The sequence below is a fragment of the Rousettus aegyptiacus genome, unplaced genomic scaffold (assembly GCF_014176215.1).
Source record: "Rousettus aegyptiacus isolate mRouAeg1 unplaced genomic scaffold, mRouAeg1.p scaffold_m13_p_15, whole genome shotgun sequence".
NCBI lineage: Eukaryota > Metazoa > Chordata > Mammalia > Chiroptera > Pteropodidae > Rousettus > Rousettus aegyptiacus.
The window spans coordinates 4,583,415-4,655,503 of record NW_023416290.1 but is presented as its reverse complement, the minus strand read 5'-3'; the positions used below and the strand labels follow the sequence as shown (position 1 = coordinate 4,655,503).

At 44.9% G+C, this 72,089-nt stretch overlaps 1 protein-coding gene and 1 long non-coding RNA gene across 7 annotated transcripts; one reads left to right on the top strand and one right to left on the bottom strand.

The window, feature by feature from the left end:
* Positions 1-30,991: 30,991 nt before the first annotated feature.
* On the bottom strand, positions 30,992-55,660 carry PEX2 (peroxisomal biogenesis factor 2). 6 transcript variants are annotated; one of them, XR_004954567.1, is made up of 4 exons: positions 55,277-55,653; positions 43,248-43,370; positions 35,711-35,835; positions 30,992-32,785 (listed from the first exon to the last, which is right to left on the bottom strand). XR_004954567.1 is itself a non-coding variant. In XM_036232781.1 (4 exons), exon 4 carries the CDS (start codon positions 41,822-41,824, stop codon positions 40,931-40,933), a length of 894 nt encoding a protein of 297 aa, XP_036088674.1. In that variant the 5' UTR covers positions 41,825-41,840; positions 43,248-43,370; positions 52,409-52,711; positions 54,649-55,270; the 3' UTR covers positions 38,887-40,930. The 6 variants fall into 6 exon arrangements, 4 of the variants coding, with proteins under 4 accessions (XP_036088674.1, XP_015983613.2, XP_015983614.2 ...); XM_036232781.1 differs by lacking the exons at positions 30,992-32,785; positions 35,711-35,835; positions 55,277-55,653 and adding exons at positions 38,887-41,840; positions 52,409-52,711; positions 54,649-55,270; XR_001594853.2 differs by having other exon boundaries at positions 30,992-35,835; positions 55,277-55,592.
* A 298-nt stretch (positions 55,661-55,958) lies between these two features.
* LOC118611968 lies at positions 55,959-57,667 on the top strand. The gene is made up of 2 exons (XR_004954566.1): positions 55,959-56,234; positions 56,449-57,667. It is a non-coding gene; the product is annotated as an uncharacterized LOC118611968 (long non-coding RNA).
* Positions 57,668-72,089: the final 14,422 nt, after the last annotated feature.

Here is a 72,089-nt window from a genome sequence, read left to right as displayed (position 1 = left end):
GAATTCGGAATGGATGAAAAGCATGTCACTTGTAAAAGTTTCTCAGATATCTCTTCTTTAAGCCCAGCTTCTGATTGCAGTTTTATGGCCAGAAGGCTAATCTGTATTTTTTTTTTGACTAAGATCAGATTGATTGATAAGCATTGGAAACAATGAAAAAAAAAATGGCAGAGTTATAAGACAGAACTCTCAGCTTCCTCATTTGCAAAGGAGAAAAGTGAAGGACAGAATTGTAAAGCATGACAAGAAACGATACCTCACCCATCCTCTCATCCATTGCTCATTTAACAAATATATCGGCTAAGATGCTTTTGACTACAGAAAATATAATACACACACAAGATGGCTTAAAGGTAGAGTTTATTGTTTCATAAGGCTCAGATCAAGAAAGGCCTCGTAGAAGATGTTAAAGCTATTAGGTTTTACCCTATAAAAGAGACAGAGCCATTGGAAAAAAAAAAAAAAAACTGAGTAGTTTTGAACTCTGGGGATCGTAGTGCCTGAATTGGAGAGCAACAAGACTGAAAGCAGGAATGGGATTAGCTAGGAGTCTGTGAAGACACTCACCAAAACCTGGGCCATGTAATAGGAATGAAGGCGGAAAGCAGATTTAAAATAAGTTAGAGGCAAAATCGGCAAGAATATAAAAACTGATTAAATATGGGACAATTAATTAGGAAGAAGGAGGAATGATACAAGGAAGAGGAATAACTCCCAGGTTTCTACTGCGAATAACTGGTCCTAAAAATGTAGACAAAGACAACTGGGAAAAGACTCTTCTTGAAGAGGAAGATGAGGAGGTTCCTTCTGGATTTTTTGAGGTGGAGTTGCCAATAGGAAATCCAGATGGAGACAAACTGGCAGCCTGGATAAAGGTCTAAAGCCAAGTCCAAGTGCGGATGGAGATTTGGGAATCGGAAAAGCTCAGATACAAGATGAAACTACGAGAGTAGATGGTTCACGGACTATGGAGATGAGGGGAACAGTGGGCTCAGAGCACACCCCTGGGGGACACCCATGTGTAAAAAGCAGGAAAAAGGAAGGAACCCACGAAGATGGAAGGTTCTGGCAGGTGCGTAAGGAGAAGAAGGAGCTAAGGGAAGGCAGAGTTGCAAGCAAGGCGTGATCAATCCTCTAAAGAAATCCAGCCAGGTGAGGACTGAAATATTTCATTAAATCTGGTGATCGGACATCCTGATGATAGTGTTAGCAGTAAAAAAAAAAAGTTGGTAAGAAGAAGAGGTTGCCATGGGCTAGAATTGCTGCATAGTGGGTAAAGCCTTGAGAAGGTTAGGAACTTGCTCAGTAGCACAGGGCCAGACTTGAGTTCAAGGTGAGCAGAACGGACACCTGAGGCCAGGACCTGCAGCTGCTCGCCGGTAAGGCAGGGATCAGGGCCCTCTGTCCTGAGACCACATTTCTGGCTTTCAGATGCCCACATTCTCCGAAGCACCTTGAAAATAAGTGCAATCTTTTACCGCAATTTCTAATTTTCTGACAGTCTAGCTGAATCGCCGAGTAGAATTGTCCAAGCATTTATTAAAACACACTCAGAAGGTTCAGAGGTAGAATGTTTAGGTGATTTATTTTAATGGGAGTTGAGCAGAGCATGACAAACTGACAGTATGATACCTTACAAAATCCAGTGCATTCAGACTTTTAGAAAGAACTTAATGGGACTGCCCAGGCTTAGTAGGTAAAATCGAATGTATGTATTTTAAAACAATATCCCAATACGCCATGATTCTTTTGAAATGATCAAAGTGCTTAGCTCATCTTTAAGTGTTTGGTTAAAGACACAGAACAGTTAAAAGTGCAAAGTTTCTGACGCTTCTTGGGGGCCATGGCCCTACGTGACGGTCCTACATAAAGGAAAGAGTGCTTCGCACAGCATGTCCTGGGGACATGGAAAAGCTGTTAGGCCCCAGCTTCACGGGGAGGAGAGGGAGATAAAGCTGGCCGTGAAGGCCGGAACCAGATACTGAAGGGCTTTACATATCATGCTAAGGAGTCTGGACTTCATCTGCGGGTTAGCAGAGAGCTATTAAAGACTTTTAAGTAAGGGATTATCATGATCAAATTTCTATTTTCTGGCAGCTACGGTGCGGAGGAGAATGGAAGGCAGACAAAGACTGCAGGCGGAGAGACCCGTTAGTAAGGCCTGCTCGTTCTCCGCCCTGCCCTCGGCCTCGAGGGTCCCACGGGTCCTTTCACGCTGTGACCTGTCCTTCCTGGGGCTGCCTCACTGGCCCGGGTTTTCATCCCTCAACATACCGATCGTGCATGCATGTTGTGCTTACGAATACATGTGCGTACACACACACACACACACACGAGCATGGTTTTTATTCTGATTCTTCTGAGGCAGGATTGAGACGTCCCGTGGTACCCAGGTCACCAAGGCTCGTGTTAAAGAATGCTTGTCTGTTGCGGGGACTGGACAGGTCCATGACATTTGGTCAAGGGATGAAAATGGGGCCACGTGAATGTAGAAAATGACAGTCCAGCTGCTTAGATGAATTTAATGGAAAATGCTTCTCTGGTCTCGATACTTACTATGCATTTCTCACAAAATGCACGGAAAGGTTTGTGGAATTCTAAAAGGCAGTGGGAGAAAGGAATTAAAGAAGAGGGAGTTAAAAATGTATGCACACACAGTAGACCTTGTACAAGGAGGCTCACGTGAAGAGCCTCACACTCTGATTGCCACTAATTAGCCGCAGAAGAGACAGAAGCTCATTTCCCCCAGAAAAAAAAGAAACAGAGTACATGTTAAATGCAATAAAATGTTTGCACGTGGTGATTCCAAAGCAAGCAGACTTCAGGGGAGGAGTAATAGAAATTGTCCATGGATCCAGTTCTAACGTGCAGGTGTTTCTAGATTAATAACTATGAGGAAGCAACATGTTATGGGCGGGTCTTGTTCACAGCTGTCTGTCTTGGAAGGGGACAATCATGTAGCCTACGTGGGTTGCGAAAAGATACTGTATTTAAAGGCAACGTTAATTCTTATGCGGTCTTTAATATGGGAAGTATTTTCTTTGGAACTTTTTTTTTTTTTTTATCCCTTGGAAAACAAAGTGATATCTGTGGCTTTCGGTCTTCCACATATTAAAATATAGGAGAGAAATGGAGATGGTCTAAAATAAACAGCGAGGTGGAAAGCGAGCAGGACCCGTTCATACGTTATCCAGTCAGTCGCTCAGATCTCCTTGAATGTTGCAAACTTGAACGTGACTAATAATCACCACGATCAACTCTTATTTCGGAGGGAAGCTATGGCATTTGCTCGTGCCGCCCTGGATATCTGTGAGAATAATGAGGTCACCTGAACCAGTGGGTGTCCATAGCGTCCTCTTCACTCCTGGGAGAAGTCGCAGTGCCCGTTGCTCACCAGGGTGATGTCTATAAGGCAGGGGGCAAGCTGGCCGACCTAGGGAAGCATGAAATCGCAAAAGAGAGCGTCGCACACTGCAGCCACTGGCGGGCATCGGGGTGAGCAGGCCGATGGAGCCCTGGGATTTAAAGGTGCCTCCTTCTCTCCTCGGACACAGACAGCTGGATGAGCTGCGGTTCGTGGCATCGGAGGCTGACAACGCTCCCATTCGCACGAGGCAGAGCACTCATCATACGGCGGGCGGCGTCCAAATGCTGGATAAACTGAGCGTTGCTGCCAGCCTCTAACCTCGGCGCTGAGAGACGGTGGGGGCGAGCTGCTGGCTTTCCCGGTCTTTACGCCCGAGACATTTCTTCCTTCCTTCCTTTCCTTGGACGGCTGGGACACTCAGTCTTCCAAGTGTCTGTGCTAATTAAAAGCAGGTCTACTACGCCAAAAATGTTTTGAATGTAAAAGATTAACGAGAGAGAGGACGTTCGTGAAAGAAGGAAACGGAGACGGCGAGGCCCGTCCCAGCCGGCGTGGTGTGAAGGCGGAGGTGATCTCGAGGTCTCAGGAACACAGGCAGTGCGATTTTTTTAAAAGAGACACTTGGCTCCAGTGGGAAAGAATGAACGAAACATTTCAGGAACTGAGGCAGCCGCCACCCAGGAGGGCTCACCGTGACCGTGGCTGACAGATGCGCTGTGAGTGGGCTGTCTGCATAAATGGGGGCGAGGTTAAGCCCCTCTACATTTGCTTCCTCTGGCCACGCGGGCTCTTGTTTTATTTGAGAGCTCACGTCAGGGGAACCCACTGACCGTTTTGACCTTTCCTTCCAGATTTGGCACTTAGAGGAATAAATCAGGATTAGAGCTGCCATTAAGCTTCAGACGTGGTGTCTTTAAGACAAAAGTAAGACCATTACTGGCGACTTTAGCTCTTGGGACAATATTGCATCGCTAATTCGGAACGGCAAGAATTAATCGGTGAGATCTGATGTCTCTGTGGGCTGCACCGACCTCCCCAAATATTTTGACTCTAACTTGTTCAATCAGCTGGGCAGTGGGAGGTGAGAAGGGAGACAAAGATTTGTGTTCTGGTGACTTGCCAGCAAGAATTTTTTTTTTTTTTTTTTAACGAAAACATTTAGCAGTGGTCAGACTGATGAACGTATTCGGAGACACTGAAATGATGTAAAAATGGCAACGATCTTATTTTTACAGCATCAGAAGAAAGGAGGACAACTACCAGCTGCCAAACTCATGGGTCACATTGATCCCTAATAAATCCTGGGTGAGCCTGCCCAATATTAGTCATAGGAGTTAAGCCTGTGAATCTGTTAGGACTTAAGATACATTACTTTTAGTTGGGAGGGGAAAAGAAAATCTTCTGGCAGATGGTAAGAGAAAGGGTCATTTCGTACACTTTCTTAATGTTTTGAAAAGCTGTACTGAGGCAATGTTTGGTTTTTTGGATGAATATCTTGTTTTCTCAAGAGAAAATGGTAAGTTCTCATCAGAGAAAGATGGCGGTATGTACCTCAGAGAAGACAAACTTTGTAAAGTCTTTCAGGTTTTCAAGAAAAGATTTGAAAAAAAAAAACACACACATGATATCATTTCCACATGTACTGAATTCACACTGACTCAAGGCTGACAAAGGTGTGATACTTCCAATGAAAACACCTTCTTTTTCTAATATGTCTTAAGCCATTGCTTCTCCCAACTCCAGTAGCAGTAGATACTGTTAATATCCCTATTTTACAGATTAGCAAACCGCCATTTACTATGGTCCATAACTTAATATGGCCAAAGAGCCCATACGGCCGGTCCATTGCGAAACTGGGATTTTACACCAGGCCTGTCAGATTCCAGAGCCCAAGATCCCCAAAGTGAGGCGAAGCCTTGGGGAATTCCGCCTCTTTGGAGGCAGGACAGAGTGACCGGAGGTACGAAGGTTGACGTGGAACAGATCTGGTTCCTCAGCTTACCAGCCAGGTGCATCCATCAGGCTCTGAGCCTCGTCCCCGTTGTTTCAAAGAGTTTTTGTCAGGATTAAATTATATAACAGAGAAGCAACAACCAATACACCGTAAGTGCTTTGTGAAGAGTGATTGTTTTTTGAATGATGACGACTGGAGTTTTACTTATCCTGTGACCAGTGATGCCCAAACTTGGGCCTTACTCTAGACTAACAGGTCGCCCGTCATTTTCGGGAAGAGACCTTAGCGTATGGACTCTCGTCCTTCATCCTTTGGGATACTTAGACTGGTTTGGGACATAACGCTTTTTGGGTTTTTGGTTCCTGTTCTCTACTACAAACTAACCAGTTACTTAAGTCATTTTTAAAGGCCCTCGAGGACCATGCTATCCAGTTGAAGAGAGATACTGACCTGTAATTACGAAGCACCATCTTCCATGTAACTATATGCAAATGATTGTGTTCTGAATATTCCATGAACCCGACAGGTAATTGAAATACCACCTTCAGGATTGTGAACAACTGCCTAAGAAGACTCACATCTGAGTTTCAAGTAACATTTACTCTTTCAGAGGGCAAAGTGTATCACTACAAATGTCTGCAGTACATCAAAATGGTATTTTCTTTGATATAACGTCTCTGTCTAGCACTTGTTCTCAAAGTCTATTCTTTCCCAGGACATGAACATATTATGCTCTTTCTGGCATTTCGCAACTGTAGTTTATGATTTATTGCTAGGCCAGAAAATTTATTTAGGGGCATGACCATCCTTTTAAAAATATAAAATAGAATAGAAAATACCAGAGACTGTAAACTTAGTAGAAATATGAGTTTATGAAGATTTTTGTTTTCGGCACATGTGCAAGGTCACAATGTAAAATATATTTTTTACTACGTCTCGTAGTCAAAAAGAGTTTGAGGAACAACGCGTCTAGTCGGCACCCAGAAAACTGAACAGATGGTCTCGGTAAAATTATAAAAAGCTTGATGCTTGCAACGCATTTCCCCATTGGAGAGGATTACTTCGTGTTGTGGTAATCACTTTCCCTGCGAAGTTCCAAAGTAATCACCTGACGAAACATCAGTCAGTTTACTGACAGAACTGTACTGAACACCTGACTTAGCTGGTTGGCCACGCTGGGCTCTTCCGAAGACTTCATGCTGGAAGCGGTAGGGGCACGTGCCAGCCACCCGGTCGCAGGCAAAGAGGCTCCGATACGCCTACCTCGTGACGACTCCCTGAACCAGGGGATCCAAAACAGAAAGAACTCAGAAGCGTTTCTTCTCCCAAGCTCACCGGCACGGGACTTCTCACTGCCACTCCAAAGGGAGAGGAGGAGAGAGAACTCCAGGTCGGGGGTCTAGGCCAGGGAGGGTGGCGAGGAACGGCCATCTCGAGCACTATCCTGGTGGCGAACCCCTCACGGGACCGTGAAGTCCCGGAAGCATAAAGGTGCTGAGTTCCCCCCGACACGGGCCCCTCTCTCGTGCAGTGGCACTTGAGACGTCTCTGCCCTCCCCAGCTGGCCTGCCCCGGCTTGACGGTGACCCAGTCAGCCGGCATCCGGCGCAGCCACTGAGGGTGTAAACGGCAGCTTATCGGTAGCCTGATGTCCACCTTAAGAAACTGCTACACGACACATGAACTGTGTTTTCTCTGTTTGTCCTTCTGGAACCGCCACGGGCAATTAAACTTTCGTACACGGAAGACTCTGAATTGGGTTAGGATCGTAATTAAATGAACTGTAAGGCCCTGCCTACGGAAAGTCACTCTTGACCCATCTCCCAGGCTCATTATACAATTAGCTCACCAGGGGCTGTGTGACGACTACAAACGGCAAATTAGGCAGCGGCTTCTGTCTGAGCACAGCATCTCCATTCCACTCCTTGAAGACAATTTTTTTTTAGAACCGTGTTAGGCGTACGACATCATCGGGAGGGAGGCCCCGAGATTCCGCACGTACCCGCTGCTGGACCCCGGCACAGGCCGCCCGCTGTCGGCATCGCCCCCCAGGCCGGACCATCCGTCACCCAGGAGGAACCTGCTCGGACACATCGCGGTCGCCCGAAGGCGAGGTTCCCCTTAGGGTTCACGCTGGGCGTCGCACGTTCTGCGGCTTTGGGCAAAAGTAGGATGGCGCGTGTGTGTCACTGCGGCGGAGAGCGCGCCTTCCCTGCTGCCTCCGGCTGCGTCCACGCGCCACCTCGCCGACTGCTCCTGGTACTGGAGCTAAGGGAAGGCCACGGGCTCTGCCTCCCGCATCCTTCGCCCGGCCGCTCCGCCTGGAGATCCGCCGCTGGCAGACGGCCGCGCGCACCCGACGCCGGGCCTCGCCGGGCCCAGGCCTGGGGCCATGTGTCCCTCTCCAGAGCCTGGTGTCCCTCAGCTCTTTATTTCATCAGGGCCCGAATAACTCAGAAACCTACATGTCGACCAAAACGTTGTCTTCTGCCATGACTATTTCTGGAGCGCTGGAACATGTCTGTCGTGTTTTCTTGGTCCCTGTCCTCATTCCTAGGAGACTCAGTGCTGTTTTCATAATTCACATAAACTGGGCCCTTTCTTTTTCGACCACCTGAAAAGCTCACTCCGTTTGCTGGGTTTTCCACTCTCCTTTTCAGACGTTTATTTTTCTAACATTCTCGTCTGGACTTAGCCTCGCTCCACGCCCTCCGTCTTCGCGTCTGCCACGAGAGCACACTTTTCAAACAAATGCGTCTGCTTCCTCCCACTCACCCTCACACTGGCTAATCCCACTGGGGAATTCTTCTCTCATCAGATGACCATCTAACCCAGCACTGAACTAAGACACAATAAATCACAGTCCTAGAGAACCCGGATTCCAGCTGGAATCTTGAATTCAAGATTCTTTACTCACTAGTTATAGATCTTTCGGGGAAGCATTTAAAGTATTGTGTTTCAATTTCCTCAGATGTAAAATAGGATTATTGGCACCCCCCTGTGTGACTAGTTATAAATATTTGATAAGCTCATTTGTAAAATTCTGAGATCAGTACATGAGACACGGCGTAGGTATTACGTGTTTTCTTCCCCATGCCTTCTCTTATTTGTATGTATCCCAGGCATTTTACCTTGGGAGCGCGAGAATACCACCTGCGATCACTGGCGAGCCTTCACACACACCTACTGGGCTGTAACGATGATCCTCCAGCCTTCCGATGTGTATGCAGCTTTGGGGACAGCTGAGTCAGGCCTTAAGGAGGTGGCCGTTTGCAGCTCTAAGGGTTTGCCTCTGCCTGGTTTTCTGGGAGAATCGATCGGATGAGCTTCTGGAGATCTAGCTGCTCGTCCTCTGGTAGTTTTCTTTGAACTTCGATCACCCTTTGTGACCAGCGCTAACTAGAATACTGTTACCTGTAAGGACAGCTAAGCTGGGCGCGTTGCCTTCCCCTTACTTGTTGGCCCAGTCTGACCCCCACAATCTCCTTGTCCTGATCATATTGATCTGCCCTCTCCTTGCACAGCTCAGCCTTGATCCTGAGAAACTCTCTCCCTTGGCCAAACTTAGCCCCCACTTAGCCAAACTCTTTCTCTTCTGTTCTCCCGGTGATCATGGTCTGCTACACCAACTCATTCCTCCTCGTCGCCTGAACAAACCTGGTGTTTGGCGACTGAGTATTCCTGGCACAGGAGCTGGCCTTCTTAGCTTTGGTGTTTGGATACATTTTATTAGGTTGCTTCTCGACCTCAAGTAGGGCCGGCCTATCCCTGATTTGTTGAGGCGTCTGTCCTCAGGGCTGTCCACTGAGGCGAGCTCTACTGCGAGCCTGAATCCAGTCAGAAGACAGCAGGTCGGGCAGCGCTCTCTTGACACAAAGCGAATGAACAGCGTGTGAGACTTCCACACTCCGTCCCGTTGACACTAGATACAGACCAGGGAGAGGACTGGCTCAGAACCTGCTTCTGAAATTCAAAGTACCAGGCTGAAAGCCTTGATGAAAAACAAACAAAACAAAACAAAACAAAACAAAATGACAAAGCTGAAATCATTCCATACAACCAGTGTCTACAGAACCTGCCCGCTGATATCTGACAATATTTCCCTTAATTTTCGAATCTTTCCCTGGGCCCACTGGCAATACTAGAACAAGACGCCCATTCATGGCACACTCACGATGCCTGGACAGCCAGCTAACGACGAGCTGCCCCACCAGAAAAACAGCCACATGCACACTGTCTCAAAACACCGGGACGGTCCCAGGAGGCCCAGATCGACAGAGCACTTTCTCAACAATGCATTTCCAGCTCTGAGCTTTATTACCATTTACAAACTCATGTCAAAACATCACGTTCAATTTCATTGGTGCCACACAGTTATTCTTTCGTGAATAAAAATAACTTCAACCCAAAGAGTTCCTTTACATAAAATATTAGATAAATAAAATGGATCTAAAAATCTCTTAATCATCTTTTTGTGCCCAGACCAGATGACTTTTTCCTGGGGCGTTTGCTATAAAAGAAGTCACAAACAAGATGATTTTGCTAAAAGGGACTAGGGCCTACTCACAGGTACATATAAGTTCTAAATGAAAATATCTTTCAGAAATCCTCTGGATTCCCTATCGTTATCAAAATAGTCAGAGAGAGAGAGAGACAGAGAGAGAGAGAGAGAGAGAGAGAGAGAGAGAGAGAGAGAGAGATTACAACAGAGAGTGTTTTTATTTTTAAGAGGCTGCTCCTGCAAGACCCCAGGAATCCCGCTTCTCCAGGTAGGAGCATCCATCCGTCCGTCTGCAGAGGTGCTCGGTGTGAACCCTGCCCCTCACGGTCTGAGCTGTCCCGCCCTCCTCTCCTCTCTGTGTGACGCAGCTGAGGGCTGCTGCTGCACTGTTCCACCCGATCCGACCCGCCGTTGGAGTCATTTATTGCCACGGTCCTGTTAGCGGGCCGGGGACCAGACAGCGCTATGACAGGTATAATGTAGGAATAATGTAGACCCAGGTGTAAATAATTAAAGTTGTAATTCAAGCACAGCTTACCAGTGACAACATTGATCAATGCCACTAAAATCCTTCAATGAAATTATAGCTGTATATGTAGAATTTAGACGTACACTCTTCCTTGTGGTCCGTGAGGGATGTCCCTGCTAAATGTATGTAGCAGACACGTCAGTGCCAGGGGGCGGGTCTTGATTCGAAGAGCTGAGCCTCGATTCCCTTTTCTTCTCCTGCCAAACCGAACCCATACACTCTTTACTTCTTAGACGCAGTGAATATAACCTTAGTTAGAAATGCGTGTCCTCCTTTTGGAGGGCAGTTCAGAGAACAAAGAGCAAAGTCAAAAAGGTAAAGAGGCCGACGACTGTCGGGCAAGTGTGAGTGAGTGAAGAGAAAAGTAAAAACCGACCTCAGGCTCCGGGGTGTACCAGAAGCTGCCTTTGACTCACATTGGCCCTTCCGTAGATATGTGCATCTCACTGGGCTGGGAAAAATGTCAGAGGGGCACTCGACTTTCTCATAACTGATACTCTAAAGAGAATAAATTGTAAGAAGGTAACATAGGTTATACTGGCGTGTGGCTACTTCAGAATGGCTTTAATATCATGCGATACATGAAAACAGAGAAAGAAATAAGAGAGGCTTGAAAATAAATTCTTCTAAATAGGGCCGAGGGGTGTTATTTATGATCATCAGTGTTTACCAAGGCTCATAAGCCGGAGTCGCCCACCTACACATCATCTGGGTAGAAACCGATCCTGGAAAAACGCAGACAGCGTCCACACTCGTTTAACCCGTGTTCCTCTCACTTTACCTACTCCTCGGTCCCTTGACTTCCAAGAAAGAGGTTCCCAGGCATCTCTCACACAGGAATGAATAACGTGTTGATGAGGATGTACCGGGACAACAGTGCCTCAATATGACCTCGATACTACTGTCTTCCTGGAGGACACTTGGATATCGAAAGCTCTAAAAGTATGCACATCCTTCGTTCCTCAGAAATTCTGCTTCTAGAGGCCTAGACCAAAGCCCGCCCGCACGAAACGTTAGTCACTGCAACACTTATCATAAAAACGAAAATGTGGTCCAATGGAAATGGCTGACAATAGGAGTTCGGTTCTTTCGAATCCATCATCATGTACTGAGTGACGAAAAGCAGGTTAAGCACTGTGCGGCGTGACCTCGGTCTGGTCGGACTGCTACAGGAAGTACCACGGACCACGTGGCTAAAACGACGAACACTATTTCTCGCAGTTCCAGAGACTGGGAAGCCCAAGGTCAAGGGTCCGGCCGAGTTCGCAGACGGCGGTCTCCTCACTGTGCCCCCACGTGTCGGAAGCACGGGGGCGCGCTCCGGGGCTCATTTATAAGGACACTCATTTCATTTATGAGGGCTCCTCCCTGCTGACCTACTCACTCCTAAAGAACCGCCTCCAAATGCTGTCCCACTGAGGATTAGATCTCAGCACATGAATTTGGGGGGCGAGGGGGACACAAATAGACTTCAATTTTTAAAAAGCTATACACTTAATATACAATTTTATATTCATAGGAAGGACCTCAGAAAAACTGTCCTACGAGTTTACAGATTGTGAGTCGTTGTATGGCAACGAGAACGGTTTACTGAACAGTGGTCTCTGTCCCAGGCACTCCGCTAAGTGCTTCATCCACACCATTTAATTTAATTTGAAGCTCAGGACACACCGGAAGATAAGCGTCATTGCGCCATGTGGGAAATGAAGAAACTCAAGTACACAGATTAAGACTTTTGATCAAAGTAACAACAGCAGACATGGCGTTGAACCTTGGCAGACTATGCAAAGAACAGATTTTTAAACACTACTCTATATGACATTTCTTTTTTTATTCATCTATGCTTTATATCTTTGTCCCAATATTTGAGAGTAAACATGGTTTATTTTATCATCAGAAAAATTATCTAATGCATCTTATTTTTAAAGCATGTTAAGTATTGTAAGGGAAAAGAAAAAAGCTCCTAAGTTGTGTAGAATAATATTTCTATTTCAAGAAAGAGATATTCTGAAACTAAATTGATAGATTAGAGTTTTCTTGAATTTTCTTATGGGATAAAATAAAACCATGTGACCAATGAAATAACAAATAACAACATTTCTGCCTTACTAACCACCCTTTTATATATATATATATATATATATATATATATATATATATATATGATCACCTTACCCAAGAAATCTTGTGTTTCTGTAATGTGACAGTGTCTGTGCTTGGTTACAATCTTTCCCCTTCATTCCTCCTTTCTAAAGAAGCCTAAACATCTCATGCAAACATATGACAATTCGTTCCCCTTATAAATAAGGAGAGAACAGAGCGCAGAAAATGATACCACTGTGGAATTAAGCCTATCATCCTTTCAAAAAGAGTCGGTCACAATTTGCTTTGTTGGAGCAATCTGTCCCTTGTTACCGATTTATATTGCTCTTTGGGACTGTGTTAGAAAAACATTATTATTATTAGCAGTAGTAATACTTGGCAGCAGTTCAGCACATTTCATCAAAGCCTCTAAAAGCTTAGCCATCAATCAAAGTTGCCTTGGTGTGCTCCTGGGAGGAGGGGGTATTATTTCTTTTTGGAACAGAGGTTAAGTGACTTGCCCAAGGCCTTGAAGCCAGGGAGAGTCGGAGCTGGGAATTAAACCCCGGAGACTTGACACCCAGCATCTCGCTCTCCTTCCCGGGGAACACTCCTCCGCCTGCGTGAAAGATGTAGGGATAAATAAAGCATCTGATAGAAAGATGCCCTGCTCCTCAGCGTGTGTTCTTATGCTCAGGCTCTTTCTCTTGGCATTAAATTGAAAAAGCACAAGCAGTTTCTCTCGGAACGCGAGCTGGTAGTTTTCAGTTTGGGCAGCAGATACTTATCTAACGCTGTCACGTGTTAGACAGCGACTCAGCTGCCGAGGGCGCCGCCGCGGCCCGCGGCGCGTTTTCGGTCTCGTGGGAAAGGCTCACAAACGGCCCACGGTACTGCTCAGCGATGCCACTCGGTGTGTGTTCCGGAGTCGCGGTCCACATCTGAAATCTCCATCTTCTTCTTTAGCCAGACGGTACAGGTTTTAATGAAGTGATACCTGTGCCGTAGCGATCTAACGCCACGTGTAGTATATACGCATACCTAAAAATCGGACTCGGTCCCTTGATTTTAAGTATGAATAGGTGCTAATCACCCTGTATCGGTTCCCGCAGCGTGGGGACTCACGTGGCGAGTGTGGATTGGCGTCGCCCAGAGACTCTTTGGCCGTGTCGGATGTATTCCACTGTTCCTACATCACGCCGAGGGTCCGGTCGGTTCTGCGAGGCCATTTCCATTCCGTGTGCCGAGGCCTGTGTTGTCAAGCAAATACCTGTAGGAGCTGGACGGGTAAGTAGACAGCCAAGGTGGGCGGGTCGCAGGACCTGTGACGACTGGAGAACAAGCTGTCCCGCGGAAGCGAGGACCGTTACCCGGTTCCAGCGGACGGCTTCTCCGTGCCAGATCGTCTGGTTTTCACGGAAATGAGGTTTTCCGTGACATTTCCTGGTAGCGGGCTGCACCTGGCCCGTGGATAGCTGTATCCGTTTTCTATCGCTGTCCTAACATGGTATCTCAGATCTAGCAGCTTAAAACCATGCAGATTTATCACGCTAGGGTTCAGTGGGTCTCAGGTCTGACACGGATCTCGCTCGGCTGGAATCGACGTGTGACAGGCTGCGTTTCTCTCTGAAGATTCTCGGGACAGTTCTGCTCCCCTGCTTCTCCCCATTCTACAGGTCGCGCATCCTACTTGGCTCACGGCCCTCTTCCCCGGTCTTTAAGGCCAGCGGTGTCTCTGCCCCTTTATCGGTTGTCGCGGCTCTCTCTGAGCACAGCTGGGAGAGGCGATCCTTTTTGCTGGACTGCAGTGATTAGATGCGACCCACGTGGTTAATTCAGGATAATCTCATCATCGCAAGGCTCTTCGCTTTAATCACACCTGGAAGTTCCCCTTTGCCGTGTAAGCGAACGTCTTAACAGATTCCGGGGATTAGGATTTGGCACAGCTTTGGGGAGGGGGTTAACTGCCTACGACAGGTGCCCCTTGTGACTTCTGACCTAGACAGCCTCCCAAGTCATTTTACTCCGAAATGCCTTCTCCTCCCTAGACGAGAGCTACGGGCCGCCTCTGCTTTCTCTTCTCCTCGTTGATCAAGATGTTGTCACGCTTGTCCAGGTAAAGGTGTGGCGGTGGGTGCTGCAGAGGCTCGGGGTTCCCTCGGCCCTTCTCAGCGCCCTGCAGGTGCTCGGAGAAGCCCATCGCCTTGCTGCTGATGTCTTTCTGAAACTGGGGGGGTTGTGGTCTCAGGAGGCAGAGCGAAGGGCTGACTCCGGCTTCGCCTGAGTGAACTAAATCTTAGTGACCTCAGAGCCAGGCTTTCACAAGTTCATTTCGAAATCACAGTTTGTTTTTTGCCTCAAGGCTATGGGGGCTGCATGTAGGGCAGCCTGGGTGGCCTGCCGGAATGCACAGGCCAGCAGGCCTTCTGCTAAGCCCCAGGGATGCAGAAGCGAACCCCGGGACCCAGGCTTCAAGGAGTTTGCACTCTGGCGGTGGCATCGCTGGGAAACAGGATGATTCACAGGTAATGGGAGCACGGACAAGGCACGCTCGGGGGAAACTGCCGTGGTCTCGGCTGGCTCCACGATGTCACGGTGATCGGTGACATTCTCTACCTGGGTTAAGCACAGGGCATGATCCTCACCATGTTCTAAGGTTTTTGTGAGTAAACCCCCCTCCTCCGGGCTTAAACCTTCTCTGAGTAATGTCCCTGGACCCTTCCGCACCCCTCGCCCTCAGCATCCTCACCTCTGTGTTATTTAGCTTGAAACCCGGCCAGCCGGCTTTCGTGCGAGTCCTCGGCCCAGCTCGGCACTGAGCAAGCGCTAACGCTCGCTGTCAGAGCAGATGAAAAGGAGACACAGAGCAGAGCCTCTCGAGTGTTCTGACGATATTCCAACATCTGCATTAAGAAACCATAAGTATGTTTAATCAAAATTCAGAAGTTCCTTGCGCCCAGCTTGATTTTCACAGGAATACCCAAAGACATTTGGGAGAGGTATTTCACAGAGTCAGGGGGGAAGATGGCTTGCTCTTGCCTGGAAGGAAGAGTTGAAATAAAAACTCTGAGCTGACATAGTCCATGACTTTCTGGGGCTTTTTTTTTTTTTTTTTTTTTTTGGTTAGGCGTATACGATTCCATAAAATGGAATTTGATTCTTTTTAGAGGGACTTCCAAAAAATTGATCTTCTTTCTTGTGCAAACTAGAAAGTGTCCTCTTTTTTTCTTCTTCGGACGTCAAGTGGAACAAGTAAAAAGGAATGTGAAGACACCCCAGTTAAAAGGCATGACGTCAGATTCGGCGTCATCGCTGGGAACAGCAGAGGGGCGGGGGAGCTCCCCGGCCCTGCTCCGCCTTGCTCGGAGCCCAGGGCTTTGCTCAGCTCTAATCTCCCTGATTGACAGCGATCCTGGCCGTGGGGAAAAGTTGACAGGTGTCATTAATGGCACCCGGTGGAAGCTTTCAGGTGTGTGTGTGTGTGTGCGTTTATAGGAGACATCGTGCCTTTTAAACGCACACGGTGTGAGGACCTTTACCCAGATGACATTCATTGAACTTAAAATGGAAAGCTAACACGCGCCAGGGCACCTGTGTGCAGAAGCAGTTTCACAAGTTTTTTTAAAACTAAGTGGGTGGCGGTTTACCACCTGGGAGCATGACGAGATGAGAGGCCATCCCCAGGATGTGGGGCTCCCCGTTTCGTCTTTGGGGGTCCTCCATGCTGGCAGCGCTGGGTCTGTATTAAACACTGCGTGCCATCCCATGCTCAGCCGATGAGATTGTTGTTAGAAACGAGACAGAAATGATGTGCTTAAACTCCAGGAGATTGCATTAACGTTACCATAAATGGAAAATCAAATTGTCATTGTCTTTGAGGAGTAAAGAAGAAGAAAAAAATCTGTTTATACCAGACACATCTGAAAATTAAGTTACTTCACATAAAATATGAATTACTTGAGTCCCAAGAGAAAACCATTCCATATGGGCAGATGCAACGACGGCTTTGACTGCAACAGGAATGAAATAAACTCAGGAACTGATTGAGTCGTTTCACAAGGTGGAGCTGCTAAGCAGACCCCCTATAATGGGGGGAAAGGGGCGGCCGGTGTCTGTGAAGCCAACGAGTTTTTAGTGCAGAAAATCAGGTGATAAAGGGAAAGAATCAGACAATGGGAAAGAAGGATCCAATACCACCTTTGCTGAGCCCTGGTGCCCACTGCCGAAGCCCGATTCTGATTGCTTCTGTCACTGCAGAAGGTTCGAAGCCTGAGAATTTGACTAGGAAACAAGACTAAAACCTTGAACCCTCGCGTAAACTACTTGCAGGTGCGCCAGCCCAGAGACACAGCGTGGGAGGCAGCGGCCCGCAGCAGCACGCTCCACATTGGCTATAAATCTCGGATGGGAAGCGTGAGACTCGCATTTGGCTGGCATACCAGGAGCGGCTTTAGAACTAAGAGTACCTGCGTCGGGAGAGCATCTTTCCTTAATTCTCCCAGCTTTTTGAAGAACTTCGGCAGAGAATGGGCGCCCGTGGAAAAGGCCTATTGCTGGAGGAAAGGGTTGTTTTCTTTTCTGCTTTATTACCGAAAGCGTTGAAACTATGGGCAGCCTTGCTGAAGGAAAGAGAGTTCTCTTCTGAATACGCAGGTGGGGCCAGAGCTTGTGGAACTCAACTGTTTCTTTGGCCGCCGGCAGGTCCTTCAGCCATTGTCACTCAATTTTATCTTCCCACACTGCTCAGTGAACAACTCTACAGCCTCCCTCCACGGAATTGCTAATAGCCTAGGGACACTCATGCCATCTTCAGGGGTCAGCTGATACCGAGGGACAGAGCGAGTGTCTGTGCACTGCCAAGAGTGAGCAGGCAACGCTGCAGGTGCTCGTCTTAGGCCTAGGGGCATCGTCTTCTCGGCCGCAGGGCATTTCGCAGCCTGTGTGCTGGTGCACTTGCGCGTGCAAGTTTTGAACTGGGATCGCAGTTCCCACCTGAGTGCGCATCAAATGTTGGAAGTCCTTTCTACACGTGAATATGCCCTGAGAGTCAGCTGAGCCACTTACGTTTTATCCCTATTTTTCCGCATTGAAATAAATGTTGAGGACAAACACTGTGGTGGACAGTGCACGTGGTAATGGGATTAAAAAAGAGAATATATCGCCTGATCTTCGAGGAGGAAGCAATCTAATGGAAGACGCAGATGCAGAAACAAAGGTTACCATGTAACGTGATCCGAGCTGTTAGGGGTCACGTGAAGCACTTTCCAAGGACAGCCGGGAGTGACAGGCTCGCTCTCAGAATCACCCAGATCAACTTCCGGTCCTGCGAGCTTCGTTTGTAGTGAGTGCCCCGTACCATTTTTTATCTTTTTAACCATATTGTTACTGTACCATATATATACACATATATGCATATATACATACATATACAATAGCCTATTGCTATTTATATTGTAGCCTTCTGAGCTACAAACCTGTACAGCATGTTACTGTACTGAATACTACAGGCAACTGTAACACAATGCTAAGTATTTGTGTATCTAAATATAACTAAACATAAAAAGAGAAAAGGGATGTAGATCGTGCTCTTTTTCCAACCTCTCTGGATAAGGAGTTTTATTTATTTAGGAAGAATATGGCATTATTATCAGAACTAAATTTTATGTCATTTTAGTTTATTTGTATTTCATTTTGCCTCCTTATCGTATGTTAAATTCAATTTCTGTTTTTGCTCTCTCTATAACTTCCCAGTGATAAATACCCCAAGTTCAGGTATCAGTATCACAAGATATAGGGTCTTGATCATCTCACATGACATCGAACCTGGAGGACATCGTGAGAATGGGAAGAAAAGTCAAGTAGTGCCTCTTATTGGGCACTGACAGTCATTAGATCTGTTTCAGATTGGGAGGAGGCTCTCTCTTAAGACCAAGGGTTCTACCTGGGCTCAGGGATCCAGGTTGAGCACCCTCTGTGGACCACTTTCTTGCCAATATTCTTAATTTCTATGCACGATGTTTCTTTTGGAAATGGAGTTCAGGCCTGGATTAATTTAACTAGCTGCTTTTATTTTAGCGGTAGTCCTGCTATTTTCGTAGCAGGATGTTATTTATCCTCGTTTTCTCTCAGTTCCGCACAGATTCTTAAGGTCGAGCTGCACGAAATGTTTACCGTTCTTCAGTGACACATATCCACGCAGTGTCCCCCCAAGGCAGATCCACAAATGTCCTCCTGGAAGCTGGCGGGTCTCCCAAGCCTGCAAACATGCTCACCGGGTACAGTCTTCCTAGTGCAGTGCTTAGTCCAATGTATAAAACACATGTGTATCTTCTTGTCTAACTACATTGCAAATTTATGTGGCCAGGATCCAAATCAGTATTATTCACCTTTGTGTCTCAGAACTGAACACCAAAGGTGCTCATGAACTTTAATTTTCCTCTTATTAATGATTAAGTGAAAAGGGCTGAGAAAAGAGATAGAATCTTAGTAGAGCTAAATGGCTTGTATCCTGCTTAAGAGTTTTTTTAATCAGCACCCACTAGGGTCTGATGTTATTTTTATTTCTGTACCAGTTAAGTACAAAGTTAAGTAAGGAATAAGACCAGATGGAGAGTACAATATATTCTGGAGATTTCTCTTAACCTCCCACTAGGCAGCTAATAAGCTGAGGCAGGGACAGCAGTAGCAAGGAAAGAATAAAGTATCTTCTGAACAATGGCTCTGCTTAAATATTTCTTTAATAAATGCCACAGCATTTGGGAATTCATTAAAGGGAAGAACACTCTTTTCTACAAGTTAACCGCGGCTTCAGAAGTAGAAGAGGTAATTAAGAGATTCTTTGCTCAGACCCCAACTTTCTCAGCGGCAGACTAATAGCTATGATTTTCCTTAAAAGGACTTTCCTAATAACCCGTAAGCTTTCCTAATCCCTGGTTCGGGCCTGTTTTCTGTCTGTGAATAAAAATAGAATAGTTCTAGAACCCAACTCTAAAGTGGTTAAAATTTAGCATCTCCTTTAAAAGAGAAGCCAGATTGGCTAATGAGTATCTTCACTTGCTGAGTTTCTACATATTACCTATTCAGGGCTTCAGTTCACGACTGAAATTTCTAGCCATGTGTATGCATAATGTTTACCTTAAAATTGGGATGCGTTTTTAAAAAGTTAGACAATCTCATTAAAAGATAATTTGCTAACTTGTGTTTGAAAAAAAATATTTGGGATTGATAGAGTAGATTTTAAAAGTAAATCAATAATATCTGAAAAAAAAATCAGACTCCAGACTTATGAGGTCCTCTCGATATTGGGAAAATAGTTTGAATATATTCAGTTACAACACTATTAGCATTACAGGGCTCTAGAATATCCTGGTATAGAAAGCAAAACACAGAGGTTACATAATCGTCTGCATACAAGAAGTGAGGCATTCCATAATTAACTCACATTTCTCACAGATCATTAATCTTAAGATAAAAGTTTAAAATGCTTATAAACTCATTTAATAATAGCAAAGCAAGGGAGAAAACCAACTTATGCAAACGATCCAAGCTCCCATAGCATCTCCACCTATAACATCTAAATTATTGGGCACAAGTATTTGTCCTTGGGTTTTGCCTGATAATTTCTTCAGGCCTTCATTCTGTGCAATTATGCCTACACATCTCTAACACTATGAATATTAATGTAGAATGGGTGGTTAAGAATTTGTATAACAGCATCGAGAAACCGTATGCTATAGCTCAGTAAGAGAAGAAATTTTATATATATATAACAACTGAACTTGTTCAAACATTAGTGTTTTCCTTCTATTATAAGATCTTCATGACAAAACAAGAGCCTCATTGAAGAATGTGAGTGTTTTCATCTCAAACAAAAGTTATAGGTGAACCATATGTTAAAATCAAATTTTAAATTTAGCACAAGTACCAAAAGGCATTTGAACACTTACCTCAATTCATTTTTGATGGTAGGTATTCGTATGTGTCTATGAGTGTACAAATGTAAAGCTTTATTCATTCAACAAACCCTTGACTGCAAAACATATATTTGGTCAATAGCTCGTACCCCAAATTTTTAAAGAACTCTTATATTTGATATCAAGAAGACAAAAGGACAGAAAGAAATACTAGCACTTCAAAAAAAAAAAAAGATATGTAAATAACCACTAAGTACATGAAAAGATGTTCAACATCTTTGGTCATCAGGGAGATGCAAACTAAATCTACAATGAAATAACACATCCACCAGAAAGGTTAAAATTAAAGACTGTTGATAAGGATAGGAGCAAGTAGCAATCTCATATATTCGGTGGAATCTCATACATAGGCTGGTGGAAGTTCAAAATCATAAAGTCACTTTGGATAACAGAAGGAACTTGGGTCTCTGATGTGTTAAGAGACCCCCAAAGCAACCTCATGATACCTCTGGATTTTTTTTCAAATGAGAGAGAAGTAAACTTGCTACAATCAGCCTATTCTCACCAAAAATCTATTTTCAGTATAATAGCCACTTACTCCTTAAAGGGAAAATTATGGTCCTCTTTTGTCATAGTCATTAATAGTTGTCTTAAAATCTATGTTGTTGTTTATTGGTCTTGGCTTTTTTGATGAGTATGATAGCTTTGTTACTAATATCTCTGGCTACGCTTATTTTCGTTCTTACTTTGACCTTTGAAACAATCCTAGATTTTGTCGTACGTTCTCAGGGACACTCTTATCACCATGTTGCAGATGAGGGAACAAAGGCTGAAAGAGGCAAAGTGATTCGTCCGAGACAAAGCACCTGGTCAAAGGCAGAGAAGACATTTGGATCCAGAACCCCTCTGAGTCCCAGGACTTGCTCTGCTGCCTTGGAGAGCCCACGACTTGTCATGGAAAGTACTGTTTTATTACTATTTACGAATATCATATATTATGTAATTTTCGTTTAATAATTTTCTTACCTTTTTTTTTTTTTTTTTTTGCTGTACTCCAGTTTTCTTTTAATCTGTGTAATGAGATTCATCTCTCCAGGGCCTGGAGTGATAGAGACAGTCAGAGATTCTACGAAAAGGCAACACTGGTCCTCCTTTTAGACCAGAACAGCTTGGAATAATCACATTGTTGTCGAGATGTTTACTATTTCATGTAGGAAGGACCAATGAGCCATTCATGTCTTACAAAGTGAAATGTAAGCAAAATATGAGCGGAAAGCTCTAATTATTATCTTATTTGCGATTCAGCGATTTAAGGTCAATATTTACTAACTGTTAAAATCTCCGTCCTTTTTCTTCAGTTAGATGTGCCACAGATAATGAAACTAGTGTAGTTTCTTGATTTTTCCTCTCTTTAAAAATTTGTTATGATTAAATGATGTTCTCACACACAGGGAGTCTCTAGACAAAACATTAAAATGTATGTGCCATGAGGTCACTGGCCTGCATTTAGTGACTTGAAAATATAAGAAGCATACAGAAATGGGATAAAGAACAGATAAGACAGATTCTCAGAGAATGAATTTTTAAATCTTACCGTTATTGCAAATAGACACTTACTTACTAGATCTAAGCGATTACCAATTTCTGCCAGGGATGTAGTAATAAATACTGACTTCATCTGTCAATGATCTGCTCTGTTCACGTTCAAAGTGAATACACACAACTCACATTCTTCCACACATCTGATCAGGAATTTCCAAGAAGAAATTTTCAGTACCACTCAAAGAATGTATATATGTTATTCTCAGTCTTTGGCTTCAACAGAGTATTTTACAAAGTGTTACTCATGTTATTCTGTTTTAGAGATTTCAAATAGGCATCTCCTTTTGCATATAATTTTTCTGTTGGAGGAAGGAGTCAAAAAATAGAATTAGAAATAGAGAAGAAAACTTATTAAGATCAGAGTTTGAAAACCGTGAAAAGAGATTGAGGCGGCGAGAGAATATTTTAAGCAGACATTATTAATTTCAAAACATATTTTCCTAGACTTAGCCTGACATACAGGTAGTGCCTCCACAGCTGGAAAGTTTCTATTTGTCTGAAAAAAATGACAGAACAGAAGATACGCAAACTAACCTATTTAAGCTTCGAACCATTTTATTATTGAAAATGTTAAAAAAAAACAAAAACAAAAACAATTACCTTTCTGAGTTATTCTGGAATGAAATTGATCTAGAATGAAGTTTATGACTTCTGGAAAATTAATCTTGTTAGATTTTCTTTATATTTTTTAGTTTATGATCATTTCAAATTTTGGTGACAGCCACATTAAAAATCAGGACAGAAAACTGCTTTTTGCTCATGAACCAAACACAGAAGAAGATATTACTATGACCTTATCTTCATTCTCTTATGGATAGGATGAAAAGCATAACTTTTCCTTTGGAAGTTACTATCCTAAACTGTAGCCCAAGAAGTTTTGAATTAAGTTGAAAAATGTTAAATAAATAGAAATTACTCCAAATTTTAAGGAACATGTTTTTCCACAGGAAGAAAATAACAGTTGACAGAGTCACCAATATGTAATCCCAGCATCATATCATAAATACAGTGTCTCTAGATACTAAGGGACTATAAATATAAGTAAGATAAGCTCTCTATCTTTATGGAACTTTCAGTGGGGGAGACATACAGAGCATAAATAAGTGTAAGTCAGAACAGAACAAATTCCCGGACTCCTTTGCAGACGCACCCCCAGCCCTGCCGGCCTGCACCCCTCTTCCCCTGGAAATAAAAACAAACTCACACCTTCAAGATTTTTCTATGTCGATGTTCTCCAAGGATGGATTGTTGGTTCCTTGCCCCTCTTACACTCCATATTTTCTTCAGGCTAGTGAGTCTCAAATTTACATCAGCACGGACTTCCCTGATCTGAAGTAAACCTTCAGCACACGCTTCCCAAAACCGAAAGGACCTTCTCTCCAGACCCGCCCTTCTTCCTGCTGCCGGCTGTCTTGGTGGGACGGTACTGCCCTCATCACACGCAGTCCTGAAGCACTGACATCTCCCTCTCTCACCCTGCACGGCAAACCGTTGTCGTGTCCAGATGACTTTATGATGGAAGCGTTTCTCAAATCTGTACACTTCTCTTTATCACCACTGACACTACCATGACACAAGCCACCACCGTGTGATGGTCGTGTAATGGGTTAGTCTGCGGCCACTTTTGTGAGCCTCAGGTAACTCCCCATGCCAGAACCAGGAAGTTCTTTACAAGACTATGTCACCGCTCCTGCTTAAAATTCATCAGATGGTTTCCATTTCTCGTTGAATAATGACAAAATCTGGACACTTCCTGTCAATAGGTCCTCTCACGTCATTCGGCCCTTTCTTTCTGCCCTTCGGCTCCTCTGACTTTCTTTCACCTCCTGAAATAAGCCAAGGTCACTCCCGGCACAAAGTTTCTGCATCCTCAGCCCCCTCTACTTTCTCCCCTCTTTATCTAGAAAACTCCTCCTGGTCCTTCAGATCGCAGTTTGCCTGACACTTCCTCAGAAAATCACAACCACACAGAAATGAACCTACTTATGCATCCTCGTAAATCGTTTCCTGTTCTTGCAGAGAGCTTTCTTAGTTCATGTCAGTTCAACCTTCTATCTTAGGGTTCTTATTTGACATCTGTCTTCACCACTAATCTAAGCTCCATGAAAGCAGAAATTCTCACAGGACAGAGCAGAGGACCCGGTTCTTACTAGCTTCCGACCAACATTAGTTGGATGAATGAATAAATGGGAAATGAAGGAAAAGATAGATGAATGAAGAGAGGAATAATCGTGATGAATTAAAAGTAGAGGGAGAGTTTATTTAATTTTAAGAGTAAGATCAGCTTAGGTTTCTTGAGGTAATAGATTTTGAGCTGAAAGTAACAGATTGAGAAATAGGGGAAAGCTTTGGTAGGTGAAGGGGAGAAAAGATTTAAAGAGTGAAAATGTATAAAAGTTGTTAGGTGTTTTTGGTACGATAACTTAGCCCGGGTGGCTACAGTGGGAAGTCTGTGACGCATAAATGGGGCATATAATGGCACATAAGAATTTATTTGGTAGGAGGAGAGAAAGCAATGAAGATTCAGAGGAGAGAAGTGTCTTTATCTGACCCGCTGAAAGGTGAGTTGAATTTGAAGGATGAGTCAAGAAGTTGGAACAAGAAAAACTCGTTGAGAGGCCACTCAGGAAAGAGAATGGGCAGCTCGGCGAGGGCAGGGAAAGCAGGATTGGGAAGGAGAAGAGGGCTAAATGCATTTCAGAGAACGAACCAACAGGACCAGGTGATCGTCTGAACGAGGAAGGGTCAAAGTGAGGAGCTCAAAGGTGATCTTGATGTCCCGAACTTGTGTGACGAGGTAGATGGTACACGGCTAGAACCATAGGTGAAGGACCAGGATTAGGAAGAATAATCTCTATGAACTAAATTCAAATGAGAATAAATGAAAATCCGATAAAGCAGCATAGCATTATTATGGAGGTGATTGGCAGGTAATAATTACAATACAGCCCTTGGAGCCCAGGAAAGGAACCCTTGCCCTAGAACCTACAATTTAGAGGGCTCAGCCTTGTCCCTGTTCTGGATACGCTTCCTCTTGAGGGGAAAAGAAATCCACAGGTCCAAGAAGGATGCGCCCTGGAGTCTACTTCCTCTTGCTAGATCTGCTCCGGGTCCCTCAGACCCTGGATCTCATGGCCAAATGGCCCCAAGTCCACTTCTGGGATCGGCGCAGTTCACTTCATCGGGTCCATCTTCTGATGTGCCTCCCTGAGGCCCAAAGGACAGCCATCTGCAAGGGCTTCGATGCAGCCTGCACCTGAGGTTTGGGGTTCCACATATCGGGGTTCTACATATCCACACATGAGGCCCCACGCAGTGCTGGATAGAGACAGAGGGGAAAGAGAAAGGGAGAGGAGACAGACGTGAGATGGTTCTCCCGTCCGTTGCACTCTTGGAAGAAAAGATGAGCAATTTAAATTTGAACCCAGTCTTTCAGATGTTCATCGATGCCAATTTGTCAGGCGAGAAGAATCGACTACATTCAACATGGGGCATCTGTTAAGGTACCAGCCCTGGAGATGGAGACTCAAGAGTAAGCAGCACAGAGGTGTTCACTGACACCATAGATACAGGGGAGGAGGTCTCCTCTGGACCACGAACAGAAGAAGTCATGGGAGCTTGGACGCGGGACAGGCAGAGAGAGAGAGGACTCAGCCAATGGGACTCAGAGAACTCGTAAGTGCGGCGTGCTGCTCAGGTGAGCAGTCGGTAAGGAAGTACACTTGTGAAAGCTAGGGGAGACTTTCAGAATTAGCAGAATCATTAATAATATCTTTTCATAGAGAGGTCAGGCCACGAGAGAACTGAGATGTGATCGACAGATTCGAAATGACCTGTCAAATAATTGTCGCCATCACGTTTTATGGGTGGTCAGAAGGTCTTAATGGTGAGATATGAGAAAGTACAGTTTGTAAGTAATGAATATTTTCCTGAAGAATTTAGTAGTGATGGAAAGAACAGAAATAAATGAAAAAGTTTGCATTAGAATTATAGCCAATGGCACAGAAAACATGAAAGTTGCAGGAGAGAGGAGGTAACTAATGGAGAGGGTATCGCAACACTTGGGAAGTAGCAGCAAAGGGGGTTAAAGTGGGGAGCAGAGTTTGCCTAAAACGTTGGCACCACCATCGTAAGTATGCTTGAAAGGGAATACGTGATAAAAATTGAGAGAGCTTGCACCTGGTGAGCCTGATCCTTCTCCATGACATACACACCTTGGAGATGCTCCAGACACCGAGATAAAGCAGATATCGTAATAAAGTCATGCATTTTTTTTTTTTGGTTTCCCAGTGCATATGAAAATTATGTTTATACTACTTTGTAGTCTATTATGTATGTAATAGCATCATGTCTATAAAAGTACCTTCCCTGATTTAAACAATAATTATTGCTAAAAACGATAGCCATCATCTGAGCTTTTACTAAGCCGTAATCTTTTTGCTGGTGGATGGTCTCACCTTGATGTCAATGACTGCTGACTGATCGGGGTGGTGGTTGCTGAAGGCTGAGGTGGCTATGGCCATTTCTTAAAAGAAGACGACAATGAAGTTCGTGGCATTGGCTGACTCTTCCTTTCCAGAACAATTTCTCTGTAGCAACTGATGCTGGTTGGTAGCATTTTAACCAAAGTAGAACTTTTTTCAAACCCTGCCACTGCTTTATAAACTGAGTAATTTACGTAATATTCTAAATCCTTTGTCATTATTTCAACAATTTCCACAGCATCTTCACCGGGAGCACATTCCATCTCAAGACACTATGTCATTTGCTCACCCGTGACGAGCGGCACCTCACCCATTAAAGCTTCATCACGAGGTCGCAGCAACTGTCTCAGCTGCAGGCTCCACTCTGAATGCTAGTTCTCCTGCTATTTCTGGTGCGTCTGCATTCGCTTCCCCCTCTGAGGTCTTGAACCCCTCAAAGCCATCCACGAGGGGCGGAACAACTTCTTCCAAACCCCAGGTAATGTTGATATTTTGACCTCTTCCCATGAATCATGAATGTTCTTAATGACATCTAGAACGGTGAATCCTTTTCGGAAGGTTTTTCATTGACTTTGCCCAGATCTTTCAGAGCAATCACTAAAATGGGGTTCATTTCCCCAAAATAATAATAATAAAAAAAAAAATGACTCGCCTCTCAGCTTCTAATCTGCTCCTTTATTCTAGAAAGATCTAAAAATGACTTAGTCTTAGCGGCAGAGCATAGACAGCTCAAATGCCAGTCTTGAAAACTGCTCCAGAAAAATAAAAGGAAACTTAAAAACGGCCCCTGCACCTTCCCCGATTTCATAGCAGAGACAATTGTCGGCCGATCCTGTTTCCATGCTCGCCCCGCAGGCCCCGCTGGTCCGGGGAAACCGTTTCTGACAGACGGATGAAAACAAACGGGAACTTGCTGCGTTTTGCTGATGAGCAGGCGAGATCTTTCCCAGAGTTTCCTTTTGGCAAAAACCAGGTCTCTCGATTTACATAAAAGCGACCGTGCTTTTCCTTTGACTCTTCAATTTTGATTTACATTCTTCCTTGTTGACTCACTTCTTCCTGGCGTGTTGAAAATCACTGCTCAAATTCTAGGACGGACTGCGAGTCCTTTTTGGCTCTGGACCTCAGGCCACGCTCCTTTGCGACCACTCTCTCTCTCTCTGATCCAGCTGTGTCACCCCCATGACTGGCCCGAGGATGGGGCTCATTCTGGGGTGGTCCCTGCAGACCTCAGCTCTCTGCACGTCGGGAAAGCAAAAACATATTTATGGCACAAGACCTGAAAGGGTATTTTGGTGCCTAAAATATGAAAAAAATAGTTATTATTTTGTTAAAGAAGTTAAATGTATTAAAGTTTTAGCAGACGAGATAGTAAAATGTCATTTTTTAAGCAGAGTTAATAAGAATGGTTTGAGGAAGACTGACAAACAAATAAATCCAGTAAATATTTGTACATTGAAACGAACGAAGGAAGGCGGAACAGAGCAGTGAAAGGGCCACGGGTTTGGGAACTGGACAGAAGTATCTCTGCTGCGAACCCGAGCTCTGTAACATGCTCGCTCTTTGACCCTGGACTTAATCCTCAATGTTTCTGAGACCCAGGTTTATTTTTGCTGTTGTTTCGCTCTGTGAATGGGAGTGATGACACCAAACTCACAAAGCCATCGTCGTAGGGCATAAAACAAAATACCCGCAACGCCAGTGAACGATCGTTTGCCGTCCTGTGTGGCTGCCGGTGGCGGGGACTGTGGCCTCTCACTTTGTTTCTCCTGCGCGCGACACAGCGGTCACCTGGTAGACACACAACAGACATACACTGACCCACTGAACACGGGCAGCAGTGTGAATGATCTAGAATAACAACAGGTCATGGGACTAATGTGTTCCTAGTGGGGGAAGCTCGTATGTGGCTTTCCGTGGAATGAGATTTACATAATTCATGGATAGCCAAGATTTACAATCACAGTGCATGCCATGGGAACACACAAGTCGAGCAGAAAGCCACCCAAGACCATGCTGAGCAATTAAGAGGTGACTGGCTTGGGACGAATAACCCTTATAAAAATAAACGGAGGTCGATAACAATGCGAGGCCCTTTAGACTCATTCTTTTTTTTTCTTTTTCCTTTTTCACAATGGAATCGATGGATCTAGGCTGTCATCGTTTAATATCATACCGCGTTGGAAGCTTCTCTTACATCATGAAACTCTTTTGACATATGCAAATACAGTGAATATATTTGGTAGGGCAGTTTGGCAATTTTGAGGTTTTGATTTTCTTCCCCGTGAAACACCTGATCCCAGAGTCTGGGTAAAAATAAAAGCTAGAATTAGGCACAGATTAATTGGAATGGTGGCTCTGAGTTATACTCTCTAGTTCTCATGGTTCTTATAACCAGGTATTAACTTATTTGGAACTCTGTACTGAGAATGTCTTTGAGCTAGAACTTGGAGATCTTTTAATAAATAAAGCTAGTAACTCAAAGAATAAGACAAACAATGTTTCCAGTGATCAGGAAAAGACTCATCTTGAAAATAATATATGTGTTATTACTAGTTTTAATGTACTTTTTACAGCCCATACAGCTTGCAGTGGGTTGTGTTCAACCCAAAATGACTCAATCAAATTTAAATAAAGAACTTGTTTTTAAAAAGCATATTTAAACCTTCGACCACAAGGGCTTCTTTTAGCCTTTAATGGCCTTCTTCAGTGACACCAGGCACACCAGGGGATACATATGAATCACTCTTAATTTGCATTCATCTATTTTTATTGCTTTTCCTTGTTTGAATAAGAAATATGATGGTGGTCAGGTTTTTGAGAAACCTGATGTTTTGTTCTTAGTTATTTTGCAATAGTTTAAGAAATTCATGCTATATATGATTTGTGAGTGGCTATGAGTTGGAAAGTAATTAAGGATTTGTGATGGCAAACATTTCTGTACCTGATAACGTAAACCCAAAGGATTTAAGAACTTAGCTTATTATTTTGTAGAAATAAATATAATAAATCATAGTTTTTTTTAAAAAAGGAAACAGGACAAACTTGTTTATGTATAATTAAGTTGATCCATTAGCTACGTTACAATAACTAGCGCATTAAGAAAAGTGTTGATAAATAATTAAGTATAGATGCACTCAATATTACAATACTGCATTGTTTTAATCGAGGCGTCAACTTCAATCATGTAGATAGATGACAAGGGAATTAAGGATCTGGGCCAAAGCAAGCTGAAAGCGTTCAAGGGGCAGAGACGGTGGAAAGCAGCGAGGCAGGTAACAAAGAGATGACTCAGTGGTGAAGGTCTAAGACCACATGTTGCACATTTTGAAGTCACAAGGCGGAGGAGACCTACCTAGCCTGAACTGGCTTTGTGTGAATGCAAAGGAACATTTTTTATTGCATTTAAGCCACTTAAATAACAGGAATAGGTTAGCTTATTTTGACACCTTTCCATGTGTGAGGAAACTTGCTTTCTATTCTGCTTAATTCGATTTTATTTTAGTTTTCAGAAATGCTGCTTGTAACCTCTTAAACTGATTCAATGACCCCTAATGGGTCCTGATGTGTTGTTTGAAAATCACCCTTTCAAACAATGCTATAGTTTGCATAAGGTAATGGGACACTTGCCATGCACACAGAGCCGCCCACTCATACCCTTAAGGACTTTGGAGCCATGGTTCAGAAGGATCACAATTAGCTATTCCGTTACCTTCCTGGGTGGCTAAAATCCTAGCCCAGTCTTCTCACCGACTGCTAACAATGAAAACCAGCTCCAGAGACGTGTGTCTTTCAAAAAGAGGCAAATACCATTAAAACATCATATACATATATATTAATGACATGCTCCATAGAAAGGACCAAAGCGACGAGGTGCCTACTTTGAAATGATCGTTCGTGTTTCTTTTCTTCGATCTGCGGTAGCTCGGACCGCCTTCCTGGCTTTCATTTTTATACACCGTCTTCTTCAAACCAGGCTTCACAGCCTGTCGCTTTACACCCACAGCTTCCTGGCGTAGTCTGGCTGTGGCACGTCCCTAGATGCTGTGACCTGTCAGCTGCTCTTCCTCCGCGAGGCTTGAATCCTCTGGGAGAAACGCCAAATCGGTTAGGTGTGTTGACCTATTAATGAACTCAAATACTCAATCTTGCTCTGAGAGGTTTTCACTCTCTAGATGTGTCACCGTGTAGCCAGACCTTCGCTCCCTGTGTTCATGACACCATGGAACTGTTTCATGAAGCTTTGAAACGGTTCTCAACGAGAAGAACGTTGGTGGTCAGTGTAGCAGCCTCACCCTTTTAGATGTTTTTGATTCTTTTTATTTTTATTTTTATTTTTAAGTACTACGTTGATCAAGAGAAGGTTTTCATCATTTCTGAAAAATATAGGCAGTCTGGACATCTTAGTGTATCCTAGGTTCATATTTGTCTTAGCCCACCCTCCCAACTGTGGGCTTCAAATTATCTTAAACCCTAAGGAGATTTTTTGTTTATCCTGTTTCTATTTGAGCTGTCAAGACAGTTACATGACAAGGATCCAAGTCAGCTTTTTGCTGATAAGAACTTTTATTTTTAATTTTTTTTTTCATTAAACCATTATTGTATTTCAACAAAACACATCAGGAGCAAATTCAAAACAGATTCGGACCTAACTTCTTCACAGGTTAAAAATCCTCTGATGTTCCTTAGTTTGAGGAAAAAACGATTAGTAAATGTTTTTGCCAACAGAGTTAAAAGCTCTTATGTGAAGGTTCCATATTCCGTGGACTTGCAGCACAGGAAGAGAAGTGGTTTTGCAGCAAGAAAGTGTGTAAAAACCACAAAGTTCTATAATAAAATGAAATAGCAAGTATTAACAAAGATGAGAAGAAACGGAACCCTCGGATACTTCTGGTAGACTGTAAAATGGTGCAGCCACTTCAGAAAACTGTCTAGCAGTTTCTCAAACGTTCAGTACAGAGATACAACATGACACAGTAACTCTACACCTGGTTTATACTGACGAGTGTGAAAACATATGTTCACCCAAAAACTTGTACGTAAGTGTTCCAGCAGCATTATTCGTGATAGCTAAAACAGAGAAACAACCTAAATGTTCACCGACTGATGATGGAATTAATAAAATTGGTATATCCATTCATGGATTTTATTTAGGAATAAAAATAAATGAAGTAACTGATATATGCTTTGAAATGGATAAACATTCCAAATATTTGCTAAGTGAAAGAAATCTGTTGCAAAAGACCACGTATTATATGATTCCATCTTTAAGAAATATCCAAAATAGGAAAACCTATATAGAAAAGAAGATTAGTGGTTGCCAAGGAGCGGGAGCCTGCTGAAGAGAGCGACCAGGCAGATGATGGTGTTTCCATCACGGGGAGCAAACGGAGGACAGAATCCAAGACTCGAGTTGATAGTTTTTCTTTCCATAAAGGAAAAAATCATCAAAGAGGCTGTAAAGCAGGAGAGAGACCTGATTCATTTGAAATTTAGATGGTAATCCTTATTGCAAAAGCTGGAGCGAATGGCTGGACTGGAGGAGAGGAAGTCAGAGATAACAGCTTACGCTCGGGCAGGGATGTGAGCAGTGAGGAGAGAACCTAGGTGAGAATGAGCACGCAGAACGACCAGAGCTGGTGGGTAACCAGCTGACTGTGAGAGAGGGCGACACCCGGGAATCAAGGGATGAGTCCAAGTTTCCTTTCATGGGGATAAAATTAGAAGAACATGGTAAAGATGCAGATTTTGGAAATAATGGCAATCAGTGCAGTTTGAAATCTGCTCAGTTAAATTTTTGGTTTCAATTAGACTCAATTTATGACGGTCTTTGAAACCGAGGTCAGAGTTCAACTTTGATGCAGGAGTTAGACGAGGGCTGTTGAAGAGCAAATTATGGAGTAATAAGGATGGCGTTAGAGTTTAATTTATTATAGAGACATATGTAACATTTAAGAAGAAAAAAATAGGTAAGGAAATATCCACCTTTGAGAAGCTAGCGATGTAGGCATGGTGATGGTAAGAGTGAAATTTAGCAAAGGGCCCCTCAGAGGGGAGATTTGACATCATGTCGTGTAAGGAACACAGGTCCCCCATCCTATGTACCATCTGTGTCTAAATAATGACGGTACCTTCTCCAGATAAATTAAGTCCTGCAGGTGGAAAGCTTGGCAAGTAGACCTAATAGGCAGTTATCTTCGTGAACATTATCAAAGCCACCTCCTCCTCTGAGTGGCTTTCTTAGCAGGTCGGTGTGGCCTGATTCTCACTCCCACTCACTCCTCCGTCCCAGCGCCCCTTGCGGTGTGGGTGTTGGTGCCCAAAGGAGGGTGGATAGGCCGGGTGGCCTTTGGCTAGATAAGAAAAAAGAAAGAGATCCATGTTTTGTTAGATAAAAGACTTCTCTTGGGGAAGGAAGATCAGACTTTTTCTAAGGGTTTACAGGGCAGAATTACGACCAGCAGACAACTATTTTGAAGTGGCAGGTAAACGTTTTAAGTAAACAAAACGGCTCAAAACCACGACCGACTTTCCTGGGAGATGGTGAATTCAGCCATTGGAAGTAATAAAATGGAATCTGGACGCCTAATTGATAAATATTTTATAGAAAAAGTCTAAAGATCCTTTCGAGCCTGTGATTTGAGGATTACTTGCCAAATGCGTGTGATGGACAGTAAGACTGAGCACAGAGGAGAGCTGAGCATGGCTAGAATAGAGGAGGCAGAACTTGGTTTGTTTATAGTAAGAGGAATGTTTCCTCAAATACAAAGGTTTAGGAAAGAAATATAACAGCCCCCCAAACACTTAATTTTTAATACAGGTATAATTGTGAGATGTTTGCTGTAGTTGACTGTGATTTTACTATAGGTACCAGGTGAGTTTTATCCTAAAAGTCCTACCTGAGTTGATGGACGATATTAGTTATGAGTCATCGTGAATGAAATCCTGATTTATCTTTGGCTAGATTATGATTCTTCATTCCCTAGATTTTCTAATGGACATAATTGAATAGCTAGTGTTCGTTTGCGTTTCTGAATTCAACTGGTTTTTGATTTGGTGTATATCTAGGACATCAATTTTATTTCAAAAAGGAGGTCTTCAGTATGACCCGATTCTAAATAAACGTACGGGTGTGCTGTATCTACGTTTAACTGCAGTAAGAGAGGAAGAATAATACACATCAAAGATTTTGCTTTCATTTAATGTTAACTTCATTGGCCAACTAATTTAAGGGAAATATACTTTTTTTTTTTAATGTACGTTGATTAAAAATTAAGTTGTTGTTGTTGTTTTGTTTTCCCAAATACTTCGGCAGGGGAGGACATCGAAAATGGGAAAACAGGTGACTGAGGACAAAAGAGGAACCCGAGCCAGCAGGTTGGTCACACAGCAAATGCTGCTTCCGTCTCTTCGAAGAAGAAGTAGCTCAGGAAGAGAAAAATCTACTTTCCTGGTTCAGGTTGCTGCCCACATTGGAACATATCCTACCTTCCAACCCGTGGCCCTCGCTGGAGGTGAGAAACAGGTTCTAACAGATCGGAGTGTCTAAGGGTTAGTGTTTTTAGCACAGTAGAACATTGGGACTCGCAGTCATGGACAGCGATACCTCTTTCTAGTGCCAGCAGTGTAATCAGAATTATAAGAAACAGAGGAAAATAAACATTTGAAAGATCAGTGGTGCTGTAAATTCATGAACTCGGTGAGACTCAGACCTTATCATTAAAAAAATGGTTCTCATTTAATTTATGAGAAATCCTTTCATCAGTATTCATTCGTAGAACGCCTGTCATGTGACAGGCACTTAAGATCTGAATAATTAACCAACTCAAACTATATTTCAATTGAAATAGCTTCATTAAGTGACTAGAACTGTGCATCTTAATGGCACATCAACTGTTTATTGAATTTAGGATACTATCATTGCTACTTAATTAAAAGGACTTCAAGTCAACATGCAGAAGGAAAGTCAAAGTGATATTTGCTCTGCCTTACATAGCAACCTTTCACAGTTTGTTGCCATTTGGCATGAGTATAGGCTAAAGTCAGATTCGATACCTACGGCTGTGTAACAGATTACCCCTTGAAGACGGGGCCTCGTTTGCAGGTTCGCAGAGCTGAAACCATGAGGTATCAAAATGGTGCTGACTCTTCAAGCGCTCATGGCCTCAGCCCCTCGCCGTTTTCCTTACAGACGAGAAGAAAGCCTCCCTCCTCTCTGGCCAGGGTTCGTCCCTCAGGGCCCAGAGCAGTGTCGCACATGCCTATGGCTAAGAGGGAACTTTCTGAGAACATTTCCTGTATCTTCTGCTGGAAGCCCCTTTGTCATGGGGGGTGCGGGTTCATTTCACGTGTCAATTTGGGGCCCAGAGAGTTGGTTAAACATTATTCTGGTGTTTCTGTGTGTTTTAGATGAGACTGACATTTAAATCGGAAGGCTGCGTACAAAGCGGATCGCTCTCCCTAATGTGGGTGGGCCTCATCCAATCAGTTGAAGGCCTCGATAGGACAAAAAGACCAGCCTTCCCCAAGCAAAGGAGAGTTTTCCAGATTGGGACTGCAGCATCGCTCTCCTGGGGCTCCGGCCTGCTCGCCTGCTCTGCAGATTTTGGACTTCCCAGCCTCCACGATCACGTGAGTGTGGAGACGCTTGACAAAGGCCTGAGTCTCCTCCGGGTGGGACAGCGGGAGATTTCATCATTCTGCTCAGAAGGGCGTGCAACTTAAAACTTATGAATCGTTTATTTCTGTAACTTTCCATTTGATGTATTTGGACCACTGTTGCCCATGGGTAAGCAAAACGGCCGAGGGCGCCTCTCCTGCTGGCCCTGGGAAGCATGGGTGTCCCCTTGAGGTGACCAGCTCACGCTTTCTTCTCGAAATGACGCCTCATTTCTGAGCCTGCTTGTGTGGCGCTTATATACAGACCGTGGTTCCGACCAGCCCCCGTTTTCCACAGCGGTTACTAGTTTTCAGGAAAACTGTGAGCTCCTTATGGGCTTCAAATATGTCTTCCGACTTACCTGGCTTTTCCTCCATGGTCTGACCTAGCCCAGTGTCTGGTGCTCTGCGGGTCCTCAGTGACCATCTGCTAAACGACTGTTCATTTGACGCAGGTATTCATGGCTCACGTGTGAAATCTCAAGAGCATTTTTGCTTTCTCATTTCAATGTCTTTCTTTGGTTTCGCCACCTGAATGTCCTACATAGCTATCAGGACTGAACCCAAATGTCACTTCCCCAGGAGGCTTTCTCCAGGTCCCCGATGGGATAATTACTCACTTCGAGATGCTCTCCAAGCATTTGTTTCTTGCCTCTCGCCACGCTTCCCCGTGGTAGAGTGTGATCTCTCATTTCTCCTTGGATTCCTAGTGTTCCACTTACATCTGTGTTCGAAAATCGTTTGTCTGAAATGGAAGGAAGAGAGGGAGGCTACGTGTCATCATTCCTATGACTTTAAGTTTTGCATAAAGGAGAAGCCAGTTTGAAAAGTACTCGAAGGAAAGCGAGAAACACGGGGCGATGTGCGGTCGTTGGGTTAGGGACCTGGGACAGGTTTGAATCGGTGGCTCCACAGTTCATGTCTGAGGGGCCGGTTCTCCCTTTCTTCGGTGGCTGCTAGTCTCTGCCTGGTGCCAGCAGGGAAGCCACTAGAGGTGCCAGCAAATTGCATGTAACTTAGTGTAGTAGAGATGACCCTCTGCCCTTAGAGACATGCCACCCTCCACGGACGACAGAATTCCAGCCGCCACAGCAGACTCCCTCTCCAAACACACTCAGAGGCCTCTGTGCACAAAGAGTCCTGCTGAGACAAGCCCACGGTCTTCCTTATGTAACTCATTAATGGAAATATGTGGGTAACCAGAGCTGTAGTGGAAGGCGGAGGGGTAAATGAGGACCAGCTTCAGAATCCAATGGGTTATCTTGAAAATCTCACTTCGCCCTTGCAAAACCTCATGACTTGGCGTTATTAGTAAATTCAATTATCATGCTTCTGATTCAACCTCTCAATCCAGCGAGTGAGGTGTTTTTTAAAAAACTGGCCTTTAATTTCCTAGGGCTTTTAGGAGACATTTAACCTCTTTCTTGTCAGCGTTTCTGAGAAATTTTCATTTATCAGTACGGCCTTAGACCACCACTGAATCTGCAGGCATTTCTTCCCGTTTAACTCCATATTTCGTATTTAAATGCCCATTTTCCCTTAGTCGACTTTGAAACACTTGCCAAAGCCACAAGTGTCAGTGGAGGTAATTTTCCCAAGGATCACCCTCAGCAGTTGACAGAAAGATGGACAGTTCTGTTTTCCACAGCCCCCTACACCCTTCTTTCACCGTGCGGTTGAAAAGAGTTAAAAAAAAAAAAATGTTAGTAAGAAAAAACGATTTAGACTTGGGAAAAATTTCATTTCTCTTAATATTTCTAGTTTGACTTGGGAAAAAGGAGTGAATTTATCAAGTCATCTGTGGGCTTTAAATTTTATATCAGCTATCCATTCATGGGTGGGATCAACATATACAGGAAAGAAACAAATGGGAGATTATTACTTAAGTTTTTAAAAATTAAACTGATGAGACGGCAAATGATATTCAGTCCTAGTAAAGAGACTGAGTAAGCACAGATCTTAAAAAAAAAAAAAAAAAAAAAAATCCTTCCTTGCATTGGGATTGTGTGATTTGGTTTCACGATTCATGGAGATTGGAAATCACAGAACATCTGCAATGAAATTGGTTTTCTGTGAAAAACTGATGAATCACTTACTGCCAATGACTAGAAGGAAGAACACTTGTTTATACCCGTATGTAATGAATTTTTATGAGGTGAAGTTTGCTGTTTATAAAAAATACACTTTAAGCTGCTGTAGATGTAAAATAATAGAATTCGGAATTCAGAGCAATGCATTATTGCAAAGACAGTCACTAGCAGAATATTATCTGCTTACAAAACACCAAAACAGGGCTATTACTTCTATAATAGAATTAAAAAAAAAAATCTCATCTACCCAGTTGGGTTCTAGAAGAAAAAGTATTTAAAGAGATGTAGCTGAAACTGACAGCTCCAAAATTGCATGTATTTTCAAAAAAAGTTATTCTCTTATTGTGCTCCTGAATTCCAACTGCGTTTCCCCTCAAAACAAGAATGCCACAGAACATTTTAAATTAAAAATGGCACCCCTAAGACACACTACGAAGACAAATCGTGGGCGCTGGCCTCTCTACGCCGTCACGGAAATGCCTGTGGGAGTCTTCTACCACGATGCTATCGGTTGCTCTGTTCGGTATTGGGGGGGCCTTCCTATCAAACCTCAAATTCTTATTTCTCCAACTAAGCATCTGAATTATGCCAGTCACTGTTTTTGGCTATAGTGAGACACACACACACACACACACACACACACACACACACACACACACAGCAAGCTAGCTATAACCTCTGTCCTCATGGAGCTCACAATCTATTTTGCCGTTTGAGCAAGATAGTCATCTAAACTAGGGAATAACCTAGTAGGTTTGAGAAGGGGCATTAAGGAGCACCACCTGCAATACTGCATGGGAGTTCTTGCAATATTGGTCTGGCATTAAGCCTTTTTAAAGCAATTAACTACTGTGTAGTATTTTATAATTTTGGTCGACTAAAAAAGCACTTGAATCGGTGTGGATTTTAAAGAGTAGAGGCTGTCAGAAGAGGATGCTATCTCCTGACGGGTTAGTGAGACGTTTATGGGGGACCATCCTGCACCCCGCGGAACAGTAAAGCTTCTGGCTCCTCTGATTCAGAATTGTGACTATTTAGATAAAGTCTCAGCTGAAGTTCAAGTTTGCATTAAGTCTTATTGGCAACCAAACCATAAAATACCTCAGAAATGTCAGCATTTTCGTGACCACATCTGGAAGAAATACAAAATCCTGGGTCAGACCCCGTGTCTTGATCTCTAGTTCAGAAAATATTGTCATGTTATTGGTTAAGGTGAACCGATAATATAAAATATTCATATCAATTGCTTTGATCTGGTGTACTAATTCTAGATATTTTAAAGTTAACTACATTTACATTTACAAATACTGTACAAGTACTTTTTGAAGGTGTGGTTTATCTTTCTGATGCCTATATGCATCTAAGTGGTTAAAAAAATGTATCTGCTATATGGAGTCAGACTTAATATGTAATTTGAACCATATGAAATAATTCAGACTTTTTCAATCGTTGTGGTTGGCCATAAAGGCAGGTTTTATTGATTGTAATGCAAAAATAGGTACTCTCTGGTTTTTAGCATCTTACAGCTCCCAAATTCATATGCCTGAGACTTGTTTTCTCACTATGCGGATGTCTTCTCTGAACTGAAACAAAACTGGCCACAAGATTTTAAAGAGACAAATAACCTGTTTTGGTGTAATTAAAAAGTATGACACGCTCGTAGAAAATTTGAGGAATATAGAAAAGTATAAAGAAAAAATCAAAGCTGAATTACCCAGAGACATTTTATTTAATATAAACATATGCTTGTTTATCTCATAGTTGACAGCATAGAGTAATTTAATAGCCTTCTTTTAAATAGGGTATGTAATTAAAATTATTGCACGTAATTAAAATTATTCATATATTTTTGCATAACATTATTTTCCATGGCATCTATATAACATTCTTGAGTCAATTAAATAGCTGTCCTACTTTATTTATTCCTCTACTGTTGAGCACCTACGTTTGTTTCCTTTCTTTATTACAGATGGTGCTGTACTGAACATGCCAGTAAATCTATATCCAAATTCTTACCATCTCCTTGAGGTAAGTTCTTAAGGTCAATAGATACAAACATGTCCACACCCATCTGCTTTTAAAATCAGCTTAACTAAGTAGATTTCTGTTTTAGGCAAAGGAGGGAAGTGACCCCGTTGATGAAGACACGTTAGCCTCCTGCTCCTGAGAAGGAAAGTGACCCAGTACTGGGTTCTGTATCTCATTTCCTGCCTTGGGCGGGGCTCGTTGGACCTCATTGGACTTGTTTTCATTGCCAAGATGACAGCTCCAGGCGGGACTCCATGAAGGCCGTTGTGCAAAATGGTACTCACTTGGTTTTTGTAGGTGACATTTTAAAACCTTATCATAAGCTTTTTCTCAAAAATTTTAGAAAATAAGAGACGACCTAGAAACCTGAAGGCGTATTGTGTTGTTTCATGATTTATGTGCTCTTTGAAGGAAAAAAAAAGCAGATATACAAGCGAAACACTTGCCGGCCACTTGTGGTGAATACGCATTCGGTTTCTCTGCCGCGGGGTCACTGAGAGCCAGTTCCACAGACAATAGGGTCGATCTATGCGCCTAAAAAGTACATTTGGAATAGTTCTGTTGCTGAAAATACCACTTCTTAATACACTTATGAGTGCTGCTAGGAAGAACAGCTTCTTGTTAAAAGCAAATGTCCCAAATGAACCAGTTTTTGTCCTTAGTTGCTGACTCATTTTGAAGGCGTCCTTGAATATATTAATGTCCCTGCCCTCTTAACCAAATGATACAGACCGATGAGCGGAAATCACTTTTTAAACCATGATCACTGTTCCATGTCCTCAGAGCCTGGTGTGCCTCCTCTCAATGTGACCAGATTAGAGTTTTCTTTTTTCAATTAGTTTCAGTTGATACCAGCTTTTATTATTTATTATTTTTATTATTTATTACTATTACTGTAAATGCACCTGCTTCTCCGTTTTCTGCCTCCCTCTTGGCCGTTACTGTTAACTGGCTGGTGACGGGGCACCGGGATTCCACTCCCAGCGAAGCGCCCAGTCCGCGGGCACTGGAGGGGCCAGCGTGTCGCCTGCCAAGGATCTTCGTGAGCAAGGAAAACCGAAAAAGAGACACTGTACGGAAAGACAATGGGGCGACAGCCAGCCGCCCAGCTTCTCCGAGGACCAGGACGAGGACGGCCCTGCCACCCAGCCACGGGGAGGGGGCGCCTGGATCCTGCCCAACACTCGGCAAGAAGCTCGGACTCCGGGGGGCAGAAGGCCGGCACGACACACGTCTTCGGCTTCCAGTGACATCGTTCTGCCTGAGGACGGAGCCCACAGAGCCCCTCACAAACCGGCTCCAGAGAAAAGCTCAGAATTACAACCGGGCCGCCGGATCGTCAGGTTTAAAACGACAGGTGTCATCACCGTGAGACTACGACGCTGTAACACCACCTCCGAAAATAAATGCACACTCATCCCTGGGTCTCCCAAATCGTTTAGTCTAACCTTTTTCTACGAAGTAGCGAAACGAGGGAACATTCTTATAGTCGTCTGACGAGACTGTCCATTATTCTTGACATTAAAGGATTAAAGGCTGAACGCAATAATTAAGAAAAATACAGAATACATCTAGACTCGCGTGGATTCCGGTGATTAGGATCTAGGGACAGGGGACACAGGAGCACAGGCCCTCATGGACACCTAGGCGGCGCGCTCAGGACGGCTCATACTAAGAATTCCAACATGACACAGTTGCCCGCAGAAGAGGCAGTGTGACTGTCTACACCGCGCCGGCCTCGGACACCTCCACGCCCGACGTCAGCGGCTGCAGGGCGCGCGCCTGGGCGCCGCACGCGGGGCACGCGCAGGCCGCGTGGGACAGGCAGCTGCTCTTCGCGCAGTAGTAGCAGAAGACGTGCTCGCAGCCGACGGTGTGCGGCATGGTGGGCCACTCCCCGCACAGCGCGCAGCGGCTGGCCCTGGCGGCGCCGTCGCCGCCGTCGCCGCGGCGGGCGCCGCGCCACGCGCAGAGCCTGGCTCTCAGCTTCTGGGCGCTGACGAGCGGGAGCAGGAAGATGAGGAACTCGGCGAAGCCGTGCCAGAGCAGCTCCCGGTTCATGTACTCGAAGCCCGGCTGGCGCGCGGCCGGCGGCGCGCGGAACACCGACCGGATGCCGAGCAGCCGCTCGGTCAGGGTGGCGAACTCGCCCCTCTGCAGGAAGATCAAGAAGTTGACCACGCCGCCGAGCGTCAGCAGGCCGCGCGCCAAGTCCACGCAGCGCCTGGCGCCGGCGCGGGGCCCGCGCAGCAGGTCGCGGCAGCGCTCCTCCGCCCAGCGGCCGCCCGCCGCGCACGCGGCCAGCCACGCCTTCTGCCGCGCGCTGGGCGGCTGGTGCGCCGCCGCCGCCGCCGCGTCCTCGTACCGCAGGTTCAGGACCGACTGTCCCACGGTGGCGTTGTTCGAGTACACGGTGAAGCGCCACAGGAAGAGCCACAAGCACGCTTTCAGCTCCGGCTCGAAGCGGGCGAAGAGCCCGGGCTTGAAGCCGTGGAAGCACTGGGTGAACTGGGCCCACACCAGCTGCTCCAGCGCCTTGTTGAGCTCCAGCGCATCCAGCTGGCTTATCCTCAGCGCCCTGTGCGCGCGCCTCGCCGCCTCTTCCCCCGAGGCCATGCCGTCTCCCAGGTCTCTAGGAAAAAGGACAGCCGGCAAACGTCAGACAGCGGCGATCTTCGGCCCTCTCCTCGACCTTCACCCGGAACCGGTGACACACACGTGACAGGGCGCGCCCGGCAGAGGGGCCTTTCCCAAGTGTGCACAGTCACCTCTTACTTGGGACTTCTTCCTCTTCTCTCCCGCCCTCCTCCCTCCTCCCTTCCTCCCCCCCCCCCCTCTCTCTTTTCGGCCCTCCTCATCAAAGGAACAACAGGCCTTGGCAAGCTGCATCTGCTGCCACAGACGCACCTCCACGTGGTCCTCCCCGGGCAGCTGCCGCAGCAGCCAGACGATCGAACTCGGAAGCTGATCACCCTGAGGCTGAAGAGCCCCGTGACCAAGGGAGAAACACGTGAGCGTCATACACACAATAAACCCCATGGCACATGCGACCGCGCTACGTCAAGGCTCAGTTTAACTGCTGGCGCTTCTCCCGACCCCAAAGGCGTGCTTTTCACCCAGCCCCTGACGCTCCTCTGTGTTTACTAAGGACGGTAGGAGAAACACTAATGAATGATAAGTGTTTACTGTTCGATCACGTGATTGCAGGAATACTAGCACGAGGCAACATGAACGCAGAAACGTCTTCATTAATAAAAAGGTACGCCTCGTTCACTTTCCAAGAAAACTATGATGGAAAAATATATCTGAAGATTATTTCACAAATACGCTAAGGAAATGAACTGGTGCTACAGGGACACAAATCTTTTAAAATAAAATAGAAAAAGCGGATCGTTAGCTAGGTATGGCCGGCTGATTCAAAACACATGTATGACATGCTATATGTGTGAGCCGGTGTGACAAGAACACGCAGTGGCCTCTGCTGTCGCGGAGGGCACAGACCAGTGGGACGTTTCACAATTTACTAATGAGCCAGCGGATGCAAACTATGCTGAGACCTGTTTACATTGTTTCTAAAATCCGCCCTCAACATGCAGAACTTGATCATGAACGCCAGGCCCGCGAACTTGAACTTGATCGTGACCTCCAGGCCTTCGAAGGGCCCGATGCACGACGGAAAGGGAGGCACGCCGCAGACGCAGGGCCCGCTGGCGCTCGCTGCCACCACCGGCCCCGCGGCCTCGCACGCGCCTTCTCACCTGATCTCTGCCTCGGATTCTTCGCTTATAAAGCGAGGACTGGAGACAAAACGACCTCCAAGTCCTTGATTTGTACTAAAAAGATGTTACAGGCAATCCGCTAGAAGGTGAAAGGACTGGGAAGTGTACCCTAAAATAAAGTTGTCCTTCTTGAAACTGGAATAGCTATGACAATCAGCGCTTTTTCAAGAGGGGAGATTTAAAATCACCCACGGCGCCTGGGTGACTTAGTGGCAGAAGACTACACGGACAGCGGGCTGCGTGCCCTCAGTGCTGCTCACCGTGAGTGCCGGCGCCGTCTGGGCCGGCGTCCCCTTCGTCCCCTGCCTGCGGCTCCCTCACGACGTCACGGCCCACGGCAGGTGGCTGTGGCTCCAGGTCCCTCGCCTCACACCAGCCAGGAGCTGCAGGGGAGAAAGAAGCGGGTCAGGGCAGCGTTCTCCTCCCTCTCTCCACGATACTGATTAACCCCCGGGGCCGCGCTTGGTCGGAAACACTTCTCTAAGCCACTCAGGACCCCATGCCCGCAAGCCTCTCCCTGAACCCCGCTGCTACCTTTGCCCCCTCCCCACGATGCAGCCCTCCGAAGACATGGGCCTCTCCAGACCACCCCCCAGCTCGCTTTCCTGCCCGATGCTTTGACCTCTAGGCATAAGCGCCCTTTCCTGGTGCAGTAGTGGGCATTTCACTGCCCGTTACCTGTGCCCTGAAAAGTCTGTTCCCTTCTTTAACTGAAAGACGCACGCCAGGTGTTTAAGGACCGGTTTAGGCATCGCTCCTCCTGACTCCCTAAATGTGGGTGAGCGGCCTCTTCTGGCTGTTCCCTTCGTACTCTGTTCTTCCTCCTTCTGTGCCTTTACATACTGTAGCAAATTATTTCAACATATTACGTACTGTACATAAACTACTTTTTAATTGTCCATTTCCTTCGCTGGAGGAAAAGCCCTGTTGCAAGCACTGAGACTTGTCACAGTTGAGTCTTAGCAGCCAGCACAGCGCCTGGCACACAGAATGCATCCCACAAACACCAAGTGAATGGGTCGGTGAAGGGAAAAGTGCCTCGGGTGGGCGAAGGACGCAAAACGGAAATGCCCTCGCATTCAGACTATCCTGAAGGACCGGACTGTGGATCGTTACTTACTCCAACGTCGGTTCATTGTGCGTCTGCCACTGACCAGTTAACGTGTCAGAGCCAGCGACACGGAAAGGTAGATCACACGGTCTCAACCCCGTGGGGTGACGGGTGGGGCGAGAGCGTGCTCTATAAAATAATAAACAGGCGATTACGGGAAGGCGTGGCCAGCGATACACAAGGGGAGAGTCACGCGCAATGCTCTCAGCCGCAGCGCAGGTCAGGGACCGCGTCGCGGAGAGGCAGCACCGGCAGCCACCCGTGGGGTCGGCGGTGTCGCCAGGCCGGTGAAGCAAGGGCAGAATGCTAGTCCAGGCGGAGGCAAGAGCAGGAGCAAGGACAAAAGATAAGGCTGGAAAAGAAAGCAGGAGACCGAGCCCTGAGGCCCTGAGCGCCGAGTGAAGAAGGCTGCACTCCATCCAGATGCCACGGGAGCCGCTGAGGAGCTGGAAGCAAAGGATTGATCAAGTTTTCATTGTACGCAACGTGCCCTGGCCACGCCAACAACGGATGGCGTGGCTTTGAGGCTTCGAGAATGGTGACGCGGAGACCAGGTCAGGTGATGGTTAAAGGAGAGTCAGAAACTGATGGCGTTGGAAAGGCACCAGCGGAGATGGAGAGCAACAGGGGTCTCTGGATGCCGTGACGTGGCGGAATGGAGACTTAAGCTAAGAATAACTGGCATCAGTAATTGAGAGGATGACAATCCAGTTCCTTGAAATAGGAACTGCTCAGATGTGGGTTTGAAGGGAAAGATAATAAATACACACAGTTTTGGAGATCTGGGGTGTGGGACAGCTAAGTGGACAGTTCGGCGGGCCGTTATGTGGACATAGGACGAAAATCTGGGCGGGGGCGGTGTTGAGTATCTCACGGGACTAATCCATCTCAAATCGAGTTAAATGTTAAGCTCAGGAAGGCAGTGATCTGAACAAGATAAACAGATCTTGCCCACTTACAACGTGTTTAATTTTCCTTCCAGTGACATAATCTCACTTTCGTAGTTTTCCTCTCGGACTTCTGTAGTTTCCTATTTCAGCCACCACGGCGCCTCATGGCCATGTTCGCTGACACCGCACACCCCGGGCTCTCCGCCCTCCCGTGCTGTGGTCCTCAACACCGCGGTCCTGTGGTCCCTGTCCTTCCAGCCGAGCGGTTTTCAAATCTGCACGTTTATCATGGTCACTCGGAGGACTTGTTAGGTTGTGGTGTCTCAGTTCCAGAGTCTCTGACTCAGTAGGCTCAGAACGGGGGCCGGGAAGCTGCAGTTCTAAGATGTTCTCCAGTCATGTTGAGAATGACTGGGCTAGTTCGTTTCAAAGCAAAATTGATAAGTCTTTGGTCTATCATCACACAACCAGCTCAAAGCTGCATGCCAGCCCTCCTCCTCATTTCTGGCTGGTTCTCGTCCCTGCATCGAGAGGCTATTCGAGCCTCGCACGGACCCAGGCCTCCTCCTTCCTTCTCTTAAGTGGTCCTTGTGAGACCAGGGACCATTCACGGAGTCCACAAACTCTGCGCGCATCAGTACATCCCAGCCCTGCTAGGTGCTTGCGACACAGATCAACGCTTGTCCTGGTTCTCACTTAAGGACCCCAGCCGAGGGCTGCAAGGGAGAAAGGCGGGTAAATGGGCGACTGGAGCTATGCCAGAGGCCGGTGGCATCACGGGGTCTCAAAGCCGATACCCAGAATTCCAAAACTGTCCCGATAGCGCAAACATTTCAAAGTTCACGCAAAAAAATTATCAACGAGTAAGACTTTCCCCACTTTTCTGCAGTTTACAAATTTTCCCTAATTAGCCTATAACATTTATATAAGAGAAAAAACCTAAAACGTTATTTTAAAAAACCCATAAGTGAACCAAACTACAAAATTACTTCCCCTGACACACCCAACCACCTCTCTCTCACCCCGTGATTACCCCTGGGATAAAGCACAAACTTCTCAAGTGCGATCGCAGGCCAACTGTCCCCACCCCTGCGACCATCTCGGCTGTCACTCCCCAGAGCGCCTCCCATTCCAGAGCAGCCTTCAGTCCTGCCCGTCTTCTCTCACGCCCCTAAAACACTGATCGCCCCCACCACCGACGCCCACCGCCCTGACTATCTGCCCTTCCCATTCCAGCTCGGCATTCCGCACTGAACCTTCGGAACCATCCCCAGCTCCTGCCATCGCCATTTTTAACTCTGATGGCAAGTGTGCCACCCGCTTGAGCCCTCGACCGTCTGCACTGTGGTCTCAGTCACGCTGGTGCATCTTTCCCTAACTGCCCATGAGCTAGTTAAGGGAAGAGCCTCGTCTTTTTACACTTATTTCTCAAAGCACCTGCCGCCTACAAAGTGACTTTGATACCTAGTTCAGCTTTTGTCCCGCGACACTCCACGGCCATTCACGGCACGCGGGAATACGGTATTTGTGTCCCCTACCGTAACAGTGTCCACACATCTGCTCCCTCCCCAGGATTACTATTCTGTGGTCAGCAAGGTAGGGGAGGATCTGACTGTCCAAGCTCTTGAAAAGCCCTGACCGTACTGGACACGGATACCGAGTCCAACACGACGGTCCCCCCGCTTCGCGCCCCCACGCTGAGCTGGACGGATGGCTGTCGCTTTTCGGCTGAGACTCGGCCAGGGTACACGGCTCGTGTTGGAGGGCCCGTTGTGCCAGTTTACGTGTCTTTAACTAGCAGAGTCGCAGTCAGTTTCAGAGTCTGGCTGGTGGTTATCTTATCGCCTTACAGAACTGACCACGACGATGGGCGCATAACTGAGCTCTGAGAGCATCTGCGTGAACCTAACTCACATCAGGTGCAAAATTCCTCCGAGGGAGTGGCTCCTCGGAGGACTCGTGTATTTCAAATGCCCGTTTCTGGAGAAATCATACTCAAGAACACTGAGCAAAGACAGGAATTCTCGACAGCCGCCAGAGGCCTCGCCACACTCTCCGCCCCGTCCGACACTCGCCAACCCCTGTTCTCAGACTTCCTTCCCACCCCGTCCCAGCCTGACGCGTCTTCTTCCCGCCTCTGGCCAGGCCGGGCCTGTGCAGATTAAGAACAGGGGGCCCGATCCCGCCACCTGCGACCTTGACTGTGAGGACACCGCTCTACAGCCCGTCCTCTTCCAGATGAATCATCTGTTTCCCTACTTTTCGTTTTAGGTTTTACTTTCCAACATTTTAGCCGGTTTTTTTGTGTGTGACCTCTTTCAGCTGCAAGCAGAGCGGGCGCTGTCCACTACGCGCGGCAGTTCGCTGGAGAGGAACGAGCCTCCTGGGCGCGGCCGCCTTCTCAGGGGAGAAAGTGGACCGAAAACCGAGCAGAGCTGGGCTCGGGTTCTCGCCCCGACATTTCCTTGCTGTGTGACCTTCAAGAAAGTCATGAGCCTCAGCCTCTTCAAAAGCTGGAAAAAACAGCTACCTCGCAAAGCCGCTGAGATTAAACCAGGTGAGGTCGGGAGTCGGGTTTGGAAACTGGACGCAGCGTCATCATCGCGTCATTTCTGCTGCGGCCAGGGACGGGCGTTGGCAGAAAAAGATGTCGGGTTGATTTTGGCAAATCTGCTTTCAAAAGACCGAAATCTTCGTTATTCCTCACGCTAACGCTTGGACCGAGCTGTGGCAAGGCACGCCTTTTTGGGGGAGGGACCGGCTACACCACTGAAGGGTCACTGCGGCAGCGAGAAGCGACCTGGCACCGACCTGGCGCGGGGCCGGGCGCGGAGGGCAGGGCGGGCCCCGGGGGACTCGGCACGCCCAGCTCGCATCTTCTGAGCCGGCCCTGCGCGATGCCCTGGGAGCAAAGAAACCTCAGACGCGCACCGACAACAGCCGACTCTGAACACGGTGCCGTGGGGACAGTCCGAGACCAGCACCCGACTGATAGGGCGTCATCACCAACTCGTGACGTCCAGTTCCTCCTCCTCTCGACCCCTTTCCCGCAGGTAGTTATTCTAGAATACCAGCCTTACAAAAGGGCAGCGCCCAGGACGGTGGAAGAAACTGATGAAATCAAAATAACTGTAGAATCGGCTAATCTGATTATGGAACCTCTTCCTTCCATTGATGTACAGTATTTGCCCGTAACGTGTGGATCACAGGAAAATGCCATAAATGCCTTTAAATGACATCAAGTTCCTCTCGATGTAATGTAAGCAGTTTGTGTTTTAGTGATCTCTAATCCTCTGACAAACGGCTACTCAACTCAATTGAACCAAAATTTACTGAGCGCCTACCAAATGCCAGGCATTCTCCCAGGTACCAGGCACTCGATCCAACTGCATTTTTAAAGAAATAAGATGCCACTATAATCAGGACTAGCCATTGATCTCTGCGCAAAGAAAGGATGTTGAAACGTGAAAACACTGTGAAGGATCACCGACTCCCCAGGGGAAGGACAAAATCGGAGTTCCGGCCGGGGGAGGGGGGGAGGCGGGGGGCGGGGGGGTGGGAACCTGTGCCAGCCCCAGGAGCATGCGAGCCATGGCGGCCAGCCCTACCTGCGACACATGGGGGCAGGTCCCCGCAAGCTGGGCCTCTGGTTGTTTAATCCCCATTCACAGTGCCTGCGCTTGGCGTGTGGACACAGAGAAACAAGCCATTGGCAGTGGCCAGGGCTGCCCAGCTCAGCGGGAGACACTGGCCGAAGCGTCGGCCACCGTAAAGAGGCCCCGTTCTAAAAGCTCTGATTCTGTAGGCGCGAGTCATCGCTGAGGACAGGAGGCGAAATGGGGGATCAGTTTTAGAGGGTGAATGTGACGACGGAAGCAAAGGAAGCCTGCGGTTCAGGGAGACCCATCACGGGACCCCTGCATCAAAGGTGCGAATGACCTTCTGAAAAAGTCCAAGTAACTTAACTTCCTTCACTAAGAACTACGAACGTCAACAGGTAGATTACGGCGTCATCAGTTTCGAATTAAACCCCCCAGCTCAAGTCGTGTGTAAACCAGCGGTCGCCTGATCCGGCACACTGGTCACGCTCCACGCCCAAGCACCGGCCAGTCTAGCTCTGCGTGACTTTCAAGAATTTACCTTAAGCTCCAACAATGCCCACAGTATCGGTTCCTGTGGGTTAGGATCTAGTTCCCCGAAAGCTGGCTCCAACTTGAATACCTGATACAAGCCAACCTTTATTAGAAAAGCTGGGGTTACTCTGAGCTGAAACAAACACCAGTGGATTTAATTCAGTTTGGGTTTTCCAGAATGCCAAAAACAGGTAATGCTTTTCCCTATGCTGCCAGGAAATCTCATTCTTTTAATACGCGAGCCTACCACCTTCTTCCTCTCCACTCCTCACTTCCTGAACTATACTAAGTTAAGATTCTAAAAGGCTAACACAGGAAAAACATTTATATCAAGCAAAGAGATTTACAAAAAAATTATTAAAAGTATAACTGACACTAAGTTATATTAGTGATTAGTGAAGGACGGCATACGCGAAAACGACGCTTAAGGCAAAATCGAGACCAGCTAAAAAGTAGAGCAACGACTAGGGTTAGTGTGATTAACTTGTCACATAAATATGTTTAAGACAGAATGATCTAGCACTAAAAACTACTAAGAAGGTCTCCCGCTGACATTTTATCACTACACATGTCACACTGCTTTTCTTTCACAGGAAAAACAAAAAAAAACCCGCGCAGAAATTCGTTTTCTAAGAGCAGCGACATATAATAACCTTATCCCTTAAATAACTCATGCTTTCCTTTTATGCCTTTCATTCCCCAAAATAACACTCTGTCATCTCTATCACATTCTAAAACCAAAACTAACGACTGCACCTCACGAAAGACAGAAGACTTTTTCAGGATGTATTTCGGGGCTTTCATTGAGTATAGCACAAATTATGAATGAATATATTTTATTTAAAAACCTGTTATTGACAGAAATCTATCAATAATAATGTGGGTATTGTCAAGGGCCTGCCGATATTAATGTAATTATGATTAAAGGGACGGCATGGATTTTTAGCTATAACACCAAGTAACATCTCCTGCACTGCTGTCGATACACACGTCAGCATCGACCTGTTCCGGGGCTCCCGGCACTAGATGTATTGCCATCAGGCATACGTGGCAACGTGTGCCGCCCACAAAAGTCCTCCATCTAAATTTACAGCTCTGTGAACCTCGTCAGCAGGAACGTGTGATGCCCAGGTAATCTCTAAGGCCTCCAACCCATCTACGCGCGGCCGCCGGGCTACAGATCCACAATAATCAGCTAATGTTCACTATGATTACCTGCGGCCTCACTATCTGAAGGGTTCTAGTAATCGAAATGGACAAGACCGTATTTTCATTTCTCTTTAGGTTTAAAAAAAATTTAAACTAACATTTTGCGTTATGAGGTTATGTGACTATTCTTAAACCTGGGATCTTAAGCTTTGAACCTGTACCCCAGTATTTCCTTTGTGTAGTCAGATAGATTTACTGTCCATTGTATTGAAATCAATACTAATAAATGGGACATGCATCAAAGAGGGATTTAACAGGACACCGGTTCCCAGAACACATCTCAAACACGAGTGAAAGAGAAAAGGCTATGGCCGGACCCATTAGAACACTGCAGTCTCTGGCACTGTGAACGGGCCTAGAAATCCGCGACAGGAAGCTCAGATCCCACTTCTGCCACAGGCTGGCTAAGTGACTTGTCACTGCTGTTTGCTGCTCTTTGATCAAATATAAACAAAATTGCAGGAGTTTATAGATAGCTGATGTTAGATATTTCAATTGTGTTCATCTGGCTATAGACAAGACATGTGAAATTTTTAAAATTATGGGCATTAGACCTCCGAATTAGTCTTAAATGCAACTCTCATCGAAATCCAAAGAGGATTTTTCTTTAGGGGGTGGTAGTTGGTATATGACAAAATGTTTCTAAAATACCTCCGAAGGATAAAGTTCAAAATATCATAAATTTCTCAAAAAGATGCGCAATGATAAGTAACTTGGCCTAGCAGAGGGGACATATTTTTTCTTTATTTGAAGAGAAGAAGGAACACAACTCAAATACTACAATCTTCAAGAAGATAATCCGTCTTACACGACTGAGCACCTTACGTAACTCATTTAAAGTATATTTCTCCGAGTATCTAAAACTAACACAAAATGCTTTTTTAAACCTTAAAACAGAATCTCTAATACCTTGGCCTACCTTCACAAATACATTTCTAAGAAGAAAGCATGGCACTCATGATCTTTTCTTTCAGAAAGCTGATACTCTGAGTCTTTAACAGAGAAAACACATTGTGAAAATAAAGAACAGATGTTTGAATGGATTTGGGGGGAAAGAGCGTTAAACTAGTTCTGACCAGTTCTACGTTCTAGCCCACGTTCAACAGGCTGTGTGACTCTGGACAAGTCATTTTACAAGTCTTCTCAGTAATAAAAAAAAAAAAAAGCAACTGTAAAAAAGACTATCTCTCTAGAATCCTTATAAGAATTGTTTTAGGAAACGTTGGAAGAGGAAGAATAAAAGAACAGCCATTTCCAATGGCAGAAATGGTAATGTTGAACCTGAGTTTGGAAAAGGCTAAAGAAAGTAGAGAAATGAGAACATAACATGTGACTCCGACACAATCCTCATGGGAAAAAATGCGTGAGGATTTCATCATGGAAGACGATCCCCACCAGCTTGTCACTTTACTGCTACGGTCAACGTGTACCACAAACTTACTAGTTACCGAATGTAAGTTAAATATTAAATGGTTTAATCCTTACATATGATGAAAGAGGGTCTTATATTATTTGTTTTAAAACAAGGAAACTGAGGCACAGAGAGATGAGCTGACTGGTGTAAAACCACAGAGCTGTGCTCTGACCCGTCTTAAACTGACGTGGTGGCGACAAAGGCAGACATGAACCCCGTAAGGTGGTACCACGGGACACGCAGATGGGGCTGTTTTAAGGGGCTGAACGCTAAGAGATGAAGAGAGGCATGAACTGCAGCCAAAAGCCCAACTCGAGGATGAACGAAGGAGCCACATGACATGCGAAGATCTTTAATACCCGATGAATTTATAGAAAGGCTTTAGGACCTAATTGCCTGAGAAGAGAATTCAAAATGACTTGAAAACTGTGGGCGCGCACATTTAACTGCACATTTAATGGCACTCGAGAGAATGTGGAAAGATCCACCGGGGGACAGAGGTGTTAGCGACAGAAGAGGAGCAAGTCCCGTATGATACGTATTACGGGTGAGGCGCTATAGGTCTTCTTTACACCCTTCATCTCACTTAACTCTCATAACGTAGCAATCATCATCACGTCCATTTCAAGAAGACAGAAATTAAGGCTCGCGAAGGTTAACTCACCTGTTTAAGGTCAAGCTGGAGATAAGCCAATGTCTGGTAAGCACTAGAGAAGCTGAGGGCCATGCCCAGGAAAGTCAGTGGTGTGGCTACGTGGTGAGCCTGGATCAAACTCAATGCCGCAGAGCTCGAAGCGCAATGCTTTCCCTCCAGACCAACTGCCAGTCGCTCTCAGGACCGCGGATGGGGCGAGAAATGAAAGGGATGTGGTCAAGGCGCCCGCGCTGCCTGGGAGGCATGTCCTGTATGTCCCTTCTCCCCACCTCTGCGTATGTCGCCGGAGCACCATGCAAAGAGACTGTCAAACTGGCACAAATAAATGGGTATAAAAACGAGGCGTGAACACTCGTTTAACTACTATGAACACGTGCTACATGCAAAGGAGAGGCCAGGCCAACTCGTCTATCTAGCGCTGCAGAGGGAATGGTTATGCACAAGAAAACATCTTGGGTTTTACGTTTTAACAGTAAAAAGAAAGAAAAGACGTCATGGTAAGACATTTTCTCTCACCTTGGTGACGGGCAGATAAGAAGGGGGTGCTCCCGTAAAAATGTATTAAACAGAATCAAAAGCGATATAGAAAAGGGCATTTTGGTTGTGCAGGCGGGCAAGGCTGGGAAGGAGCTGAGTGATGGCCCACGACAGGCAGGGCTGCGGTGCCTCCCCGCCCCCCACCGCCCCCCTGGCCCTGCGTGGCATTCGCAGCACGGGGCTTACAGATCGGGGCAAGAGGAAGACGTCAGGGCCTTCCTCCTGAGGTGGCTGCCACATGCTCAAGGAACTGAAGAGGGACACAGAATGCTGAGACACTGCTGTCATCTCAGGAAAAGAGGTAAAGGGAACACCCGATTTGCTTCCACGTTGCCCGACCCAATCCAGGGAGGAAAAAGAGGAGCAAGGGACTCGGAACAGAACTTTTCTCCAGGAACAGAGGTTGTCCGCGTGGCATAAACGTTCCCTGGGCACAGTGGGGCGCAACAGGGACAGAAACTTTAAAATTATCTGACGCTGTGAGGGACGCATGGGACTGGGGCTCAGAACTTTACTAGCGATGCGACACTGGGCGAGCCTGCCAGCATCTTCAAGGGTCAGCGGCCAAATGTGTCAAATGCAAAGGACCTGCCATCCACCCCTACTGCAACGACTCCTACGAGCTTCAAAAATAAGTAAAAAGTTATGGCTAAAATAAAAGGGTAGTGGGAAGAATGAAAGAAAAGTAAAGAATTATGATTCTGCTCATAATGAAAGAATTAAATTTGAAATCTGCATCTATTTAACAAATGAGATTGAATATAGATGTGTTCCTGGTTTTTAGTAATGAGTTAGCTGTGAATATATATCTTTTATTATTAGAAAAACGAATAAATAAATGCACATCGAATAAAAATGAATAATTATCCTAAGAAACAATTTCACTGCTAAAAGGAAACAGATCGTCTAGTCTAGGATGTGAACTGAATTTTCTTAACTGGAACCCTGTTTTTCAGACACAACGCACGAAACAGCTACTCTTATAAAAATACTGCCGAGGAGGGGCTTGCTTTGTCTCTCCCCTGCATAGGTCCAGGTCATTTCTACAGTTTTTCAAAAGCACGGTTTTAAAACCACAGGTTGGATGCTACCCATCATTTCTAAAAATGAAGAAAATAAGACCAAGAAAATAAGACGTGTCGCTGGTCAAAGGAAAACCAGGTAGATTTAGAACTCAATTTTCTTGACTTATCCACGTGGCACCCTCTCTACTAAGTCTGTTACTTCCATTTTCACTACCCCGCCCACCCCTGCTTTTAAGAAAAAGGAGTGAGGGGTTCTCTTTGACTTTGTAAGTAATTCCACTCTCTCTTCTTTCAAATCTCCTCTAGGTCAAGATCATTCAACTCCAATGTCTTTGGATCCAAGTAATTGATAATATGAATAAGATCAGAGAGAACAGAAAGTGGGAGGGAAAACAAGTCAGCCGCGCCAAGTTCGTTACGTTCAGGTTTAACCAAAGGTTAAGGTGTTAGGGGAAGGTGTTTAGACTACAAGCTGTGGCGTGGACAGAGCCTCCGTCTCCCTGTAATTGCTTGAAATCGTTAAGATTAAACATTTTCAAGGGGCATCGTGTAACACTAACAGGTTGGATGTGAACGAACGTTCAACAATGTGTCTCATTCTGTGAAAAGCTCTTTCATTCGCAACACGTATTTTTGGAAAACAGAACCTCAAAAAATTCTGGAAACAAACAAAAACTTTTCACTTACGGTCCCAGGAGAAAAGGGCTCATGATTCTCAAACATTCTCGTATTCATCAGAAATTCACGTTAAATATAACACACTCACTGCGAGCAATTTTATAAACAAATTCTCGGCAGGAAATCTTTCACAAGAAAATTAAAATGACTTTCAAGTTCATAGGCTTTCAAAAACGTTGGAAACTTCAGCACAAATTTTTTTTTTTTGTAACAAATATAACACTTTACATGAGCTATCTGCTATTAGGTAAAGTTTGGGCCTTTCATAAATAAGTCGTTCATAAACGGTAAATCTCACCACCGCCAAGTGCGAGGAAAAGATTTACAAGTTTTGTCTCTAGAAAGTCACTTCGCGGAATGCAAAGAGCTCAATTCCAGCTGTTTTTTTTTTCTTTTTTTTTTTTTTCTAAATTTTCTTTCTAATGGTGCGACCCTGAAACTAGTTTTAGGGGTTTAGGTTTGCTTCATTGCCTGTCCCCAAATCACACTTGGGTCTGCCTTTTCCAGGAGGACGAGACGCCAGTCCACGGGACGCTCCAGCAAAGGGCGACAGTACACGGTGGGGACGCGGTCCACGCCCTCCCGGCTGACAGCAAGGCCTCGGCCCTGCACCGCGGCTCCCTGGGCGGACACTGACCTTAGGAGCCCGCGAAGCGCCCCCGCTCCACGTAACTTTCTCTGAAACATTCTCTGGGAAGCGCGACCTTTCCTAGCAGAACGCAGGCCGCCCGGGCTTCCGGAACCACGGGCTTCCGGAGCGACGCAGGACCCGGAAGTGCCTGGGAAGAAAAAAAAATCCTAAACCAACGAGAACTGCGCTTTCGCGCGAGGCGGAAGGCCGGGAAGGCCGGGAAGGCCCAGGAACAGCGAAAGCGGACCAGCCGAAGGGCCGAAGCGCCGAAGAGCCGAAGAGCCGAAGAGCCGAAGGGCCGAAGCGCCGAAGCGCCGAAGCACCGAAGGGCCGACGAGGACAGCGCGCGCGGTGATTGGCCCGCTGGCCGCTCGGAGGAAGGCCGCGTCTGATTGGCAGGAGAGTCGCGACCCCGGCAGGCGGGTCGGGGACCGCGCGTTGGGAGGGCCGGGGTCGAGGGGCGGCGGGGAAGCCGGGGCTCTCCGGGGGCAGGGCTTTCCCTGTCGCCGGAGGCGGCGGCGGCGGCGGCGCGCCGGGACAAGCGCCACGGGGTGGCGGCGGGGCGCCTCTGCACCCCCGGCTCGGCGCCCACCCCGGGTGCAGGGCCCGCCCTGGGGTGCCGCGTGGGGCGGGCCCCTCGGGCAGGCGGGGCCGGCGCGGCGGCGCGCGGCGGCCGAGGCTGGGGATCCCGGTGGCCTCCGCGGACCCCGCGGGGCGCCTGGCCCTGTCCTGTCCGAGGCCTGCGGGGCGGCAGCCAGCGGCGGGCGGGTCTGACTCCCCGCGGGGCTCGGAGAGCGCGGGCGGCCCCGGGAGCGGGCGGGGTCTCCAGGCCGGACGGGGGAGGGTTCCTTTGGGCGGTCACCGGGGAACGTGTCTGTGGCCGGCGCTCGCGTCGCCTCTGCCCTCCCACTCAGTGCGGCTGGCGGTGGCTGCCCGCCCCGTTCGTTCTCAGGCCCGGCGTCAGGTAGGTAAGCTTCCTGCGCACAGTAGGCCTTCAGGACGCCTTAGCGCTTGCAGTTCACTCCCAGCAGGCCCGCTCAGCCCCACGACAGCTGCAAAGCAGGGCTCCAAGGGAGCTTTCTGTTTTGTTTCTAATCGTGGAACAGAGTCGTTACCCAGAATGTGACACATGGACGAGGTAAAAGAACACTTTCTAACGGATTCTAATCCTGTTCGAGGTCACGTTCACATGAAACATGCGCAATTAACATCATTTATACCTGGAATTTTGTCTTCCATCCACTAAGACGATCTAGGATAAAACAGGCCTGAAGGATGGTTTCCTGAGTGAGTGAAAAGCCTGCTCCCCTGTGAACCAGCCACGGGAAGAGAGTAGCCCCTGGCCGCCTGAAATGTGGCCAGTCCAGATTGAGGTCCCTCTAAGTGTGAACTGTGCACTGGGTTTCTAAGATTCAGTGTGAAGAGAAAAGAATGTAAACAATTTCACTTTATATTGATTGTCTGTTGAAATGAGAATGTTCTGGAAAATTCGAAATCACATGCGTGCGTCTCGTCCTATTGTTGCACGGGGCTGGTCTTACCCGATAAATCTTCCGGTTTCCTTCTTAAATACGGTCCTGCCCCGCTTGATGATGGGGACACGTTCTGAGAACTACGTCTTGTGCAAACGTCACATGCACGCACACAAACCTGGATGCAATAGCCGTGCACCTAGGCCGCGTGGCGTAGGCTGTTGCTTTGGGCTGCAAAACCTTTACAGCATGTGACTCTACAACATGCAGTTAAAGCAAGCGCAAGAGAAAATGATGCGATCTAGAGACGGAAACACGAGGTGTGTGACGCAGCCGGGCCCCGGCATGGCATACCGTTGTCATACAGCAGACGATTTTTTTCATGAGTAGAGTGTACACTAACAATAAAAAATATACACAGTGAATATATAAACAAATGCCACCGCCACTTATTATCATCATCAAGTATCATGTGCTGTACACGTGTGCGCTACATTTTCATACGACAGAACAGTAGGTTTGTTGACATCGGTGTCACCACAAACACGTGGGTAATGCGTCTCACTGGTCATCACGGTGACTGCCGTGTCACTAGGCGGTAGGAATTTTTAGCTCCGTTATATCTTACAGGACCGCTGTCTTACATGCGGTCTGTCGTCGACCAAAACGCGGAGATGAGCATGTGACCATAATCTGTCTTCTAGGTAAGAGGAGTCCTTCATCTTGTAATTGTGAAGGAAGAGGCCAGGTTGCACGTCTGAGGCCTACAGGTGTACTGTGCATCACTTAATTTTTATGGAAAGGGGGGTAAAAAACTCCAAATAAAAGACTGACATTTTCAGAAAGCAAGTTCCAGTTCAGGGAGCCCTATGTAAGTCACACGAACATCATCCGCTGATAATAAAGATACCAAGCTAACAAGAAATCTGAGTTATGTTTAATGAATCTGGTTAAGAATATAATGAAACACGTAGAACATTTAAGCTTTTTCTTGAAAATATTTAAAATAAGTTCTGGCTTTTAACATTGAATCTCTAGGTACTCTCTATATATGTGTGTGTATATATATGTATGTATATATATATATTTTATATATAACATATAATATGTGTGTGTGTGTATATACATATATTATTATTATTATTTTTTTAAGATTCCCAGTGAACCAGTAAGCTGAGGTTTCAGGGGAGCTTTGTTTCTGGTTGTTTATATTTGCTTTATATTTATTTTTCATTCCCCTGTTTAACCGAAGCCCGCTGCGGGACTGGCAGTGTAGCTAGAGAGTGCCCTTATGAAGGTGAACAACATAGATACGGCCTTTAATCCCTCAGAGATAATGAGTGTCAATTCAGAGACGGTAAAAAAGTAGATAATGACCATGGCATACTGTATTTTGCCTTTAAGCGGGTGCTGTACCTCTGTAAATCCAACATGTTAGTTGTTTTAAACCTAGGATTTATATATTCCTGCGGACACAGTAAGAAAGAACCTTATTAGCATTTGACTGTGGGCTTAAATATTAGTAAAAAATATACTTAATTCATCCATTAATTCTGAGAACCTAAAGAATAAAAATTTTAGGTTAGAATATTTCTTTACCTTTCAATATAAAAAAGATGGGAAAAAATTATAATAGCATCTTATTTATAATACCTCCTTTTAGCCACTTCAGCGACTTTTAGGTTCTCAGGAATTTCATAATAGAATGTAAAGGAGACATTGATTTATGCCGCTAACATAGTGGAAAATTGCTGACTAAAAAAGTAAAATTTATTTTAGCATATTACATAGTTGTTAAATCAATATATTTGAGTCTTTTAGGAAAGAAAGTAAACAGATCTTCTGTTAGTTACTACTGCGGATGTTACAGGTGCACACAGCCTCTCCGACACCACCGGAGGATTGATTCTCTTCCAGCTCCATAGTCTCGAGCCCTGCGCAGGTCTCACGGGGCAATAATCCCATCATCTCCGGGTCTGGGCTGCTCCCGGAGGGTCTGGTCCCGGGGGGGAGAATCTCTGCTTTTCCTTTTTGCCCATTCAGGCCATTAACCAAATTCAGTTCCTTGCTGCGGCCATACTGAGGTCCCTGGTTCCTTGCCAGCTGTCATCTGAGGGACTTTGTGGCTTCTAGAAGCCATCCGCGTTCCTGGGGCTTGGCCGTTTCTCCATCTTCCCAGGCAGCAGTGGTGAGTCGAGACCTTCTCAGGCTTCGTAAGACCTTCTCTTACCGCTTCTCCTGTCATTTCACCTCTCCACGCGCAGTCTTTGAGGACGTCGAGCAGGTCGGGCCTGCCCAGACAGTCCAGGACAAGCTCCCCGTGTCCGGGCACCTAACCTAGTCACAGCTGCTGGCCCCCCCTGGCCGCGGCGAGGCACCTGTTCCCAGCTTCCAGAGGTCATGGCATGGGCCTTGTAGGGGCCACTCCTCTGCCTGCCACAGACCTCGGCTGGGGTCACGCAGCATGCCCGGCCTGAGGTACCAGGCTGCTCAGCACTTCAGACAGTGACGATGTCGCTAATGTGCATTTTACTGGATGTGTAACACAGCACGTTCCCAGCGCTACTGTAAATCCTTTTCCTGCGTTTACGGATTCAGTCCTCACAGGTGCCCGGGGACTTCCAGGGAGGGCAACAGAAGCTGCGGGGAGCCGCTCTCGGGGCTCCTCTCCCGCAGCCACTGCGGGGCGGGGTGAGGGATGGACCCTGCACAGTCTGGGTCTAGGGCCTGTGTGTGCTCCGAGCCATCACACTGGAAAACTCATTTCTGGACATGAGGATTTACGAAACACGCTTTGGTGATACAGTGACCGTGAGTCCAGGCTCCGGCGTCAGAATATCGGGATTTGAATTCTACGTTCACCATGATTTCTACATTCACTCCTTTCAAATACTACCATTTAAAAGTTCCCCTGTTAGGAAACCCTACAGAGCAACGACAGCAGAACAAGGTTTTTACTGCACGTGTGACCCACACCGCGTGAGTCACTTCGAAAGGATAAGGCCGCTTACGGGAAAGTGCTTGGCCTTCAGCACCTTGTATCTGAGGGATGGACAGAAGCCACAGAGAAATAAAAATACGAACAAGAGTGAAAGAATCAAAACGCCCAAGACATTTTGCAGAATAGAATTAACCCAAAAGGGAGAATGGATGCTTTGGTTCTCTAATAAAATAATTCCGTGAGTGCTTTGTTAAATTAAAGATTATTCCACTTAGAAGCAGGGCGAAATCTTCCTTCTCCCAGTGTGCAGATCTCTCTCGAAGGATCAGCAGTGCAGTGGTGTTTTTAATTCTCGAGACCGGACACTTCTTACATTCACCCACTTCCAAAGGGGTCTGGGGCATGGGAGCGTTTCATAGCTGTTTGGAGAAATGAGAACCGAGGTCTTTAGAATTATGAGCGTTGCCTCCAAGATCTAAGTTCAGACTTTGTCAGCTGTAGGACTGACCCGTCCACGTTGGGTCCCACCCACAGAGTGTGTGACTGAGGGCCAGGGTGCCCCAACGGTGGTGACCGTCTAGGGTACAGGAAGGCGACCTTGTTTCGATCCAGGTAAAATGTGTAATATTCGTCAGCACGTAGTATGTATGCAACGAGTATTAACTCATAATAAAATGCAGTTTTTAAACCTTTACAATTGCCCTTGCCACTTGCATCTGAAGCATATATCAATTGCCTGTCTGGTCTTTCAAACCCCATTTTTATTTTGGAATTCTAGTTACTGGAAAACGTGGCGAACTATAGTTTCTTTAGGAACAAATTAGTATAAGAGAGGAATTTTATCACTTCCTGTGAATTTCCAATACCAAAATTGACAAATCAAGGCAACTCAAATTTGAAAATATGCAGAGAGGGAGATTACCACTAAATCACCTCATTTAATTTATCTTTCAAAAAAAATATTTTAAAACAGTAGGAGAAAAAAGGAAAACTATGAGAAAAGGGGCCATTTCCCTACTGCATCTCCTCAGTGGTTGACCGTTATTTTCCCCCAGGAATTGAAGAAAAAGAGAACATGAGGGTTGATTGCACCAAAAGTGCAACACGAATAAAAGAATCAAGAAATCACATATGTCTGCACAGAAGTCAACTAATAAATCAAAAGTGTGTTCTTAGCTAAGTCAGATGGTGCTTTGAAATAGCATATGGTGGAATTCCAACAGACTCTGTTCAGCTACCTAACAGGCTGTCTCGTTGCTTTCAACTAGTGAAAAATCCAGCAGCACAAATGTTTATAAGGCTGGTAAAACATTTCAACTTTATTTTATGCCCTGATTAGCTATTACTGGCCTGATGATTACATTGTAAAACCTAAAATCATAAATGGAGAAAATAACCCGTTGGCAGGATTAAACACTAATTGTTACAATGTCCTACATTAAATGTGTTCATAGTTTCTTTTTAACAGTTATTCTGATGTAAAATTTAACAAGTTTTCTTTCATCCCATATCGAGTCTGGATTTACAATATCTGCATCATTTTTAGAGTTAAGAGTTTTAAAATTAACATGTGTCATAATGACTTTAACCATATCAAATCCTCATGATGGTGTCATGTCCTAATCAGGCGAGAATGAAAGTTTTAACCTTTAAACGATGGTGATGACTATATCTGACTATAAAGGGTAAATAATCCCAGCATAATTAAAGAAAAATAGTTCACTTGGATTTTTAAACTTTCGAATGCTGAGAAGCCTGTGACTACGTGAGGGCTGCTGTGGGTGAACACAAGTTCGTGCCGATAGAGAAGCTCGTGAGACTACCATTAACTGACAAGGGTAGGAGGGTTTACTTCAGTCAACCATTATTCTCCCTATTTTAGAATTATATTTAAATGCCATGATATTATCATGCCACAGTGTTAGTCAATGTCAGATCTGAAAACTATATTCCACCCCCGTATATCCCTTGAGCAAAAAATGCGACCACTCGTGTTCATTGGTCATTGATACCACATAAGGACAGTCCGCTAGAGGAAAGCATGGAGCCCTGTGCTTTTTCAGACCCGAAAGGGAAGAACGGTGGGAGGATGTTAGTGAAAGAGTAATTTCGGAATAGAAAGGTGATAAAGGAGATGTCGATATAATTTTCTAGCCGGTTCATTGACTTTCCACATGTGTTGTGAATCGGGTCATTCCGAATGAAAACCAAAGTGCCCCGTCTCCAGGGACCATGCTCAGCAGCATCCAGGGGGTTCAAGAGAAGGCGTGGCGGGCCCCTCCCTGCGTGTGGACCCTCTTCTGTCTTCGGAGAGGGCCCTTGAACCGCTCTTCCAAGATCCGAAAACCCAGGGTCTCTTGCTGACTCTCGCTTCCATTAACTCTACTCATTAATTCTAAGGCCGCTAAATTCTGCATTTATGATCCATTCGCAGCACATAACATCTCATTCGAGCACGGTGCTGTCAGCAACAGCAAAACAGATCGTGGAAATGCTCCCTAAAAATCCGAGTGGTCAGACGTCGATGGGCCTGGCCGTCTGTCGCGGAAGGCTATGTGGGCGTTTTAGTCGTGTGATGTTTCCGCATCTGGGCCCTAAACAAAAGGACTGAACTAGTGGAAGAGGAAGTGGTGCCGGCGAAGCGTTTCCTCTCTGTTGACGTCCGGCCACGTCGCCTCCCTCGTTTCCCACCCGTCCAGGCCCACGATCGGTTCCGCTCATAGCTGAGAAGCGCTGACACGTGCCTGGGGACAGTCACTCGCTGACTCGGCACAAGCCACCCACGTGCAAGGTCTTGCCCCTCGCGTATGCCCCGGTTGCAATAAGGGGTGTCGTCAAGCCTTTGACCAAAACTCTGACCTTTCTCTTTCTCCTACTTAGTTTCTCCGAGACCTGTTTCTCTCTCTCTGAATCTCACCCAATGTTCCCTAACGCCGTGTCCTGGACGCCTCTGCGTCCTGTCCCGTTGGCCTGCGAACCTTGCCCGTGCCTTGCCTGTGGCCGCTCCCTGCTGATGGTTACGTCCGGCCTTGGGCCGCAGCTGCTCCCCCCGGGGCTCTTCCCGCCCTCAGGTCTCTAGTTGCGGTAAAACTCAAATGTGCCCCATATGAATTCAGAATTACCCCCTTTTCCTACTTGGGGATCCAGCCTGTTTTGCCCCCTCCCCTTTTCATTTCAGCCAGCCCAGTTTCACTGCGCAGCCTTCCCTGTGCCTCTGGTTCCTTGCTTATGGGAAGGAAGAAGGCGAACACGGGCAGAGGGATCAGAAACAGCAGCGTGACCAGTCGGAGCCTCGGCGCCGTCTTGGATGTATTCTTCCTTTCCTCCGTCTCCTTCCGATTGTGCGGAGAAGGGATCTGTGAGGCCTTGCTCAATTCGAAGCTCACAGGTAGTGATCTGGGCGATTATTTTGAATTTTCGCATATGTCAGTAGCTGTGGTCGTGAGCTTCTTTCTTGTTAATTCTTAATTTGCCTTTCTTTTTTCACTGCTGTAAAATTGTCCCTCTCCAAAACAGAACACTCTCTTTGTTTTTTTTTTTTTCTTCCCTCATAAGCAAAGCACACTCATTAATTTCTCACTTAGTGATGATTCATTAATCGTGGAAGGGCATGTGAGCTGCAATAAAAGCAATTCCTTTAATTTAATTTAATTTAATTTAACAAACATTTATTGAGTGTTTAATGCGTAGGGCAAAGTGCTAAGCATGAGACCCAAAGAGACCCAGTTTGGGTGATAATGTAAATTATTTTTCATTGGGATAAGTGTTTAATAAACTTTTCTGAATCACATCTAATTGGTGTAGAATTTATTATGGTTTTAAGTTTAGTTAGTGAATTCTAGCATAAACTAGCGATAAAAATGAAGAAACATGCTCGGGTTGTTTCCATAGAGAATGAATATCTTTTATTTAGATAATTTATGTACAGTTCATATTTTCATGAAAACAATACTGAATCAAGAATTAAACTCTGCAAAATGCCAGTGTTTATGCCTTCTTTTTTTGTTCTTTCTTCTCATTGATTCCATTATGTAGGAATAATACAGAGTTAGAATCAGGTAAATGGTTAAAGGACAAGTAATATCTGAGCAAAGTAGGATATAATATGAAATAGTTATTTTAATTTGATTCTGTGTTAAGTCATAGATTGATTCATGGGCCATTAGAACAGACAGACTTAGGGATCAAGTTCATTTAAATCATTTTACAGGTAAGAAGGCTCAGGCCCCAGGGAGAAGACGTGATTTGCTCAAGGTTGCCCAACTAGTTAGGATGAGGAACCAGCTTTGGGTTTAAGTGTGAAGCATTAATCATGTCTCTGAATGGTAAGAAGCAGAAAAGAATTCAAACTAACTTATCACCATGTCGCAGAGAAGTGGGCGGATTACAGACGTGACTTGATTTAGGGAGAGCGATGGTGTTACTTTCCATTCGTTCTCTCTCTCCATCTCCCTCTCCAGAGCCAGGTTCTGTCTTCGGGGGCATTTCCTCCCAGCGGGGCCAGGCTTCATCCATGCTGCTGAAAAAGCTGGTCACAAGGAGCCATAGGAGCATGGTTTCCGGTCTGCCAACTTAGTGAGATACCTGAAGTAAGACCCTTTATTATTTGTGTATCGCGAGGATCCTGATTGCCCCACGTAGATCGCATGCAGGCCACCACACCAGTCACCAAGCCCCGGGCATGGCTCTCGTGCCCACCTGAGAGGGCCAAGGAATCCTGTTTGTCCCCAGAATAAGGGTGATGCTAGCAAAATGTTCTGGATAGACAAACAGAGTGGCTCTGTAGCCCGCTACATTAGAAAAAAAGCTAAAAAAAATTTTTTTTTAAGTTTCATATATTTAGAATGAAGGTAACATATAAAACCTGATTTTGTTATTTTAGAATGGTTTAAAAGGTTGGAGATATTGATTAGGATATCGTTTGCTGTATTAGATCTTATTGCAAACATTGGATAATTTGTCAACGTAACGCATGTTCCCTTTTCTATAAACCTCCCCCACGATCCGAACATCTCTGCTAATAATTAGCAAATCTAACTTTTCCATTCTCTCTTCATCCTTCCTGTCGTCAGCTGTACGACTCCAGTTAAACAGCAGAGACAATTCTTATGTAAAAAAAAAATATATTCAGGGGCCCCATTAATTCATACTCACTTGATTCTTTGATAAAACTAATGTTTATTATATTGTAGTGAATATTAATGGTTAATGAAGTAATGCGTAATTTGCTTAGACCGTTGCTGCGTACATGGAAAGTGCTTTTTGAAAGTTTATCCTCCTGAATGTCATTATTTTTGTGCCTGCGCGTTATCAAATTGTCACTAGAGTTCAATGCACTACATGCTCATGAAGTTTTTTTCTAGAATGAGTTAGCAAATAAACGCTGCATGGAAACATAAACGTACACACACATTCACGAACGGACATCTGACCTGAGTGAACACCACTCAGCCACTGCTGATCGTGACCGCTACTCTTTAATTCTACTTCCGTTAGGTGTCGCTTAAATGGTTAAGTCATTGGCCCAGGGTAATGTAAGAGCGGAGGCTTTTTTTGGCTAGTGTGGGTTCTAGTCCCAGCTCCACTTCACACTAGTTTAATTAATCTTGCTGAATCCTGTTTTCCTCATCGGAAAATGTGTAATAGTAGTAGGATCCAAACACATGCCTGGCCGGTAGCAAGCGCTTGCACGCGCCTGACCGCGAATACCAAGCGGCCGCCTTCTATTCACACTTTGTGTATGTGAAGCTGGAGCACGCCGGCACACTCTAACACAGACACACGCACGCGCACACATGCACATGCGTGCACACACACAGGGATGTGGCCATTCGCCACAAGCGAGAAGTCAGGATCTAAATGAGGCACGTCATCCGCCCACGCCAATTTGACTCAAAAGTTTCTTAGGAAAAGGTAAAGACTTGGACTAGTCAAATGATTTGCGGTATTTTAAAAATCAACGCCTTTCCGCCCAGTTCCTTCCCGGGCATCTGGGCATTCCCAGCAGACCCCAGACTCACCTCCCTGAGCTTCTCATTTCCAGTTCCCATCACTTAGGGCCCTCGCTCACTCACTCACTCACGGAGAATCCGCCTCTTGGATCCTGTGCTTCCTACCCGTTAGGCTCCTTCCTCCCCTGCCCTGGGCTGGGCTGACTTTCTCCCAGAGGAGACACGGTCCATAAACCCAGCTCCCGCCTGTCGCCTGTTGCTCTCTGTGCACCGTGACCTTCAGTGTCTGTCCACCTCCCCAGACTCCACAGGCCACCGGGACTGAGAGTGCTAGATGTTTCCGGAATGTCCCCTGCTGGCACAAGGCTTCGTTCCTTTGCTTGTGCCGCTCTTGGCTTGAAATACCTGTCATACAAAGAAAGATACATTTAATTTTAAAGTCTTTCTTGGAAAAGTCTCTATAAAAACTTTCATGACCATCTCCCTAGACTAAATATGCCTCACTCGCTGGGTGTCCCGCAGTGTTCCTTATCCATCTCATTAGACTCATTTCCACTTACTTGATTTCTGCGTCTGCCTTCTGTGGCTGCTTCACCATTGTGTGCTCAGCAATTGCGCAGGACCGAACATGTAGTAGGCAATTCATAGATACTTATTGGATGAAAAATTATAAGCTTTTCTTTTTCCAAGAGTAAGGCATAGCAACTTTTATCCCCATTGCTTGGCTACTCCTCTGGCTAGTGGGAAGCACAGGGTTAAATGTGAGAACAAAAGTTATTAGCTATTTTGACCCTCATTGGTGGTGTATTTGAATTCTCTGTTTTCCTCTATCTAGGATTTAATGTTATTAACTTGAGATGTGATTTAAAAAAAAAGTTTGCGTGTGTGTATCTGTGTGCGTGCAGAAAGAGGTGGATAAATAAATAAGTTCAAAACGTACTATTTCAGAAAATAGCAATATTTTGATTGGCACTTTTTCATGCTTGTAGATATTCCAGATTATCAAATTTTTCTAAATGCTGTAAAATAATTAAGATGACCATTTCACAAGAAAGAAAATTTTCACATGAAAAAAAGTATTCCGGCACAAAAGGAGCAAATTTCCCTGTTTTTGATATTAATGATTAAAATCAGTGCACAGAAATGTGAATATTTGTAACATTTAATTATGTAAACTTTAAGTAAATTTCTTGACATGAATGTCATCTATGGCTCCTGAAAATATCTATTGAAACATTTAGGTCAAATACATAAATAGTATTGTGTTAAACACTAAAGTTTAAGGTCCATGATCTAGATTTTTGGAAAATTTAGGGAAAAACATTGAGATGTACATATTCATTATAATATAGAAAAAGAATAACTATAAAAATACATGCCAAAGCACTCACAGAAGTCTTAAAGTTTGGTAAATTTGGTTTTCACAACAAAAACAGCTATCTAATTATGTTAAATATGTTTTTCAAAGTTTTATGAATAATAATGAAACAGGTCTATGGTCTAATCTACTGTAATTAAGATATACATACAGCAATTGTGTGTGTGTGTGTGTGCACGCACGCGCGCGTGCAGAAAGAGGTGGATAAAGTAATAAAATGAATTGTGTGCACGTGTAATTCTTGGGAACTCAGAATGAGTGAATTTATGGTTTATTATATAATTTACATTTATAAACAAAATAACTCATAGTTATTGTCAATGCTATTGATATCTGGATATTAGTAGTAGTGTGCTAGTAAGTGTTTAATAAACAACTGTCTCGGTGGGGGGTTCCAATTTGCATGTTTGCCAATTACCGTGGTGTAATTGCTCTTATCACGGCCCCTTTCAAGCTACCAACATGCGGCTCCAGAACTGAGTTAGGGAGAGAGGCGCACGGCTGGGCCTGCGAGCTGCAAGCCGCCCAGGGCCGCGGCCAAACTCCTATGCTTCTGCGGGTGTCCGGCAAACTCGGTTTTGATTTAGATACTCCTTTTAATAAAATGATAAAAGAAACCATTATATGTGAGGCAGATAACCTTGATTTACAAGGGGTAGTCACGCATTTAGCGCTTTCTTTTTTCTTCAGCTTTTTGAAACCTTTCCAGATGCCATGATAAGCTAGTTTCTAAAGGCCAAGTTTCTGAAGAGTTGCAGAAAGGCTCTGCCAAGATAGAATATGATGACACTTCTTCATCTGTAGGTTGATAGAATATAATGTCATGGAGAGGAACAACCTTGGTTTTATGGTCAATATCTGTAATACGTAAAATACCACTGATAAAATAGGCAGTATTTTACCTACTATAAAAATTGTGCAAAGTCTCTAGTTACTTAAGCTGAAGTTTGTTTGAATATTTCAAAATATCCAAATGCTTGCTGCTTCATCCTTTACGTAATCTTTAAGCTCTTCGGAATTTTTCAGAGTGATACACAGTTAAGGTTTGAGCACGAAAAATGTTTGAGTCAATTAAAACTGAGTGTCTTTCTGAGCCTTTGAAGTTTATGTATTTTTGTTGTGTTGTTATGAGTTCTCTAGAAGGGATTGTCTTCCAGAACATTCCAGTCATGTCAATCCTGAAACTATTTCTGCAATAATAACCTGGCTACACACATCCCATGAGATGTTCCTTGAAGGAAAAGGGGCCTTATACAATTAAGTATGGAAAGGATCATATACAGTGATCCCCCCTTAAAAAATCAAGATGCTGATAGAGTATTAAGGACTTCTAGGAGTACCACAGAAATCTTTAATATTCGTTTCAAAGCATTTCCTAATGATATTGATCGCCGATCCTCTGTTATCTTATTAACATCCTCAAACACAGCTTTGGGAATATCCCTTTCAAAATCTTCTTGAAAATACTGGATTTCTACTTTTCAGACCAATATTATGCAACCCATAGCCAACTAAAAATTCAGGAACAAGTTTCTAAATTTTCCAAGAAATCGCAAATAACAAAAATCAACTCAAAAGTTATATACTAATAAAACAATGAACATGGAAGGAATTCATTATGTTAATTTTTCAAACCTTCAAAGAACAGGTAATTCCTCAGCAATTTAAATTGTTTCAGGCATAGAAAATAAAGCATTCCAATTCTTTTTTAAAAAGCCCAAATCTGACACCACAAAAAAGAAAACGATACATCATCTCACTTATGAATACTAATGCAAAACAGTAAATAAAATTCAGCACTATGTTAAGAAAAATCAGATGCCATGACCAAGTGGGATTTATTTCAGGAATACGAGAATGTTTAACCATATGAAATCTCCTGATACAAATGACTATAGTTCAATGAAGAAAAATCCTTTATAAGACAAGGAGGGAATGATACTTCTTGAATAAAATCATATACGTTTCTCAAACTAATTGCTAGCACTGCCAAAGTCAGAAACAAGGCAGGTATGCCTAGTTCCCCCATAATTATTTAATATTTTTTCTGGAAATGTTATATATAGTTAAATTAGACAAAAGAGTGAAATAATGATTATAAACATTGGAAAGCAAGGGGCAATATCGTTATTTACAGATGATGGGATTATATATTTGAAAAACTCAAGAGAACCAATAGGAAAAAGTATGTTTAGAAAGAATCCAATAATGTGAGACTGGTCACAAAATATGCAAAATGGCTTCAATAAAAATATAAGCAAGCAAATGATATGGGGAAAACTGTTCCCAATATAATTGCAAATAATAAAAACATAATAATAAACCAAATACCTCAGAATAAATGTAACAATATACCATCAATATACAGTTCCTAAATGAAGAACTAGATATGAGTAAATGGTTATAAATACCTTACTCTGGATAACAATACATAGTATTATAACTATGACAAAATTAGTCTAATTAACTTACATACTTGTAATTGCAATTAAAATCCCAACAGAATAATTCTGAAGTTGACCTAGAATAATAAAATATGTGGGAATAGGCAATATATTTTTGTATTTTTCAAATTTCTACCATGAATAATATGATGAAAAATAACAGTAGCTGAGTAATAGAATATTCTGAAGACCTCGCTGACTTAATATAGTAGGAACTCGTATGTCTTTTATGTTCCAATGCAACGAGGTGTACCTCGTGGGATGAGCCTCTTTGTGATCATTCAGGGATCCACGTTGAGTCCTACCTGTTAGAGTTGCTTCTTAGTGCATTTGCCCATAGACGTACATTACCACGGGTCAGATCTCAGACATGTAGTCTCGGCTGTTTGTTGAGCTAGAAAATGAAATCTAGTTGTGTACACTGGGGGGCGGGTGGGAAAGGAACTGCATTTTGATAAAACAGAGCAATCTAGCAACACTTTTATGATCAGAAATAAAAATTCTGAATATATAATGGGCATCACTGTATCTGTCTTGAAAAAAAATAACAATATAACTAAGGGTTATCAATGCTTTTAAAAATATAAGTGGGTCTTCCCCTTATTAGTTGAATAATACTATCTTGCAGAGAGAAACAAATTGTTTTTAGCCGATGGTGTGTGTAGAAACGTGGCTTAGTGTTTGTGCACAGCCGGGCTAACTGGAGAAGCTAAGTGGGTGGATCGTCTAGTCGTTCTCAGTGCTTTATACTGTTTAGGAAACAAAACTTCACTGAAAGTTTATGTGGGCTTGGTGCTCACTCCTACATCTGGAACGTAGAATGAGCAAAGCAGATGGAACTCGGTCTGGCGAGGGTATGGTACTGAAGACATCTTGAGAACACGGGTGTCTTTCAATAACTATTACAGCCTGTGAACACTGATTTTATGTTATATAAACTGTGGGCTTGGGAATTATAGGAGGATGTTTCCTAAACATCTATTCTAAGTGTAGCCACTTCATAGTATTTTTCTGAGAATCAACTGCAGTGTTAAGTGCAAAATTACTATTTTGCATAAAATATTATGTAAAATTTGAGAAATCCTTATTCTTTCCTCAAATACAAATTTAGTATTTACGGCACTCAGATACTGTCCAAGGCACTGGGGATAGTGGCATTGATGAAGATGACACAGTCCCTGCTTTCAAAGAGCTGGTTGGGGGTGTATGACAAGTAGGAGACAGAAAATAAATACATAAACAACTAAGATAAGTTCAGATTGGGATAAGTGCTGCGAATGTCATTAAACAGGTTAATCAGCTAGAGACTTAGGATGAGAGGGGCAAATTTGCAAAGAACACTCACTAAATGATTGCCGAATGCATGTGTTTACTTATATATCTTTTGGTTCATCTTTAAACGCATTTTACACCATGAAGTCAAAAGCAAAATGTTTTAAGTAACTCGAATAACTCTAAATCCACACACAAAGGATTTTCATGATCTAAATCAAGTTATGTTTGGACATCAGGCAGAACCACCCCCTCAATCTGTCAGCTTTTTAACAGAACTAGACATTTTAAAAAGAAGTAGAGCTTTTTTATTATAAATGGAGTACTTAAAATTAGGCACAGATGTAAATGTGTGGCCTGTCCTGCTGGCCGCTCTCCCCCACGTCACCCGCCCCGATCCCTTCCTTTCCAGTGTCGTCATTCCCGGCGACCTCATCCATGTAGCTCACTCCCCCATGCGAACACGTAAACAACTGTACCTGTCTCCTCATCTATGAAACTGGACGAACAGTTTCTCGTCACTCAGAGGACTGATGTAAGAATCAATTGTCACGATTTATGTGAAAACGCAATGTTATCGTAAAGCATTATTTTATGATTTTTTTTTTTTTTTTTTTTTTTTTTAGTTTTGTAGAACCTCATAATGCGCTGGTGCCATAATTTACCGAACAGGTACGTTGATGACATTCTTCATTATTTCCTTCATAGGAAAACATTGCACCACTGGTTAATTAAATGGATACCTAAGCATTAGGTAAAAACCGATTTCCTATGATTCCTTAAAGTGTAGTTTGTGAGTGAATAGGAATGATAATTCTCAGAAATTTTTCATCTCCTTAGCTGATTGTCATTACTTTGGCTGGCTGTGTTGTTCATGGAGGTGTTTTAGAAAATTTTGATGATTATCGTCCTCTTCATGAATATAAATTCTTGGGCTTGAAAAGATCACAAAGCAAATAATAAAAAACGGCCATCTTCATGTTAAATTCTCCGATGGGAGGAAATGAGCTGATCAAAGGTTGCCCTGAAATTTTGTTCCAGAAATAGCATTATATAACTTGATCTTAGAGATGGAGCATGTCAATAGTTGAATGATAAAGATATTGGCTACTGTCAGCAGGCCTTATAAAGATGTTATCGATTAGCGTTCAATACACTGCATAGTGTAATTTGGTCAGGTAACATGAAGTTACTTTTGCTAACGTCTTTTTGTCAGAGTTAATGGCAAGTTTGTTAGGCAAAACTAGTGAATTCCTCAATTCCACTCTCAATTATACCAGAGATCGTTGTGATTAAGAACTATTGGCGAGAGGTTCTTGAACAGATAGAATATTTTCACTCAAAATTAAGCTCCGTATCAA

Excerpts from the sequence above, each read along its gene's own strand:
- PEX2 (XM_016128127.2), bottom strand. The coding sequence starts at position 41,824 with ATGGCCTCGGGGGAAGAGGCGGCGAGGCGCGCGCACAGGGCGCTGAGG.